The 72,089-nt window shown below is 37.0% G+C and overlaps 1 pseudogene; it reads left to right on the forward strand.

Moving 5' to 3' along the window:
- The first annotated feature begins 43,953 nt into the window (after positions 1-43,953).
- LOC121034946 (40S ribosomal protein S29-like) lies at positions 43,954-44,199 on the forward strand (annotated as a pseudogene).
- The last annotated feature ends 27,890 nt before the right edge of the window (positions 44,200-72,089 follow it).

Genomic DNA, 72,089 nt, shown 5'->3' on the forward strand with positions numbered 1-72,089 from the left:
TTCACCCATCCCAGATGTCATTTAGAATATTTGTGATTCATGAAAGAGATCAAAATATCAACATTATCAGGACTTTGGAAGAAGTTGATTCCAATCCTCATGGATGGCTTTGAGATTTCAGTGGAGGAAGTAACTGCAGATGTGGTGGAAATAGTAAGAGAACTAGACTAGAAAGAAGTGGAGCCTGAAGATAGGACTGGATTGCTGGAATCTCGTGATCAAACTTGAATGGATGAGGAGTTGCCTCTCATGGATGAGCAAAGAAAGCAGTTTCTTGAGATGAAATCTACTCCTTATAAAATGCTGTGATGATTTTTGAAATGACATCAAGGCATACAGAATATTATATGGTTGATAAAGCAGCAGCAGGGTTTGAAAGGATTGATACCGATTTGGAAAGAAGTTCTACTGTGGCTAAAATGCTATCAAACAGCATCACATGCTACAGAGAAAGGGAGACTCAATCAATGCAAAATATACATTATTGTCTTATTTGAAGAAATTGCCACAGTCACCCCAACCTTCAGCAACCACCACGCTGATATGTCAGCAGCCATCAGCATCGACCTCTTTACCAGCAAAAAGATTACAACTCTATGAAAGCTCAGATGATGCTAGCATTTTTTTTAGCAATAAAGTATTTTTAATTAAGGCATGTACATTTTCGTTAGACATAATTCTGTTGCACACTTAATAGATTACAGTATAGTATGAAAATAAATTTTATATGCACTGGAAACCAAAAAACTTATTTGACTCACTTTACTGTGATATTGACTTTACTGTGGTGGTATGGGACCAAGTATCTCCAGAGCATGCCTGTTGTCAAAACTGATTCATAATCTGAATATTAATTATGGTATCCAATTTAAAGCAAATGCCTGCTCTTATGGACATACTATATTAATTTCTCTTTCAAAGTATGCCACTGACATTTTGTGATAAAATAGTACCGGGAAATGTTTATTATGATTTATCTCCAACTCTGAGAATGATTTCAGAAACTTTTCAGCTAAAAAATACCTTGTAGGGGCGCCTGGGTGGCGCAGTCGGTTAAGCGTCCGACTTCAGCCAGGTCATGATCTCGCGGTCCGTGAGTTCGAGCCCCGCGTCAGGCTCTGGGCTGATGGCTCGGAGCCTGGAGCCTGTTTCCGATCTTGTGTCTCCCTCTCTCTCTGCCCCTCCCCCGTTCATGCTCTGTCTCTCTCTGTCCCAAAAATAAATAAAAAAACGTTGAAAAAAAAATTAAATAAAAAAAAATAATAAATAAATAAATAAAAATACCTTGTAAATGTTTTTAACACATGAACTAAAATTTTGAATCTACTTTTAGCTTATTCTTCATTTTGCTGATGACACATTTTTTTTTCCTTTTTATGGAAATAATTGACTTGTCAGAGATTTCACTGAATAACTTTGAGAATTATATAAAATTCTGGGTTCCTTCTACTATTTGAAAAAGCTCTATAACAAGGGCACCTGGGTGGCTCAGATGGTTAAGTGTCTGATTCTAAATCTCCACTCAGGTCGTGATTCCTTGGTTCGTGCGTTCGAGCCCCACATCGGGCTCTGCGTCGACAGTGAGGAACCTGTCTCTCTCTCTTTCTCTCTCTCTGTCGCTCCCTTATTCATGAGCGTGCTATCTCTCTCTCTCCTCTCTCTTTCTCTCTCCCCCCAAAAATAAATAAATTAAAAATTAAAAAAAAAAGTTCTGTAACAGACAACACACTAGAGACCAAGGTCAAATGGTGCACTGATCTGATAAAGTCTGATTTTCCAAAATTCATTAACATGACTCCCAGTTAGTTTTGCTCTTTGGCTATTTTTATAAACCATCATAATTGTAATTTCACTTATCCCAGTAGCAAAAGATTCACATTCCATAACGAAACTATAGCCTTCTTAATTCTTAATGATTATAAATACTTTTAATTACAGCAATTGTATGATTATTTTGTCATTAATTTAATAATTCAGAAAAGTATATTTTAATTGTTGATCTGTTTTGTGATTCAGTACATACTCAGCATTACGGTCTCAACAACAAAAAAATAGGGTAATTAATAAGCAAAGAATAATACACAAATGATGTGAATATAAGTTATTTAAACAAATTGAATAATTCAGAGCTTGTGGAACATATACCATCTTTGAAAACATAATGATTATTCAGAACATAAAGACATTTCTGTTACAAAAACCATTATTATTGTTTTATTTCAAATTTATGACATGCATGTGAGCAAATATTTCATGTTCTCATCCTATATCACCTAAATTCCTATGAATCACCCATACACTGTCAGGGGCCACCCGTGTTCCATGGGCCATGCTTTGAGAAACATTGCCCTAGAGGTTCATTGTAGATGCCCTCGGGAATGCACCAAAAGGCAGGAGAAAGGAGAGGCTGGCAGACCAGGAAGACTTCTCATTTCAGTAAGAGGATTCAGCTTTCCTCTAATTTGCATATTGGGTTGATGAGGAATTTTTTTACTTCCAGAAATGTTTCTACTGATTAAAAAAAAAAAAAAAAGGTTTAAAAAGCATAATCACTAAGTTTGCCCAGAAGAGGTACTAGGAAACAATTGAAGATACATTACTTGAACTGTGTCATATTATTAGCTAATTGTACAGTAGTGTCTCTATGCCATGTTCTCTTCTTCAGACGAGAAAAAGGAAAAAAGGAGTAGGATCCACCGAGAGCAAAAAGCTCTTAAAACTGTATAAAGAAGATCCAGGGATATGACTAAAGTAAGTAACATGCTGCATATCGAGTAATACACGAACTGACACGAACAATGTAAAGGAAAGAAAAACACATGCAATAGTTTTTATGTTATTTCACACTCTGAGAAAAGAAAGAAAATTAAGAAAGTCACTCATATACTGTTTCGGAAGTTAAAACGAAATCTATTCAAGAGATTATCTATTGGGTTAGCAGGTTTTGAGATACCAAATTGATTGTTCAGTAAACTTAATGGATCCATCACCTTTTTCATCCATTCACTCATTTTTGCTCTGATTTTTTGCGCTGGAAGGCTTCAGAATTCACTTGTCAGAGTTCCAGTCTCTGAACATGCCATTTCCCAGCCAAAACGACACTAAAAACAAGCATCAACCGCTGACCTTTTAAATGCATCACTCTTTGTAACTCCAATCACAGAAAAATACTTAGGAAAATGTGGCCCTTTCATCTCTGTGTGGCAGTGGCTACACAGCTCTTCCTACAGAAGCTGGCAACTCTCAGTTCCTTTTCTCACTTGTGAGAAATGCTTTGAAAGAGCCAAAGTTCCCAGCCTTCTATTTCCTTCTTTACTTAAAATGAGGAAATGATTTGTAGAAAGGGGGGGGAAAAACAATAAAAGGATTCGTTTAGTGTCTACTTAGCTGGTCCGAATTATCTCCTGATCCACATCTTTGCTGACTTTGGGAACTCCTTGAGCCCCTTCTCAGCCCTTGACAGAGCCAGCCAGCTATTTTGCGAATGCTCATTCTCACAGCCAACCTGGGAGTTGGTAAAACAAGATGCTAAACTTGCTTCAACATAGGCCAGATGCTTAGGCTAAAATTACGACATAGAAGGGAGCCAAGGAACAGATAAAAATCAAAATTGTGTGTGTGTGTGTGTGTGTGTGTGTGTGTGCGTGTTTAAAAACATGCATTCCAGGCTGTAGTGCTTCACATTATTCTTACATCAAACTACCTTTGTAACCACAGTTATTTGAGCTACCATTGACGTGTCTTTGAGTTCCCCACATAACCACAGATTAAGAAGATCTAAAAGCTGTTGAGCGCTTTTCATGTGCCAGGTGTTGTGCTGGGCATTTTATCTACATTGCCTTATTTATCTCTCACCTCAGCCGATAAGGTGGACACACTTTACAAATGCTAAATATGGATGTTAAAATAAGTTTCTTGAGGCCACATAGCTAGCCAGAGCTATGTACAGAGCCTGGATTCAACTCTAGGCAAATAGAGGCAGCCCACATCTATATGCTGTCCCATACCAGATAAGGGTGCTGCAAGGATATTGCTCATTAAATTGCATTTCTTCTTTAGGAAGACTCATAGGTGATATCACTGCCAGTCTTAGCATCGAGAGTAATTGAACTTCTTCTAAGCAAATGATTATTCTTATCCTTATATTACCTTATATTACAGCCCAACTTACAGCCCTCTTGCAAGCAGTGAAAAAATCTTAAGAAATTTACTCAGTAACATCCTCCTGACATCTGCATTTTGTTCCTATTCTCATTTTCTTTGAGTCCATTTTCTTCATTGGCATAATGTGTTTGTCATTTTATCTTGTTTTATCTCTAGTGTCCATAGCACCGATGTGAAATGTTTTCTAGAACAGAAAGAAGATAAATGTATAAACAAGTCAACAAAACTGGGATGATAAGAGTCTAGAAATGTGAACAACCGGGGCGCCTGGGTGGCTCAGTCAGTTAAGTGTCCAACCTTGGCTCAGGGCATGATCTCGTGGTTCATGAGTTCAAGCCCTGCATCAGGCTCTGGGCTGACAGCTCAGAGCCTGGAGCCTGCTTCAGATTCTCTGTCTCCTGCTCTGTCTGCCCCTCACCCACTTGCGCTGTCTCTCTAGCTCTCTCTCTGTCCAAAAATAAATATTAAAAAAATTGTTGTAAAGAATTGTGAATGACATTACTACAGACAAGCTATCACCCCATGATGAAAACATTGTTCCAGATAACTGACACAGTGGATAACTGACAAGCGTCAACAAGAGACTTTCAAGTGACTAGCATGTTGTTGGTAGGATTCCTTTCTCAGATGGTTAAACTTCCAATTTTTCACAAAACTTTGCCATCTCAACAGAAAATTGGAAATTTTGACCTTAGCTTTTCTTCTGAAGCTGTCTGGAAAGCATAGAAATGGAGACCATTGATGAGGATGAGGGAAAGCTGATGAGACAGCGCTCTCTCTCTCTCTCTCTCTCTCTCTCTCTCAAACTTTACTGGAGTATATTTCTTAGCATATAAGTGAACACTTGCATTCCCCTTCTCTTTAAAAAATTAACATAAAATTGCAGAAAACCCCAAAACAAAGAAGCTCTGATCTTTCTCCTTCCTTTGGCAGGAAACCAAAATAAGGCACTATTTCTCCAGTATAAAAATGACTTATTGACTGACCAATTCAACAATGCTAACATTTTGTAATTATTTTGAATTCATCAATAATATGACATTATAAGATTTACTGTAATTATCAATACTGTTTTCATTACAATAAAAAAGGACCACACAAACAAATTCCCAACAATTAAAGGCTTTCTCTTTCAATATGCTGTATAGAATTACTATTAAAATCATTAAAGGATAGTGTATCTAGGTGAACCCATGCAGAAAGAAGCTCTAAAATTCACCAGATTTTCTCCCTCCTCCCCAAATATCACTTATGATATCTTTTTAAATAGGTAAAATTACAAAAGTTTAATATTCTGCTTTTTTGACATTCACAATATCCTCTCTGTAACTTTAATTTATAAAAAGTTAACACTTTAACATATTGTTGAACAATATTTATATTGCATTGATCATAATATATCCCCCCAAAAGAATTCATTCTTATTCTAGATTAAAGAATACAAAAGAAGCTTTTTTATTTTTTATTATTAGAAATTTAATTTTTTTAATTTTTTTTTAAAGTTTATTCATTTTTGAGAGACAGAAACAGAGCATGAGCAGGAGAGGGGGAGGGGTGGAGAGGGAGGGAGACACAAAATCTGAAGCAGGCTCCAGGCTCCCAGGTGTCAGCCCAGATCCCGATGTGGGGCTCAAACTTACAAACTGGGAGATCATGACCTGAGACAATGTTGGATGTTTAGCCAGCTGAGCCACCTAGGTGCCCCATTTTTATTAGAAATTCTCTAAAGTAGAATTATACCCATAGAAAAAAATTCATAATTAAAACCATTTAAAAGAATAATAAAAGTTCTGAGATGAGCTATTAGCCTTTAGTTCAGTACTTTCCTTGGGTGGCTTACATCTGGATTCTAAACCTTATTTTCATCTAATTAAAGTTCTCAACTGAGAATATTTTCAGTAAATGTAAAATAAAGAAAATGTGTCTGAGGATTCCCTGACCATTTAATCATCCAATTTCTCCCAAATCCTTGGAATGAAGGTCAATGAATCGCCTGAGACCTTCCCATTATTCACATTTTCTACCAAAACGAATTGATCCCAAGATTCTTGTAAAAAAGAGTAAGCAGACACAGCCCAGACCAGATTGGTCCACTGGAATACGTCCTAAGCAGCCATCCAGAAATTCAGCCTGCTACAACAAACACCCCAAACCCAACATGTCTTTTTTTCATTTCTGCGTTCATCTTTCTTTCTTAAAGACTGACTTATTTTCTTTACCGAGGCTCTTAGATTAGAATCTTCCCTGGAGAGAATTCAAGCCTGGGCTGAATATGGCTAGCATGAGCCTGTAGAGAGATCACCTCGCTGACCACTGAAACAAACACTACCTGTGGACTACCACAGCAGTTGTTTAATTAAGCACAGCATCACACACAGAGCAATTTCTGATGGGAAACGAAGATTCCACGTGAAATGGCTGGGGGCTTTCGACAAGCAAAATGTCATTATCTGAACTGAAATCCAGCTGACGTCTCAAACAACAAATACCAGGGGATCTTTAAGGATCAGATGCTTCATTTTAAGTCAGTGCTTCTGCCTTCAGCATCCTCTACTCCCTGCCCCCCAACGTGGAGAGAATGAACACCTCACACTGAGCCACGACCACCACTTAGTTTCGCTGCCAATTCCTGCCAGCACAAGGAGGCCAGGTTTATACTAACAGAGTAACTGAGACAAGTATCTAGTTTAGGCCAAATGAATTTTGATTCCTTCAGAATTAAAAGGTTTATATAATATTTATAGAAGCTAGAATTCTGCCTTGCCGCCCTTCCTATTCCCAGATAAAACCAGTTCCCCTTGCTTTTTAAAGTATACAGCAAGAGATAGGATATCTCAGATTGGTCTTTCTCTGGCGCCCAATGAAGACACTTTCACTTAATTTATGTCTTTGGTAAGTTAATATGTTAAGAAAGAATTCTTGGGAATTTTAGCCATAGACTCTGCTTTTTTTAGGCAGAAACAAAGTGAACAAATGAAAAGTAAGATATGATCAGAGTTGTGCCAATGTTTGGTCTCAGGATTTTCAGTGCCTTGAGTGTGATTAGCGACCACAATCACTAAGATGCACTCTTTACCCAAACAAACAAACAAACAAACAAAAAAGGAACTTTTCAAGAATATTAAGAATTAGAGGTAGAAAAGATCTCTCAGGGGATGCCTGGGTAGCTCAATCGGTTGAGCATCCTACTTCGGCTCAGGTCATGACTTCCTGCCTCAGCTTGTGAGTTCGCACCCTGCCTCAGGCTCGCTGCTGTCAGCCCAAGAGTCTTCTCTAGATCTCCTGTCCCCCTCTCTCTCTGCACCTTCCCCACTTGTTCTCTCTCTCTCTCTCAAAAATAAATAAATCTTAAAAAAAAAAAGATCTCTCAGTTTAATTATCTTTCCACGGTGAAGGCGTATTTCTTACAGTGTATATATCACATGTATTCCCCATTTTAATTTTCAATATTTAAGCTCGTGTTGGTTAAAATACCTTTCTCTAGGGGCGCCTGGGTGGCGCAGTCGGTTAAGCGTCCGACTTCAGCCAGGTCACGATCTCGCGGTCTGTGAGTTCGAGCCCCGCGTCGGGCTCTGGGCTGATGGCTCAGAGCCTGGAGCCTGTTTCCGATTCTGTGTCTCCCTCTCTCTCTGCCCCTCCCCCATTCATGCTCTGTCTCTCTCTGTCTCAAAAATAAATAAACGTTGAAAAAAAAATTTAAAAAAAAATACCTTTCTCTAGGAGTATCTTTTATAACCATTCTTGGCTGTTAGAAATTTTTCCCTGGTACTGAGCTCAATTTTTCCTTTGTTTAGCTTCATGCTATTAGTTTTAATTACACCCCATCAGACTTCTCTAAATAACTCTTTTCTTTGCCCCTTGATTCATCACAGGAAAAGCACTGTTTACTTGCCAAACAAATATATCATTCTCCTTCTCATCACTTTTCTACTTTGAATCCTCTGTCTGCTGACTTTAAAGAACAGTGACCATGATCCTTTTGGTACTCATTATCCCAGCAGAATCATTAACACCAGGGAACTGGTTGAATGATAAAGAATACAGTTACCTTAATTTTATAGCAATGTACTTGAGATCACTGTCACACTGAGCTCAGTGAAGGTTATGAAACTGAACATAATGGTCACCCTTTTATGCTCCACTTACTTTTTGAAATGTTTATTTTTTATTTTTAAGAGAGAGAGAACATAAGCGGGGGAGGTGCAGGGGGTGGGTACAGATGATCTGAAGTGGGCTGTGTTCTGATTTATGCTCAACTTATAGCATCTATCACAATGCTAATATAGTTAGTATTAATTATATAACTTTTTAGTATCTGCTTTCTGCTTTAGACTGAAGCTTCATGACAGCAGGGACATACTTCTCTGATCTTTTCCACTATCCTCAGGACCAGCACAATGGCCATGATCTAATAGGTATTTAACAAATATTTGCTGAGTAAAGAAATAAATAAATTTGGATCTCAGAGTCTTGCGTCACTGCAACCCCCTTCATCTCCTCGGTATCACTCTAGCCTCACCAACCTTGTGTTGGGTTTCGTTTGGTTTTATAAAGTTATTTGTCCTCTGACTATTCGTGGAAATATGGCTAATTATCAACCAACTTCATTCCGACCTTCCTGTGTTCCTGAAATTAAACTCAAAGGAATTTGTGGTCTTGGATTACTATGTGTCAACTATTCAATAGGATGAACACATCTAGAAATCTTAGATACTAGAAGCAGAATTAACATTATTTAAAACGCTTATTTATAATCCACCCATTCACAGCACAGAATCCTAGATTTTATTCTTCCCCATCTGCCAAATGATGTTTTGCTGAATATATCCATCTCCAACAGCTCTTTTCTTTACACCCTGTTTGAGATCCTGTATTGACTCCATCCCAACCTGAGAAATGTATTTTCTTAATCTGACTGCCTTACCTAAGTAATGCGCTCTTTCTCTCTTCCATTCATTGCCAGACTCTAAATTAGAGACGCCTGGGTGGCTCAATTGGTTGAGTGCCCGACTCTTGATTTGGGCTCAGGTCATGATCTCACAGTTAGTGGTATCGAGCCCTGAGTAGGGCTCTGTGGTGACAGCGTGGAGCCTGCTTGGGACTCTCGGTCTCTCTCTCTCCCTCTCTCTCCCTGTTTGCCCCTACCCTGATCAAATACTCTCTCTTGAAATAAATGAATAAACATTTTAAAAAATAAAAATAGATTCATGGCTTAACCTCTAATTGAAAATTTCCACTGAGGGGCGCCTGGGTGGCGCAGTCGGTTAAGCGTCCGACTTCAGCCAGGTCATGATCTCGTGCTCCATGAGTTCAAGCCCCGCGTCGGGCTCTGGGCTGATAGCTCAGAGCCTGGAGCCTGTTTCCGATTCTGTGTCTCCCTCTCTCTCTGCCCCTCCCCGTTCATGCTCTGTCTCTCTCTGTCCCAAAAATAAATAAACGTTGAAAAAAAAAAAATTTAAAAAAAAAAAAAAAGAAAATTTCCACTGAGATCTTCTGCTACCAGCTCACCTGGAGCATATTTGACACTGGTGCCCATTGTCTTCTGGTTTCCCACTAACTTTCTTTTCTGTCAGTACTATCACAGAGTTCTTCTAATCAAGACTCTAAGATGGTCTTTGGGCCAGCCCTCTCCTTCATCCTCTAGGTCAAATTTACTTTGCCTTTCATTCTCTTTCTGAAGAGTTTCAGATCCATGACTTTATCTTCATCGCCACTGATGACATCCCAGTGCTGACCTTTATCTTCTAACACCTGGAAACTATTGCATAAAAGTTCCTTAGAGAAGCATCATAGATTTTAGTTCAACCCGCTTATTTAAATGTTACCTTCGTCATGTACAAAGCATCATTCCTGACTTCAATTCCTGTTGCTATTCTCATTTTTCCTTTCCTTTTTTTTTTTTAGTTTATTTATTTTGAGAGAGAGAGAGAGAGAGAGAGAGAGAGAGAGAGAGAGAGAACGTCAGTGGGGGCAGAGAGAGAGAAGAGAGACAAAATTCCAAGCAGGTTCCTCATTGTCAGCGCAGAGTCTGATGCAGGGCTCAGCCTCCTGAACCGTGAGATCATGACCTGAGCCAAAGTCGAGAATCTGACACTCAACCAACTGAGTCACCCAGGCTCCCCTCTGATTTTTCTTCTTCTTTCTCAGCTACCTTAGGTTGCCTCTTTCAACTCATTTTCTCCATGCCACAGCATCTTTCTCCCTCCAGCCCTACTGGCATAACCTACCCCAGGATGTGTGTACTCTTCCTTCTGCCTAAAATGCACTGTCCCTTCATCTCAGAGCTTGGTCCTACAATGTTCAGTTTTCTTCTTGCCTTACCAAAAAAGACTGCCTTATTCTCTGCCACTTTTTATCCCCAACATTGCACTTACTGCCTGACTATGATGTATTTGTGTGTTTGCTCTTTATGCATCCTACTCTCTAGGATGCAAACTTTATGAAAACAATTTTCCTTTCATTTTTTTATCTTTGTTTTCTGAATCATCTCCAGAAACTATAAGAGAACAGGAGCCCCATAAATATTTGTTGGATGAATAAATTGCCATTTTGTTCTTTATGTAAAACAATAAGTTTTAATATTTTCATGTTCTTCATTATTCTGGGATCACCATTTCCTTTCCCTCACTGTAGTATAAAGTAACTGACGAATGTTTTCACAAAATTCAGAAAGTTAATGCTTTAGAAGACGGAGGAATTACTTAGCTTCTTCTCAATGGTTTTCCCCTCTTGCATCAAACTGTTATAGCAGGTTTCCCTTCAATACCTCTGGCTATCATATAAGCCACAACCCTCACTCATTCTCATTCTTTCAAATCTACTTTCTTAGAAAAGGTGGGCCAGTCTCTTAGACTTCCTTTGCCTAAACAGAGGGAAGTTTAATAGGGTCCCCCAAATAATCAAACGAATCTTGCTATCATCCCTGTATACTATGAATGTCTGGCAATTTTCTTCCTGCTACAATGGGTGATTAAAAACTAATAACTCGTAATAGTGATTTACATGAATTATTTACTAATTTCCCAACACACACTCACACCTCACAACAACTCAAGGAAATAGGCGCCATTATTAAAGTCCACAGTAACAGATGAAGAAAATTAGTCTTAGAAATTTAACTAGCTAGGTTAGTCATGACACAAGTCATGTGACAATGTCATGACACAAGTGTGTGAGTTAGCAATCGAACTGGGAACTGTGTGACTGCAAAGCCATATGATACTTCCATCATAAAGTGTACTAAATCTTTTTTGTATCAAGTGGGCAGTGAATTGATGAGTTAATGAACTGCATCTACTCTCCATTTTATTAATGATGTTTAATAACCTACTTTCAAGGTAAACCAATGGAAAGGCTGGTAGTCAACCACGGAGAGCAGCCTGTGAATGGTGCCCATTAGGCAGACAGAGCATGAGAGGCCTTTGCCAAAGATTTAGCAGAGGATGTTTCTGAACTGTGTGGGGGACATAACTCCATACTTTCTAACATCTCTTCAAGATCAAGTGATGCATTCTGTGATTCCAAGAGGTTCTTATAAAGTGGAAAATTTAGAATCATGAATGACTGGCTATAGTCTACATAAAAAGGAGTAAAATCAATCTAACTTGGTCTTTCTTTTATGCTCTTCTAAAAATGAAAAAAAAAATCATTTTAGGATGAACCTAGGAGATAACAATCAGAATATCAACATTTTGAACTCTATCAGCTTTAATTCATTTTTTCCTTTAAGTTTGCACTTTTGTAGCATTGACTTTTCTCAAGAGTCAGAGAAAATAACAATGGTAAATAACGAGTACTTCATGTTCCTGGAACAAACTACCCAATGCTAGAAACGCCGGCTTCAGCATGTGCTGAGAAAGCATCCAGATGTTAGCCAGCTGAAACAATATATCCCAGTGCATCTAAATAAAAAAAATTCATTTTCATTTAAAAATTGGAAATCAAAATGGAGTTCAGAGTTTCCAATAGAAGTCAAGAACCTGCAAATATTAATGAATCTGTGAACCTGTGTTTGCCAGAAGTGTCCATATAGCTCCCAGAACACTAAAAATGAAAAAGTAAATACAATTCTGGATACAATAGCTTACCTTCTGATTTCTGAACATTGAGCTAATAATAGTAAACGTGCCTCATATTTCTTTAGTTACTTATTTGTGATTTTCATGTGCCAAATCCAGACCAGGGGTTGCTTGCAAGAGAGAGATCATATGCCTCCAGTACCAGGAGATGCAGGAAAGAAGAGGAGAGATGATAGACAGATTGTGTAGACCACTGGAAGAGCTGGAATGATGAGGTAGATCCCCACACTCCTCACAAAACTCTTGAAGAGGGCAAATGACTAAAACCATCAGACAAATAGAACAAAATGCTGAGGAACCCTGAAAACTTTGGAAGTAGGCATTGGTGGGGCTCCTGGGTGGCTCAGTCAGGTAAGCATACAACTCTTAATTTTGGCTCAGGTCCTGATCTCACAGTTGGTGAGATTGAGCCCTGAGTTGGGCTGTGTGCTGACAGTGCAGAACCTACTTGGGATTCTCTCTCTCCATCTCTCTCTGCCCCTGCCCCACATGTCAGCATGTGCATGTGCTCTCTCTCTCTCTCTCTCTCTCTCTCTCTCTCTCTCTCTCAAAATAAACAAATAAACTTAAAAAAAATTAGGCATTGGTTCTCAGAGTCACAGAAAAAAATCGGCTGGATCTCATACAAACTGGTTTAAGAAAAAATGGAATTTGAATTATAAATGGAAACAAAAGCATGGCTACTTTGGTTTTCCACTAGAATTTGCTGCCATCAGATGAGCTACAATGGACTAGAGCATGTTTTTCAAAGTGTGGCTCATGGACCCCCAATATTAAAATTACAGGGAAGTTGTTAAAAGGAATAAAAATCAATGCCAATTTCTCAGCCTCATATCAGACCCAATGAATAAATATTCCTAGAGGTAGGGCTTAAACAGCCTGTATTTTATAATTATACACCAGTGATTTTTATTTACACTACAGTTTAAAAATTTTGAGGACTTGAATAACATGTTTAGGTAACAAAATTTTTTAAGAGAAATCTGAAGTGCAAGGCTGTGATTAGTTTTGAGTCTAATGAAAGAAAGAGCTAGCTTAGCTTTTAGAAAACAGCAACTTCAGCCAATAAAAAAAAAAAAAGTTGGAATATAAAGAAAGGAACTAGAACCAAGTTTCTCTTTTCTAATTTCCATTTCTTTATTCTTAGAACAAAAAAAAAGGATAGATTTTACAGTAGAAGAAGTTGACTAGTTTGGTTATAGAACATTAGTATGTCTTTAAAAGACCTTTGTTTTTCAGTTTATGATGCTTCTTCTACACCCATGGTCACCTTCCTTATCTGTCCTTTCTGTCTTTGCATGTTGGGACATATGTAAAAAATGACAGTGATCCGGGGCTGGTCTTAGGCAAAATTGTGAAATGGTAAGTTTTTCTAAATAGTAATTGGGAGGTTGCATTAGTTTCCTATGGCTGCCATAAAATATCTCCACAAACTGGGTGGTTTCTTACAACAGTGATATACTACTTCACTATTCTGGAGGCCAGGAGTTCAAAATCAAGATGTTGGCAGAGCAATGCCCTCTTCAAAGGCCCTGGAGAAGAATCCATCCCATGCCTTCCTCCCAGCTTCTAGTAGTTGCCAACAATCCTTGGTATTCCTTGGCTTATAGATACATCCCTCCAATCTCTGCCTCCATCTTCACATGGTGCCCTCCCCTGTGTGCATCTCTGTCTTCATATGACAGTCTCCTCTCTGTGTCTGTGTTTAAACTTCCCTTCTTGTAAGGACATTCGTCATTCGATTATGGCCTAATGTTTATGAACTCTTCTTAACTTAATTACATCTACAAAGATCTTATTTCCAAATAAAGTCACATTCACAGGTTCTGAGGATTAGGACTTGGATATATCCTTTTGAGAGCCACCATTTAACCCACTACACAGGTGATGGAATTTTATAACAGAGATTTTCACATCTCCATAATGATTTGGGTATAGCCTCGCCTGAAGTGGAATACACTAAATTATTCTTCAAGGCCATCCCCAATTATTTTAACCCTATAATTTTATAATTATGACAGAGTTTGTGTTTCCAAGACCATGGCTAGAGATGAGAAAGAAAAATTCTAGACAAATCTAATTAGTCAAACTCAAGGGATTCTATTTTCGATAGATTTAAATTTGCAAAACTATTTTATTCTACAGGACAATAATATATTTTCATGCTCAACTTTGGAAGGATGAAATTTTTATCAGTTAGGAATTTATTAAATGATATAAATCTCAAAGATGGGTCGATTTCTAGACTGAATTGATATTCATTTAAGATCAATATTCTCAAATCATTTATGTTATATGGGTCAGAGTTGAACAGAAAATTTTAAAGACATAATATGTGTGAAAACAAAGTCTTGGAGTGGATATTTTATCCTTTCTCTGTCCATGCCAACTCCTTCCATTACCTTACCACTCAAAGTGTGAAAAATTCCCACGTGTTTTCAAGGACTTCATTCTAGTGGGGATTTAAGGCAAAGTAGCAGAGAATTGTGATGAAATATACCAATTCCCACCATCATTGCTTTTAAACCTTGAAGTGACCTCGGGGTTCTAGAGTTCATATGCTAAGTGCATGTAACCAAGAAGGTAAACTCTATTCCCTAAATATATTAACAAAAAACTGACTGAAAGACCCAATGGTAACAAGATTCAGATGAGAAACACAATTGAGGAAGAGAAGAGGGATGCCAAAATGTAAGAAATTGAAATTAACTTCTACCTCACAGCATTCCCAAGGTCCATTTTGGAACCTGCTCTCTAATATGGAGTACTCAGAAATATTACAGTTGGTCAGGTACTCAAAAGATCACCTCACAAATTTCTCAAATTTTAGGGTTAAAATCAAGAAAAAGCAAGATTTTAAAAAAGAAAAAAAGTACCAACACATACATGCACACACAGTGGCATACCCTATATTCACAAGCCTTTGAAGGTCAGTTCCATGAAGTAACCATACTTATCTGAAACCAAACCAGCCCATAGATATCTGTAATTTGACAAGTCAAAGAAAATTTACTATATGACCAGTTTAATAGAATTTTAAATGGTTAAAGTACATATCATCTATTTCTTTTCTTATTTCTCTTCTTACATAGCAAGAAACTGGGGTAAAAAAAGAACATGTATTGACAATTATTTTTAATTTTAAAACATAAGAAAGAAATCAAGCTTTCCTTATATTTAAAATGTAGATTAGTGTCTCTATAATTTATAAAGTAAAGCTGTTTATATTGAGATACATGCTCATGATATTTTTACTTATATATATGCATGATCAAAAGAATTTGATTTATTCAAACTTGTAATAATTTGATCACTTTTTTCTTTCTTGTAAAAAAAGCAGACTTTTAAGTCTACAGTTTTCAGATATCCAAATTTTATATGAATATAAATTGTATGGTATATATTTTATATCCATTTAAATATGGCTATAAATTATATAAAAGAACTTGGGGTACTTCTTTTGGGTCTTATAGACCAATTCTGGTTCACATGCTCAAGAAGCAAACAATTCAATAATATGATATTTGCAAAAAAAGCTTCTAACAAGTCACATCTCTAATAAAGTATCTTCTAACAAAATCATACTCTAACTATGTAGTAGTTTAGAAGGTATATACAAAGGAAAAAGTCAAATCAGTGATTTCTTCAGCCCTAATAAAATGTCCATATTTACTAATGTTACATACAAGACATCCTGGAATTTAAATATTGCATCAAGAACACAGGAATTATTGGGTTCTGTGTATGATCTAAATTCTCTTCCTTCCTTGACATTTCTAATTCACCAGAGAAGCATGTGAACAACCTAAAGACTTGTTCCAAGAATTGACTGATTACTTTTATGGACAAGAACCATCTTTCACTTATTTTAAATCTCACTAAAATTTCTGTCCTCAAAATAAATAAATAAGTAAATAAATAAATAAATAAATAAATAAATAAATAAATAAATAATAAAATAAAATTTCTGTCCTCGGCGATAGTGTCGAGACAAATGGATGTGTCACAGTCACATCATTGAAGAAACAATCTGTGCTTTCTGCCTGCCATCACCTCTTCTCACTCTCCTAGTGCAACATCGTTCTTCTCATTTTATAAACTACCTCCTGCTTTGCTTGGGTGGGCTGTTCTCTCCTCCCAGGGGTGGGTACATGACTCGAGCTCCTCACAGTACTCCAAATGTCTGGACATGTTAATTAGTCCAGGGCTGGACAATTGCTTATATAAGTTCAACAAGAAGCATTTTCAGGATTGAAATAAATGCTGGGGTTTGAAGGAGGATTTCTTTTCCTTCCAGGATTATTGTTGCTAAGGACTATTCAAGCTTGGTGATACCAGAGCCAATTTTTGCCACCAAGGGAAAAAAATCTACTTAAGTATAGGTCAACACAGAGGAAAACAGAGCTGAGAGATGGAGGAAAAGAGTGCAAGCTTCCCACCTGTACTTTTCCATTACATGGAAGCAATCGAGTTCTATTTGGATTTCCATCAACTAAAAAAGTACTATTAACACAAGGATGATACACTAGAATATATTCAGGTTATTACTATAATGATGCCATTCCTACCTTCTAGATATATTTCCTTGCATGGGAAAAAGGCAAACTTCCAAACAGCCATAAGTCAATCACATGACTGAGGCCACATTTATTGAGTGTGTCAAACATATGACCATCATCCATTACATGTCTCAATTCACACACACACACACACACACACACACACACACACACACTACAGAATATTGCTCACAGAGAGCACTATGTAATGTTGTTTATCTACCAAATGTGACTGACTGGCTGACAATAATATAATACTTGAATTTCCTCCGATAATACCTACCCATCAGGTACCTGTTAATTTCTCCTTTAGCATTCTTTTATTTTTCTTCCCTTCTAATTTTTTATTGTCCAGTACAGCTTCTTCTAGGCTATACAACACTTAAAAATCAATGGATCCAAAATTTTACAATATTTTTTTCTATTGGACAGCTTTTACATGCTGAAGATTACAGAATGGAAATAATCATTGATCCAAAGGAAAAAAAACAAAAACAAAAACAAAAACCTTGAACATTTGTTCAAGCTCTTAGTCAATTTGAAATATTTTGCTACGTCAACTAAATAAGCACTTTTCTTTGAAGAAAGCCAGAAAATGATTTCACTTTTCTTATATTATCTATTACTGTCATTTCTTAAAGCATAGGGTCTAAGGGGAACATTCCTTTAAAAGCGAAATAGAGTAAAATCTCTTTTAGATATTTTTTCAGTAGTAAAAGCTGATTCTTCTATTAACCTCTTTCTCTCTGCTATGATGTATTATTGAAAATGGAAAGACACTGTTGATGGCATGTATTGTATCAATAGCATTGTGGGATACCATTTATTTTACTTTAAGGAGAGTTTATTTCATCTTGAGCCAACTTGGAAAGCCTTTCAGAGGCCATCAGCACACTGGCTTTCTTCATATTAGATAAAAGCAAGGACACTGTGTATGCACATTGATCTGGAGTTATTCAAAGACTGGGTTGGGGAAGAGAGAATTTCCTTCCTTGGTACAGAGTAACTTTCATATCATATCAATACCTTCGAAAATCTGCAAAGCTTTTTTTTAAATTGAGAATGTCAGTGGGGAAATTTCACCTTTTCTGAGGTAAACTGAAAATGTGGAGAAAAAGTCTTATCAGAACAAAAATGGAATAAAATAAAGTTAATTTCAAAGAAAATAAAAATAAATGTCAACTTTAAGCATATTCTAGGGGTTCCTGGGTGACTGACTCAGTTGCTTAACCTTCCAACTTCGGCCAGATCATGATCTCACAGTTTGTGAGTTCGAGCTCCACATCTGGTTCTGTGCTGACAGCTCAGAGCCTGGAGCCTGCTTCAGATTCTATGTCTCCCTCTCTTTCTGCCCCTCTCCTGCTCATGCTCTGTCTCTCTCTGTCTCTCAACAATAAAAATGTTTAAAAAATTTTTTTAAATAAATAAATAAATGCCAACATATTCTAAAATATAAGTAGTGAAAAACTGGATTTAAACCATAGCAATTACTTGAGTAGCTTTAATTAGTTATTTGTAATTCATAAGTTGTAGGTTAAGATATACTGCTTACCTATAGCGTGCTAAGCATATGGTTCCCAAAGGATACTTATCTGGCAAACTTTTTATTTCAATCGCCAGATAATAAATATTTTAGGCTCTGTGAGGCACCCAGTCTCTTCTAATCTCTACATAGATTAGAAGCATCCATAGACAATGCACAAATGATGTGTATGTTCCAATAAAACTTTATTTATAAAATTAAGTAATGGGCCAGATTTGACCCCCCAGGTTGTAGTTTGTCAGCTCCTTCTCTATGCCAAACTCTAAATTGTTATGTAAGCTGCAAACAGTAGTAAGAGTAGTTTATATGTATAATAAATAGAAACATGCTCCTTAAAAACAGATGAGCTTTCTCTCTAAATTTACCAATAACATATTTTAACCTATTTTTTCCAAAAGGTGTTCCCATAAGGCTTAGGTTTCTTAGAAGGAGAAGTAAAGAGAATATTTTCAGTGACGAAAATGAGCATAATTGGTCATGCTCTGATCTGAAGCAGACCAATTCTGCTATTACCACTTAAGATCTTATGCTGTTGACCCTTGACCAACATAGGTTTGAACTGCACAAGTTTACTTATAGACAGATTTTTTAATTTATTTTTTTATTTTTTAAAATTTATATCCAAATTAGCATATAGTGCAACAATGATTTCAGAAGTAGATTCCTTAGTGCCTCTTACCCATTTAGCCCATCCCCCCTCCCACAACCCCTCCAGTAACCCTCAGTTTGTTCTCCATATTTATGAGTTTCTTCACTTATACACAGATTTTTTACAGTATGGTACTGTAAACGTATTTTGTCTCTCTTATGATTTTCTTAAAAACATTTTCCCTTCTCTGTATTATCTATTGTAATAATACAGTATAGAATACAAAAACATATGAACTATGTTATGTCAATCAAATGTTTATGTTATCAGTAAAGTTTCTAGTCAACAGTAGGCTATTAGTAGTTAAGTTATGGGGAGTCAAGAGTTATGTGTGGGTTTTCAACTGCTTAGGGGGTCAGTGTCCCTAATTCCCTCACTGTTCAAGGGTCAACTGTGTATATCTTAGGGTCAAGTGAATCTTGTGTCTAGGAAACTTTAAAAGATCGTTATCTGAGATGAAATGAAGACCTGTACACTTGTCTGGTGTCCTACTGAAGAAACCTAGAGAGCTGAGAAATAACAACAGAAGACAGATGCCAGCAGTGTCAAGACAAGGACACAGTCACCCTAGTGCTTGCGCTTGCTGGCTTGTGAGGAGTATGCCACTTTGAGCTTTTCAGACACAGATTTTAACAGGCATCATGGAGCAAAGGCTGCAGCCTTTCAGCAGTGCTCAGATCACATGTGACAGCCATAATTGAGTCAGAAAAGGGGGTGCTGAGAAGAGGGTAATGGGCCACGCAGACAGAGGGAGAGCTGAGCAAGTACTCGGAGATGATCCTCATTGACAGTGATGTGAAACTGGTAGGTGTATATTGAGTTTCAAACATCCTTCTGATCCAGAGACTGAAGCTACAATTACCACTTTGACAGGTCTCCAAAAGGTGACTATTGTCCAAAGGCCATAATGCATCAAGAAGTAGAATTTAGGATACAAATTCTCCCTTTTAGAAGAAGGCATTGATATATTTGGTAGAATTTGAGGCAAACAAAATTCTTTTAACTAGATTACAATATATAAAATTTTCACTCCCTGACCAGCTCTGGAACTCAGGAGTTTTGGAAAAGAATTATAACACTGATACCCTACTGTGTAAAACAATATGGAGGTTCCTCAAAAAATTAAAAATAGAAATACCATATGACCCAGTAATTCCACTACTGGGTATTTATTCAAAGAAAATGAAGACACTAATTCAAAAAAATATATTACTCTTATGTTTATTGAAGCATTATTTATAATGGCTAAATAATGAAAGTAACCCAAGTGTCCATTGACAGATAAATAGATAAAAGAAGATGTGGTATAATATATACATATATACAACTATACAAAATGTTAACTAACTTGAGTTTAAAATAAAATATTGGAAGAAAAAAATATATATACACACATATATAATGAAAATATATATATAATGGATATATGTATATAATGGATAAAGAATATGTGGTACATAAATACATATATTCCATTATATATTTCACTATATATGTCTATAATGGAATATATATGTGTACAATGTTTGTGTATATAATATATATGTGAATAATGGAACATATATACATAATGGAACATACGTATGTGTGTGTGTGCATACTTAGCCATAAAAAAGAATGAAATATTGTCATTTACAACAACATAGATGAACATTCAGGGTATGACACTAGATTAAATAAATCAGACAGAAAAAGACAAATACTATATAGTTTCATTTATATGTATAATCTAAAAAACAATATGAACGAACAAAACAGAAACTGACTCATGAGTACAGTGAACAAATTGGTGGTTTCCAGAGGGGAGATGGTTGGAGGGATGAGTGAAACAGGTGAAAAGAATTAGGAGCTTCCAGTTGTAAAATAAATAAATTATGGAGATGAGAAGTACAGCATAGAGACTATAGCCAATAATACTGTAATAACATTGTGTGGTGACAGTCACTACAGTTATTGTGATGAACATTAAGCAATGTATAGAATTGTTGAATTACTATGTTATATACCTGAAACTAATATAACATTGTGTGTCAACTATACATCAGTAATAAATTTTTTACAGCATTTTTTAAAAAACTGACAACCTGAGTAAACACAATTTTGTGATCTCCCTAACTTTCACTTTTAGGCTCTCTGTTCATCTTTTATTCATACTTCACTCACTAATTTAACATTTATCTACCTCACATAACAAAAATATGAGATCTAGAGATGGAGCAGTCCCTAAATGTGACTCCCTGAAAACAGAGAGAATTCTACTCAACTGGACAAGTTTAAGCTTCTTTGAATCTCAATAACTGAATGGGAAAAATCAAAGGAATACAGGTATAATTTTGCTTCTGAACCATGATAGTAGACAATGCTCCACAACTTTCATCCAAAGCACTAGACATGTACTTTGGTGAAGGTGCCATTAAGTTAATGGTAACGCTTAGTCTAAGATCTTAAAATCTAAATAGAATGGCTTTTTGTAAACATGATTTATGGATTCAAGGAGAATATAGTCTAATACCCTAATTAACATAATGTCTTATGCAACTATGTATTAAAATAAATATAAATATTAACTGGCATTATAGAGACAGAATAGATTTGTACAATATATCACATATTATATATTATCTAATATAATATATACATTATATGTTATTATATATATTCTGCATATACATACATAAGAGTTGAGAGCAAATGTTCCCAAACTTTCTCTATTCATGGCATCCTTAGTGTTTCAGTAACTTTTTCATGGCATCTCTAGGACAAAAGAAATGGCTAATAATTCCATGTTTCATCTTGTCAGAGATTACTAAAAGCCTATCTTCAGGAAGATATAATAACATTAGCAAGTGGAAATAGCATGGTCCAATGTTAACACTGTGAACTGCCTCAAGATTCATGTGGTGATCAACTATCTTTCCCTTGAAATTTTAGAAGAGTGACCACACATTTATCTAGGAAAAAGCTGTCTGTTGAAAGTCCCAATAGTTCTCATTTTCCCCCGGAAGCAAGGCTGATGAAACAGATGCAGAATTATTTTCTCCATTCTGAATACACTCCTTTACTGAAGGAGTAGCTTGTCATTCACATGTGGTTTCTTCATATGTTTTAATGCATGTTGTAAGATTTCAACAACCCTGACTAACATAAAGACATTATGGTTTCCTCTAGCCTTATGTTCCTCATCAAGTTAGACTCTTGAAAATTAAATATTTTTAAAGTATGATTCTTCACAAAATATAAAGAGACGCATCAAATAATATAATTTAACTGGAGAAGAATCCTGGATGCCTATGAAGAAGATGCCTAAGACTCTTCATTTGTGTGTGTGTGTGTGTGCACATCTGCATGCGTGCATCTGCAAGAGAGAATTGCAAGAGAACAGAGAAAGATATTTATATTCCTTACAGGTATGTGAACGTGAACTTATGGCAGTGTGAAGATGACAGAAAGAGTGTAGGCACGCAGGGAGGAAGTAGGAGTCTACATGCAAAGTATGGACCAAACAATCACAGTAGGCGAATGATTCTCTCCAAACACAGGCAGTTTTCAGATGGATCTAAAGTGATTCAATCAAAACATGTTAAATAACAACGATAAGCAGGGGCAAACTGCAACATTCCAAAAGCAATCTGAATTAAACTACATTCTTCACTCCACACATTCCTGGGAAGCTTATCATAACAGCAGCCACGTGCATTATAAACAGTATCACCCCTCCATTGGACAATTGCCTTCTTCCCATGCAGTAATATGATTTGAGACTACCATCTGCTCCAACAATTGGTAAATGTTTTGCATCAACTTTGCATGGATATCCTCTAAAGACAAAGACAGAATCCTACTGCATTCGCAATGAGCAAACGTGTCAAAGGCAACAGCTTTAACAAGGTATTGATAGTTTCTCTTCAGTACAGTTATGAGTACAGTGTCGGTGTCTATGAAACATAATCAGTGCACAAAGAGCAACAAACTATGCAATAAATCTTGAAAGCAATTGGTAGAACTGTCAAATAAGGTATTCACATCTAGGAAGATGTTTGAAATTGATGTAAAAAATATGACTACATTGCAATTTAAACTTAAATCTCCATAAAATATCCATATTTAAAAGCCCATAATAATTACTGGATGTGTAACCTTAAATGAGACCAATACTGTATTCATGCATTGAGTAAATGCTAATATTATACTATACATTTGGTAAACACTAGTTGTCAAAAGCAGTTTTTCTTAACCTTTTCACAGCATAGTAAGATATGTATAATGCATTTTGCATAAAGTGACTGAGGGTGAGGTCTGGAAGATGCAATAAGCGAAAATAAAGCCAGATGTCAGTGAAATGATCCCAGTGGGAGCTGTCTACCTCTTCCCTTGTTATTTCTCTATTACTATATTATGAAATTCCACATGGCAGACAGCCATTATATTTTAGTGGTAGGAGCCACCCAAAAGAACAGATTTCTAAACTTTTTTCTAATCTCTTTGGGACGTCCTAGGAACAGTAGCAGTAATATTATAAATCCCAGAAGTTTCAACCTATAAGTATTCATGGTAGTCCCCTTTTCCTCTGGTAAATCTAGAAAGTGTCATGAAGACTGACAACACTTAAAAATTTTTTTTCAAAAGATTTATAACGAGACAGTTGCAGACTTTAAAATAGCCACTCTTGGTAAATATTCTTTTATTGATCTTTTTTTTTTTTTCAATGTCTTTCTCTGTAAAATGGAGAGAATAGTGCCAGCTTCATAAGGTTATTGTGAAGACTACATGGGTTACTGGGGTGCCTGGGTGGCTCAGTCGGTTAAGCGCCCGACTTTGGCTCAGGTCATGATCTCACGGTCCGTGAGTTCAAGCCCCGCATCGGGCTCTGTGCTGACAGCTCAGAGCCTGGAGCCCGGTTCAGATTCTGTGTTTCCCTCTCTTTCTGCCCCTCCCCTGTTCATGCTCTGTCTCTCTCTGTCTCAAAAATAAATAAATGTTAAAAAAAATTTTTTTAAACGACTACATGGGTTAGTATATGACTACAAATTCTCACAGACAAACGTGCCTCAGAATTTAGAGTTATAACTTTCCTTTTAGAGAAAGAACACAGTGTATAAATAAATATATATATATATATATATATATATATATATATGCCGCTGTAATCAATCACAATATTTATGCAGAGCTTATAGCATTTACCTTGATGGAATGGAGATTGTAAATTAAGTTGTAAATTAAATTAAATTGTAATTTAGTTGTAAATTAATTAATTAATGAATTTTAATTAATTTTGTAAATTACTTAAACTATTGTCATTGTAAATTTAAAAATTGCCCATTCAGGACAGCTTTTGCCACCAAATGAGTTCAGGTCATGTCTGGTCTTGCTGCCAATTGAGCTTAAAACAAACTTTTTGAATTTTAGAATCGTAGACAAAAAATTGCAGTCCTGAATATGTAGAGCACTTAGACACTTAGCACAGAATTTCACATAGCATGAACACTAAGCGTACGTTTTTCATTTGTTATTATTTTATATTATTATTATCCAATTTGGAACTCAAGAAGTTATCTCCCTTCTTTCCTTCTTCTTTTACTTTTTTTTCTCTCCCTTTCAACAAATAAATATCCAGGGCATTTTACTTATACAGCACAAATCTACATGATGGAATAATCTGCCAAGGGTAGCACTTAGATACAATGCAATTTCTTTCCTGGGACCAAGGACCAGTAAGAGTCCCCAAAATACCACTTTTTTATTGCTGCATAAGTTGTCACCAAAACCAAAATTTACACTTTCTAAGCCATACTCAGAAGCTATCACCCACGTATTTATAAAGTCAATAATTGAGGGCGCCTGGGTGGCGCAGTCGGTTAAGCGTCCGACTTCAGCCAGGTCACGATCTCGCGGTCCGTGAGTTCGAGCCCCGCGTCGGGCTCTGGGCTGATGGCTCAGAGCCTGGAGCCTGTTTCCCATTCTGTGTCTCCCTCTCTCTCTGCCCCTCCCCCGTTCATGCTCTGTCTCTCTCTGTCCCAAAAATAAATAAACATTGAAAAAAAAATTAAAAAAAAATAAATAAATAAAGTCAATAATTGAATTAAATTAGCAACTAAATGGCAGCCATGCTAAAGCTTATTTATTTATTTATTTATTTATTTTAATGGGGTGGGGGACAGAAAGAGAGGGAGAGAGAGAGAATCCCAAGCAGGATTCGTGCTGTCAGCGCAGAGTGCCATGTGGGGCTTGATCTCAGACACCTTAAGATCATGACCTTAGCCGAAATCATAAGTCAGACACTTAACCAACTAAGTCACCCAGGCGCCCCTAAATGGCAGCTATTCTAATGTTGTTACTATATTTGTGGACATAATTTTGATTACCAAGGCTTTCTCTGATCACCACTTATAACATGAAAAATGAAAAAGCCTGGGAGATTCTTCATAATTAAACAATTCTTAAAATGGATAACTAAATAACACACATTTAAGCCTTACTTTGATATTTTCCAAAAAAATTTCCCCTCTTCCCCAAAATGAGATTCCCAACCAAATTTCTAATTCAGTAATGGGGTTAGTTTAAAAAAAGAAGGAACTTTAGGGTAATATTCCATACTTATCCAAAGAGTATTGATCAAAACCAAATCCTTATTGACCAACATTTTAAGAATTAAAAAGTACAAACTCTCAGTATAAAATAAATGTCATGGGGACATAATGTACAGCATAGGGACTATAGTTAATAAAACCACACTGTATATTTGAAAGTTGCTAAGAAAATATATCTTAAAAGTTTTCATCAGGAGAAAGAATTTGTAACTATATGTGGTGATGGATGTTAACTAAGCTTATTGTGATCATTTCACAATATGTACAAATATCAAATCATTATGTTGTACACCTGAAATTAATACAATGTTATATGTCAATTATATCTAAATTAAAAAGAACAAATCCTTATTAAATAACATTTTACACTCAGGAGATGAAAATCTTCAAAGCATTCCCCATTAATTCCATAAGAGAGTTACTTATGTTTGGTCCAAATCTGTATAGAAAAAACTCTTGGAGCAAAATGTTAAGTATGTCTTTTAACATAAGAAGAACTAATCATACCCCAGACTCTCTCTAAATCCAGTTCTAACTTCTAAACAAGACAGACCCTTCTACTGAAAGTGTTTTCACCATTTTTCCCAGTTATTCAACTGCTTCACTAACACAGCTGAGGCCTAGTTAAGTGACTAACCTGGGGTTTTTTGCATTTATAACTAATTTTGCCTCGTTTGAATACTGTATGAAATGAGGATAATAAATCTTACCTCCTAGAGTTACTATGTGGGTCCAATCCAATCTCAACACACATTTAATTTCAACTACTACTGGCCAAAAGATATGTAAAGCCTTGTGTAATGTGTTAAACATCATAAAATGGTAACGTTTTATTCTTTATTGCAAATAGTGAAAAAAAAAACTGATGTAGAGAATCGCATTTATACATTTCCATTAGGTAGGAACCTGTGGCAGATTCATCTTAAAATTCTTTAATTTGTGAGCCATTTGTGATTTTCTAAACAGCTAGATATAGGCTGTTTTGCACGCATTATCTTACTTTACTCCCCTTATCAACATTTAAGAAGAAAGTTCTGAAAGAAGTCTAAATACCATTCTTGGACTCCAGAGTTATTGATATACCAAATAATCTCTCATTAATGAGGTCTTAGGTCCAGATATGAGGATATTAGGTGACTTTCCTAGGTTGTTCATAGTTGAAGCAATGTGCCTCCCTAGAGAAGAGACCCAAATTCCCTTAAGGTCCCAAGGTGTCTCTAGAGCAAGCAACTGAGTCTGTCACTGAAGCTGAATCTGCTTTTATCCTCAGATAAGGTTAGAATCACCCACTCCACCTAGTTTTGTGATTGGACTATTACTGTATTACACATTTATACAATGGCATAGCATGAATAGAAGTACAATAGAAATAAACAGAACAAAGCCACATGATATGGCACATGTGATAAATTCAACATAAAAACATTGAACAAAATGGCAAGTTGTAGAATATATGCAGTATATTATGTATATATCATTTAAAATATACAGAACAATATTTTATATTATGTATATACATATATAGTAAAAGTACACAAATATAGATAAGAATGATCAAAAGCAAATTCAGCATGGTTTATTTCCAGAAAGGGAAAAGGGATGAAAGATACAACAGAAGGGACACAGACGGCTTTAACCAAATCTAAGATACTTAATTTCTTTACAAAAAAACAAAAAACAGATCTGATGTAATTATGGCAAAATGCTAAGATTTCTTCAAACTAAGTATGGAGGATCATATGCATATATTTGTTTCATAATTGTTATACTTTTATATTGAAATATTTTATGATTTTAATTTTAAAAAATGAATGAATATGTGCATGATAGGGGGAAAAAAGAAAGAAAGCATGTTCCCCTCATGCATTTTCTCTTGGAAACTGGCAACTTACACACATCACCCTGATTTTCTAGCAATCTCTTTATCAGCAAAACCATGCCAGATTTTTCTGAAGACTGAAAAAAAACACTATAATATTGACCAGTTAGTATGAGCCCAATGCTATACTGCATGATCTCTTTTAATCATTCCAAAAATGTTATGATATAGTCATTATCATCCCCATTTTGCAGGGAAGGAAATTCAGAAGCAAAGCAATCTGATCAAGGTCATACAGCTGTGGCAGAACTTAGCATCAAACCCCCACAGATGTAGACCCAAGGCCCATTCTCGTTTGTCAGCACTACATTCGGAAGCCATATGTAATCAGAGGAGGAAGGAAGCCACTCAAGCAGGTAGATTAGAATGGGAAGAACTGGAGACATCACTGGACTTGAGTCAGTCAGAAGTCAGCTTAGGTGGAGAAATGCTTTTAAAAGAGGAGATCTGAGCCATGCTTTAAATAAGAGGATGTCTTTACTGACTTAGAAGAATAAAACACAACACAGGCAGTGAGGTTAAAAAGGAGTGTGAACTCATGGGAGGGAAGGTTCCTTTTTTCAGAACAAGAATGGAGAATGCAATTTACACAAAAAAAGGAAACAGACAAAAGAGAGAATAGGCTTAAAGGAAATTTTAAAGAGAAGAGACCAAATCAGAAAAGAAATTAAGTGATAGAAAACATATGAAGACTATTACGACGGAAAAATATGGGAGACTGAAGAATCAAATGTTAGCTTCTGAAATTTGAATCAAACCAAACTTTTAAGGCAGAAAGGAGAGCTGAATCATCTGATTTCAAAGGTAGGAAAATTGGAACAAATGATTAAATTGAGAAAAAAAAATGGGGAGCAGAATTGTGGTTTGTTTATTTTTAGAGGTTAAATGGAATACTCTTTTGAAACATGTATTAAAAGCATCTGATTTCACATAAGGAACTTTGAAAAGTGGAACAGGGAAAAGAATTCTGCTTCTGTTTCCTGAGCCTTCTGAAAGTACTTAGGTGGGTGTGTTTGGGTGGAAACATGAGCTTTTTTTTGAACACCCTCTGATCCTCCCCCACCTCAACCTGAAACCCTAAAGCTGTGTTCATGACAACACAATCATTCCTACAGTAACTAAAGACCTGTCAGCAAAAGAGGATTATTACTTAAGTTGAAAAATAAGCAACTAAAAAAAAACCCTGTAAACCACAAAGAACAGGTTCCCATGCCAATATCGAAAGTGACAAAGCCAAAGCAATGCAAATACGGAAAATGTTGTGTGCTGGGCAGCCCCAACTGACCTTCTAGTGATTGGTTTCCAAACTTTATGGAAAGATTTCTATAATTTAACCCAACATAGTCAGACTTTGCTATCTTTTGCTGACTCCTCAGATGCAAATTTATTAAAGGGTATCCAAATTCAATAGAAGACATGTGGTTTGTATCCTACTTCCCATCTACCTATGATATATTGAATTCAAACTGAGTCATTTGGGTGGTCTATGATAAGAATTATGAATTCTTTGTGAAGGCATGAGATGGTCCAAATTCCATCAACATAAATAAATAAATTATACTGTTTGTTTAATGAATGTTGCTTAGGAGTTCTAGGGAAAATAGTGATGTATTACTACTCCAGGACAGTGATCAGACCAACATGGTAATAGAAAAGCCACCACATGGTTTTCTGCAGTGAGATCACTTTCCTTCTCTTTGTTAATTCAACTTAGAACGTCTCACTCTTCTCTTTTTTCCATTTTTTGCTACCAGTAGAGAATAGTTTCAATATTGTTTGCAACAAACTGGATTTTGGATTAAGGCAAACATCCAGGTATACTATCTCATGTCAAAGAAAATGATAATTGGAAAAGAAATGATTATCTACCTTACCAAAGTACTTATTCTAAATAAAAGAAGCTACCAGTTGCCCACTTTACAGTTTTTAGTCTTGAAAACATGTCTAAAACCCTGTGTTTCAGTCTGCCACAGAGCAAGGGATAAATTGATACAGGACATATTGATATCCTGTAAAGTAATCTATTTTTGTAACAGTAACTATACTACTGGAGAATTATAGTCTTCAAGGAATTTTTTCAAGAATTTCTATATCCTCATTTATATAATTATAAAACAAGTATAACTTAGGATTTTTCTGATGCTGAATAGATGCAAATATAATGTGGACCACAAAATGTTGGAATTTTTCATTCCTCAAGTTTTGGCAATTTAGGGAGCTGTATTAATTGTGTTAACCAGTAGGGTCCATTTTACAATAGAGAAGCTTGCTAGTCATCTTAAAAAGTTAAGGGACTTCCTGGGCTGTTTCCTTGGAAAGCAGTGGAAGAAAAAGGTAGAATCATCATTTCAAAAATTGCCAGTTGCAACAATGTGAATGGAACTGGAGGGTATTATGTGAAATAAGTGAAATAAGTCAAATAAGTCAGTCAGAGAAATACATCATATGATATCATATGATTTCACTCAAAAGTGGAATTTGAGAAACTTAACAGAAGACCATAGGGGAAGGGAAGGAAAAATAAGTTACAGAGCAGGAGGAAAACCATAAGAGACTCTTAAATACAGAGAACAAACTGAGGGTTGATGGAGATGGGGAGTTTGGGGGTTGGGGGAGGTAGGTGAGGGGCATTGAGGAAGGAACTTGTTGGGATGAGCACTGGGTGTTGTATGTAAGTGATGAATCACGGGAATCTACTCCTGAAGCCAAGAGTACACTGTATGTTAGCTAACTTGACAATAACTTGAAGAAAAAAAAAGTGATGAAAAAAAAATGTGGAATTGAAGTCAGAAGATCTAGAACCTATTCTAACTCTGGCTACTTTTACCAGCCATGTGACCTTGGTTAAATCAGCCAGTACTCAGTTTCCTTATCAACAAGTCAAGGACAATACCGACCACACTTCTCTCACAGAATTGTGAGTATCAAGTAAAAAACACTATGTTTAGATATATCAATGTGCATATGCATGTACTCCCTGCTTTGAAAAGATTTCTGTGTATATGTGTGGGCAACAAAAATGTAGAAATTCAGACAAAATGTGAATACCACAGTCAGAAAAAGCCAGCAGATTGACATGTGAAAATGCATGCCAAAAAATATGCAAAATGGTAGCAAGAAAGGGGCTGCACATTTGGTGGAAAGATGGTTAGATTCCAAGACATCAAACCCAAGGCAGAAAAATGAGAGAAATTGCAGGATTCATGATGTCCATTTATGAAAGGAAATTGGTGACCGAGGTGACACCAATTTTTTTTATGATACTAAAATAGAGAAATGTCTCTAGTGGGACCTCAAAAAAGTGTGTGCTATATAAATAAAAATTACCAATGTCCTCCCAACTATTTCCTTGTATCCATAAGATGATGAATGTCCCAGGGCCATTTGTTGTCAAGAATCTTAGCATAGGCCTATGTAAGGATGATAATGTCAAACCATAGTTTAATAGAAATTGTGAGGGATTCCATTTACTTATGTGATCAACTGAGGAACATTTTCTTACTAAAATTAAGGAACAGAATCAAAATTAAAACAGATCTTGCTTCCATTTGAAGACAGACTAAGACAATGTCTCACAAAATTTAGTTGTGATATTATGACCCAGTGTCCTCCAATGGAAAAAAACCATACACGTACAATGCTAGTAGTTATTACTAGTCACCATTGTAGCCATAAACAACATATTTAACTAAAGTACTCAGAGAATATTTAACATTAAGCAATGCATCTCCCTAGTAAGTCCTAGATATACACATTGCCAAATGTAGCCTCATATAATTAAATGAATGAAACTGATAGACAGAAATACTCAATATATGCCAAGGAAATGTTTGAAGATGTTTCCTGAAAATCATAATTTTGATTTTAGAATAGTTGAACTTAATTCATTTTTTATAAATACTAAATTGTCTTGGAGCCACTCTTAAGTGTATAGTGATACAATGATATCATTGTGACCTGAAGGAAACCTCTTAATTCTGTGGAGTGGACTGGTCATAAAGTTGGAGGTGTGTCTCTCATTTATTCAGAAATGATATTGTCTTTATAATAGAAGCCTAACATTTCTATTCAGAATATCTTCAAATAACACTTTAACTTGTTTTTAAATCAGCTTTGCTAGATAAAGGACCATTTCCAGAATTTGGGGTGGTGGGGAGGGTGGGAAGGGGAGGCAGCAAAGGGATTTCACAACTGGGCAGTGAAACTCTTGCTTTATATTCAAGTCTTTAATACATTTTGAGTTAACTTTTGTGAGGGATGTAAGATAGAGATCCAGCTTCATTCTTTTGCATGTGCCTATCCAGTTTCCCAAATACCATTTACTACAGAAACTATCCTATCTCCATTGAGTATTGAGAATACTTGTCAAATATTAGTTGACCATATAAGCATGAGTTTATTTCTGAGCTCTCTATGCTGTTCCATTTTACGATTTTTTTTAAATTTCTGTAAAAAATTTTAAAAATCCCATTGGAATTTTGATAGGGATTACATTGAATCTATACATTACCTTGGGAGTTATGAGCATTTTAATAATATTAATGCTTCCAATTCATGAACACAGGATATCTTTCCATATATTTGTGTCTTCTTTGATTTCTTTCTGAAATCATCTCTGGATGAAGGGGTCTCGCAGGCTGTTCCCCTGGCAAGGAGTGCCACTGGTTGAACTTCACAATTTGGCAAGACTACAGCCAGGCTCTGCAGTTACTCCTGGTTACGTGGGACCTCAGGCTGTGTTCCCCAACCAGGTGATGTCTGCAGCTGTACTCCATGTTGAGGCAAGGTGCAGGCAGGGTGTAGGCAGGGCTTTGTGGTTGCATGGGGCCTCAGGTTGTGCTCTGAGATCAGGCAGGCCACAGGCTATACACCGAAGCTGGGTAGGACTGCAGTCTGATAGGGCTTTGCAATCAGGTAGACTATAGGATGTGTTCCATGATACTGGTCATCTGTGGCCACACTTCTCAGAGGGCAAGAATAGATATTATGCTCAGAAGTTGGATGTGGCTTCGAATTTGCTTCTTAGACAGTGTGGGCCATAAAATGGACTCCATGGCCAGTGTGGCCCTTTTGCTGGGGACCAAATCAGGCAGTACTGCTGGCTGAACTCTCCGGCTACATGGGGCCACTAGTTTAGCTCTGCAGATGGCCTGAGACACTGGCTGGGATCTCTGCTCAGACATGATTGTAACCAGGAACTGAGTCTGCTAAGATCGGAGTGCTGGATGCTGAAAAAGCCCTGCTCCCCTTCTCCATCTCTATCTGACCCCCAGTGGTAGAGCCCTGTAGATTCCCCCTGTGATCCCTGTGAAGTGAGACTCAAGCGGGCATCCCAGGAAGCATGCACCAGTGTTGAGGAAGCTGGATGTCCACGTTGGGCTCTCTTTTCCTACTGGAGAAACTATAAACCCAGAACAGCCCTCTCAGTGCAACACTATGCTGGCCCAGGGGAGGGACAATTTGGTCAAAGTGAAATTGTTCCTCTCATCCTTCTACTGAGGTCCTTGTCCATCTCTGTGCTCCAGGAGGCTACTTCAGCCTTACCGCTGGGTTCGGGGATTTTCACAATGGAGTTTTGTCTATGGAGAGTTGCTAACTGGTCTTCTGGTGAGGGGGACTGAAATTAGAAATGATCTGTGTCACCATCTTAATGATATCACCCAGTATCTTTATTTCCACAGTGGGCCTTTATGCTGTCCACTCTTCTGGTGCTCCATGCGTGAGGGGTATGGATATCATCCTATATCTTATTGCTTAGCTCAAGTGCATCCTACTTAGGTACCCACTCTCCTGACTTGGTGGAAGATGCCTCAAGACTCCCTTACTCTTTTCAACTATTAAATTAGATAAATACAAGAGTTAAATAGCTAACACCTTATAAAATAAATACTTGTTGATTATAGGAAATGAAAAATTTAGAAAACTATAAAAAATATAAATATAAAAACTGTACCAAAACCTAATCTTTAATATTTTGATATATGCTCTTTTAGACTATATGTTTATTTATAGAAAGAAATAAATGTATATACATAGAAACTAGGATAAGGTGGTAGTAGATATATTTATATATATATAATTAGTGTTAAGCATTAAGCTAATTATATATTATGTTAGCATCATGCCAATTATATATTAGCTGTACTAATTTTTCATTAAAATTCCATAAGAAGCATTTTTTTCTATCAATAAGCATCTTTAGAAATAATTTTTAACTGAATAATCATAATTTAAAATTTTTCCCTTTATTATCAACCGTTTGGGTTATTTGAGGGTGCATTGAAATTGTAGATTGCTCACAAGTGTATAAATAAAAATTAACATGATTGTAATAGCCCCAGGAAGATTATAGTACAACTTGAGTGTTATCCTCTGCTCTGAAAGGATGGCCATGTTATACATTAATATATGAATAAATTAACTTACTGGAAAGAATAATTTGCTTGAAAACAAGTGCTTTGACACCTAAATAAGTCAGCTAAGTTTTCTATAGAATAACAGGTTGACTATAGAATAACTACCCATTTTTTTCTTAGTGTTGTTTCCTAATGAATTTTTCTAAGTGGTTTGTCCTGTCTAATTTTATCAGTCTAATAAGAATCCATGCTTCAACATTCTCACTGCTTCAGGCAGAAATTCCTACAAACATGTCAAATGCATGAGTGAATGGACAAATTGGCATAGTGGGAGAGCACACACACAAAAGTGAGATGATGGCTGACCGATTTCCCTAATTACTGGAGTTTTAATGAGACGATAAAGCCCTTACTAAGGATTTCCTAAGTTTTATTAGAAGTCAATACTCATTTTCTATTTGCAAAACAAGGGCAGCTCAAACCAACTCACAAAAGGGCAGTGTCATATTCAGTTTACAGTTGATGGTCATAGTTAGTGCCAAATGAAGCACTAATGCACAGCGTTGCTGAACATGCAAACAAAGCAAAACACAACAAAACAAAATTTAAAGAGGGGAAGTGATCTCACATGGTAAGCATGACAAAATTGTGAGGCCAAAATGACTGCATCTCACCTCTCTTTTAAAATTGTAGCCCTGAGTCTTTGCTCATCTGAGCATCTGATCCCACAAAAAACAAATGAATGATGTTAATTCTCTTCTAATTCTACCAAAGTACATCTCTCCAACCCGTAAGGATCTAAAGAACGTTTTCTTTTCTCAGTTAAAGGACTTGTGTTTTACTTATATTAATCCAGTTGACATCCTTTGTTCATTATCTCCACCTTCCTATTATTACTTAAATATCTACATATCATCTCTAAACTCTAATTCTTATGATTTCTTCTCACAGGCTGCTCTTACATAGCTTCACAGACATGAAGAGTTTTCTATTTTTTTTTTCCAAATCAATGAAATAAGTAGAGAAAAATCATGAAGTCATCAACATAGCTCCTTTATTTTTCCATCTTTCAGAATAACTCTTTCTTTGAAACTCGGGGTACTTAACGGCTTTTGCTATCAGTTCAAAATTTATACAGCAGAGGATTGCAGTTCAGTTCCCTGGGGGACAAAATGTAGACAAATATGCCTGCTCAAGAAAATTGCATAGCTTCAGACTAGCTGATTTCGTTTTATGATTCTTAGTGTTCTAGTTGATCTAAAAAGAAGGGTCATTTGACATGAAGGTGTATTAAGTGATTTACATAGTCATTATCCCCAAGAGAAAATGGCATTCTCTAACTTCTTAATCAATCCAAAGACTGGTTATTGATTTTGCCAGTTGCATAAATCATTTTTAAACTTTTAAAAGGACTTGGGGAAAAAGGACTTTACCTTATACTTGATAAAAGGTTTATTTCAAAAATTGCTAATAGCATAGTATTTACTGAATGTCATTTTTAAAAGTTGTGAAATGCATATTTAACTTCTCATAACTAATTACCAAAATATATTTGATATGCATGAAATACTGGCTTTGGGAGGAGGCTCATTTGTTGAGTGTTCCTCCTCTTAGAAAAATCCTTTGGGGGTGGCCTTGGTGATCATGTTTGTTCAGGCAACACTAATTGGCTCCCACAGCCCTGGAAGATTATGCCAGGGATAGACATCTGACTTAGATTCTCTTTCATAGGAATTTGGAATTGAAACCAAGGGAAAATAGTTTCCTTAGTTTGTAGATGGAACTGAATGTTTAACCTTTGGTGCTATAGGACAGCCATATTTGTGGAGATAACCATAAAGCACAGAGTGAATTTTGAAAACATATACAAAAGGAAAAAGAGACACAAGGCCATCAGATCACAGTTAGGCTGAGAGATAGCTGCCTTACTTTCTGATGATTTTCTAATTCTTGATTCCAAAGCCTTCGTGGTATGATTAACTCCTGGATATTTATATTTCCTTTTCATTTTTAAGCTCACATAAAAGAAATTGTGTAATTTTTTATTTAGAACTGAAAGGACACTGAAGTTTGCAGTTATAGAAATGATGGTATTTTTCATTTTATATATCATATTTTTCAGTTCAAAAATTCCATTTGGTCTTTTCTATGATTTCTAATTTTCTGTTGAGATTTCTTTTTGTTCTCTGATTATATCCATACTTGCTTTTAATTTCTTGAATATGTCTGTAATAGCTATTTTAAAGTCCTTGTCTGCTAAGTACATTATTTCCGTAATGCTGCATCTATTTTGTTTTGTTTGTTTGTTTGTTAATTTTTTTTCAGCTATGGGTCAGTCACATTCTTTTTGCTTCTTCACATATATAGTAATTTTTATTGTATGCTGGACATTATGGCTTTACATTGTTGCAGGTCTGAGTTTTGTTGTCTTCCTTGAGTTTTAAGGTTTGTTCTGTCAAGCAGTTAATTATTTGTAACTCTGCTCAATTCTTTAAAACGTTTGTAAATTTTGTTAGGCTGGTCTAGAATCATCTTTACACTAGGGATAGTTTGGCTCTATTCTTAAAGGGTGGTCTGCCTGAGAACTCTACTGAAATCCTAAATGTTCTCTAAGATCTCTCCACTCTTCCTGATTAGTCAGATTTCAGCCATCTCCCAGCCCTGTGAAGCTACAGAAATTGATGCCTTCTCAGTTTCACAGCAGTTTTCATCCTCAATAATTATTTGTTTGTTTGCCTATTCTTGTGGAATTTTGTTCTGAGCATGTGCAACTTAAGTTGTATGAACTCCTTTTCTTTGCAGTGTCCTCCATTCTGGTAACTTTCCTCGGAAAAGCCAGCTCCTTTCCTATCTCAAAGTCTATCTCTGCTGCACCAGCTCAGCAAGACCAGTGTGCTTTATTTGGGTTCCCTCTACTTGCACAGTAGATCAGAGGGTATCTCCCATAAGAAAGTCAGGGCCATAAAACAGCTCACATTGTGAGTTACACACAACTGAGGAATCACACCCTTGTACCCTCTATCCAGATTCTGAAAAGAATAATTTCATGTAATTTTTTACACAATTTATAATCATTCATGGTGGGTGCCTAATCTGGGGGCCAATTAGCCTATTATGGAGAGCATTTAAACTGACTTATTGTAAAAATGTTCCTTAAGACTAATCTTATCTAGTATGATTCTGTGTACTGACTATATTTTTTGCTTACTTGCTTAAACAAAAAGATTTCTCTATTTTTGTTATCTTGTTTAATATTAGGTTTCTTCATGCATTTTTAGAATTATGTTAATAGGTTTATTGTGAATCAAAGAATTTCTGTTACTTTGATCTTACTTTTGTTCCCTCTATGCTTCTCCTATCCAGCCTCAGGGCTGTCTTTTCAGTACCAAGTCTTATAATGGTACTTTGAATTAATGGTCCTGCAGTGATATGTCAAATCTAGACGTAGAGCACGAGGGTATGTATGCTCATTCATGATAACAATGATCTTTGTTGGTACCTTACCATTCCCCTATTTGCCAAATCCCAACAGTATAAAAAGCCCTCATCACTGTCCCCATGAGCCCTTTGGTCCCCTTTATAATACAGGAACAGAACTCAAAGCTACTATTACATACCTGTGGATCCAAAGCCTAATAGATAATCCTCCTTCATCATTAATCAATGGTAAGATTTATCTAATTTTTGGTTAACTCTTTCATCGTTTGTCTATTATTGCTATGTATTTGGAGAAAAACATGAAATCACTAAGCCATCTTGACCAGCATATATATCTAATTATCAAGCAAACTTCTTTCTCTGAAGTTCCCATAATTTAAACATGAGACACAGTAAGCAGTTCTGATTTTATAGAGTAAAATTCTTATATAAAAGAATCAGAAAAATAAATTATCAGAGAGCACGCCCTCATCAGAAAGTAATAAAAAGAATAATATTCCTTTATAAAAGGAACAGAATCATTATGTGAATTGTAACTAAAAAGTTTTTAAACCGAAAACACTACTACCTTTGTTTTTTAAAGTTATTTCCTTCCTTTTTGTATTCACAATGAACTAATATCAGTGAAAAAATGAAGTGTTAGTTGGAATTACTATCATATGATTTAGGTTTCAACATGGGTGGGCATAAATTTTAAAATCTGTCCACTGCTGCATATTTCCCAGGTATGAAATACTGGAGCTGAAGTAAGTAATCTTTGTCCTTTTCACCTCTCCTGTTCTGCATATAAACTTATTGTCTCAAAAGGCAATTACTGTGATGTTATGGTAGCCTTTGAGTTTATTACTACTAGGCAAACTGTTCCAGAAAGAGTCACTCACCAAATTAAAATGCTTGAATCACAGCTTATTGAATCATTTTAAAACATTTAGTGAGAATCATGGAGAAAAAGATAGAGTAAGTTAGAACACTTAGGACCAGACATTTGCTAGACTTATTGTGGTGATCATTTCATAATATACACAAATATTGAATTGTTATATTGTACACCTGAAACTAATATAATATTAGTTAAACCTCAATAACACACACACGCACACACGCACGCACACACACACAGACACACACACACACACACACACACACACACACACACACACTTAGGACAGTGTACAAGTGGAGTAGAATGACCACTACCTGAGTTTTTTATTAGGCAATGTGTATGTATACTCTTCTCTTCCTCTCTTTCTCCCTTCCTTCACCCATCCTCCCTAAACAATAGGGTTATAAATACCAGAATTGAGATTGAATAATAGAGTTTAGCAGATGAAAGATGTCTGGAATAAACACACTCTTTTTCTATCAAAAACAAATACTTGCCACAATTCTAACTCACCAATAACTAGCTGAGTAGCCATAACTTTGATTTGTTTATTTCAGGAAAGGAAACATAGGATCAGAGTGGATGTCCAAGGTGATATAACCTGTAAGTCATAAATATTCAGTAACTTTATTAGGTTCTTCCCTTTTCTTTTCATATCTATGTCCCATGCATGTATACTCTCTTTGCTAACTCCTTTGGTTTACTCTATGTCTAGCATTCCTCAGAAATTACTTCCTTACTTATGATCAATGTTGAGTTTCACTTATCTTCCTGAATTATTTGTTTCTCTTATTCTCTCCAACAGATTTCAATATTCTTAATACAGCAAACATTTGCTAAAAATATTTTTTCTATGGGAGCCTGGGTGGCTCAGGTGGTTGAGTGTCTGACCCTTGATTTCAGCTCATGTCATGATCCCAGGGTTGTGGGGTGGCTCCACATTGTGCCTGGGACCTGCCTAAGATTTTCTCTCTTTCTCTCCCTCTGCCCTCTCCCCTGTTTTATGCGCTCTCTCTCTCTCTCTCTCTCTCAACAACAACAAATATATACATATATAATCTTGTATATCATATAAATATAAATACAAATGTAAATAAATACATATATGTTTTCTAAAGTTGTAGTAATATCTAGTAATTATTTCACATTGATTATGCCAGGCACTTTAGTTGAGTGTCACATAGTAGAGTATCATATAATAAAATGTTATATACTGTGTTGACTCTTCTCCAAGCACAGGGGCAATATCATGACCGGTAATATCTCACTGAGGCATTCTCGTCCACCTAGCCAGGAACTGGCATTTGACATAGTCCTGGCCACTAAGATCAAATGGGATCTGCTATGGGGATTCTGGAAAAGATATTCCTCACTAATAATAAGAGCTTAGTAAGAACCATTCCCTTATCTGGACATTATTTTATCTTTATTCAACTCTTATATCTGCAATAGCCTCTTGGGGTTGTGGTGACAGTTTACAAAAATAAGCCAAAAAGATGAGAATGGCAGAACAGAAAGATGGATAGAACTGAGAATTTGATGATTCTGTTAAGACACTGAGTTAATTAACCCTAGAATGACCCACTCTCCAATATTCTTGTTATGTAAACTGTTTCCACAGTTTAAATGTTTTCATCTTCCTTGGTCCCTATATGTGGATCTCTTGACTGCCTAGATAGTCTATGTTCTCATCTGCATTTGTGTCTTAGTGTTTTCTCACCATCCCCAACATCTTAATAGGGCTAGTGGTTTTGTCTCTCTTTTTGTCCCTTACCTACCTTCCATTCCTTCAATTTTTTTTATATTAATGACACTAGATCCAATACGGTATACAATATCCATAACTAGTTGTCACTTTTCCTTTATTAATATATTAATATTTGTCTTTTCATTTTGTCTTAGACAAACCACATCACTGATCCTTAATGACCTCACTAACTAGTAGTTACTAGAACAACTGGCATCTTCTTATTCAACTGGACCTTTTTTCATATGCTAAACATAGCCCAGGGGAAGAAATGCCTCCATAGGAAGGCACTCCCTTTGGAGAAACCGTCTGTGATATTCTTTGTGTTGGCACTGGAATCTTTTCTAAGTGACCTTGGGTCTCTTCACTCTTTTTTTTTTCCATGTAAAATCATTTGGTGATTCATTATCAGTCTCTTTTGGGCCCTACACAAAATTTCTTCAACTTTAAGTGTGGGACTTATGATTTTCATCCAGAAGATGGCAAACAGTCCTTGAAAACACTTAGCTGAGTCACTTTGATCCATCATGTGAACTTCCAGAAGTCCCAGCATATTTCATGGGGCAGAGAGCCCTGCTCTCTGGGAAATGCTCATCTCCAAGATTTGGGTAAGACTGTCAGGATGAATTAGCATTAAATGCAACATTCATTATCCTTGCAACTTGCAAGAGGTGAGAAGGAAGATGCAGGTTCTCTGTCAAAGGAGATTTGTCTTTTTGTGTAGTGAAATCAACAAAGGCATCACCTACAAGCCTCAGAGGACACAGTTGGAAAATATTATATAACATGATATTTATATGGAAATCCCAAACATCTAAGGAGTAGCAAATACTAGATAAGTAAGAAAATAATTCCCTGAACCACAGCACTAAGTGTCACAATGTTCATTTGCTGTAAGTTACATGGATCACGTTTAGAATAGGCTTTCAAGTTCTTACTCAGAAGCCATTGTTCATATTTTAGGCGTTATTATATTAAATTTGGTTAACTTGTTCTTGGTTCATGACAAATGAAACTCACAACATCAGAAGGAATACATTGTTTAGGGAAGAAGATAGTTTTGATAACATGCACATTGAAAGCAAGGAGAAAAAACAAATGACAAACAGAAGCACCACTTCAAAAAGCATTCTATTTATTTATTTTTTTAACATGTATTTATTTTTGAGAGACAGAGAGAGAGAGACAGAGCATGAGCATGGGAAGGCCAGAGAGAGAAGGAGAGACAGAATTCTAAGCAGGATCCAAGCTCTGAGTTGTCAGCACAGAATCTGACGCAGGGCTCAAGCCCACAAACTGTGAGATCATAACCTTAGCCCAAGTTGGACACTTAACTGACTGAACCACCCAGGCACCCCTAAATTTTATTTTTATTTATTTATTTATTTATTTATTTATTTATTTATTTATTTTTAACGTCACAAGCATTCTAGCCTATGGCCACTTATTAAGTGCCAACAAGTCAACACGCCTTGAAATTTTCACTGTTATATGGCTCCAAGTTATAATTGATATTCAAAATTATGACTTTACACTAATAAGAAAAATTAATAATGTGTAATATACATGATTTTGCAGCTTTAGCAATGATGGTTGAATGAGTATCAGTGACAAAAGTTTTCTTCCACTAAATCCCGTGTAATGCAATTTAAAAATATTCATCATTCAAAAAGATTTACAAATTACATTCAAATATATACAATCAAGCAAAACTAATCATGGATATGTAAATATTCTTCAGCGATAAGAAACTTAAGAATAAAAGCAACAAAAATAATAAGAATTTCTGGATGAAAAAATATTCGATTTATAAAGTATGTGATGGAGGTGGGGAAATAGCTGAACATTGACAAAACGGCAACAATGTAGGAGATCCAACCTGCCTCCCCCAAAAGAGATCAACAATTAGAGAGCTATCCATGAACAGAGACAGCACTGGGGGAGCTCTGGAATCCACCTAAGAAACTTTAGCCACACATTAAAACAAAAAGTCTAAGAATAACAGAACAAGAAGAAAAGAAAAGCAGCTTCATTTTGCCTGCATCATTGCTCAGAGGGCCAGCATTGCTCAGAGCCACAATGGAACTTCCAGCTCAAAAGAGTTACCCCCAGTGGGAAAAGAAGAGTTGGGTGTACAACCAGCTTCCCCAGCCATTCAGGGCACTTTGCAAAGGTTCCACTTAAACCTCACTCAAGTCAGACTGGCAAAGCTGAGACCTATAGAGACGGCTAGAAACAAAGAAGAAAAGCAGGGGGCTCCAGCAGCAGCCACTCAGCAAGAGTGAACATGGTTCACAGTGACGTGCTCGGCAGACAAATCCAGCAGCCTTCACCAGTGAAAGGAAAGTGATGGGCAGTGCGGCCACCGCAGACCCCCTGCAGATTTCACTAGCTTTTGCCCCACAGGAATTAGCAATTGCTGATGTTAGCCATCTGAGTACCTCCCACCCCCTGCCCCCAGCCCTGCTGGAGCCCGGGAACTGCATTGGCAGCCAGCCCAGGCCTCTGAAGCTTCATGGGTACAGGACACCACTCTAGTATATGTGCTGCCGAAGCGAGCACCAGGACACCACTCTAGATCACGACAGCTGATCCCCACCCCGGGCATGTACTCAGGACCACCCCTCCAGCTGTGCGCTTTCATGCCACTGACCTGCCACCTGCCACCAGTGTCCACTTCAGCGCACACACCTTCAGGGAGACTGTGCAACCCCAGGAAAGCACACCGACCACACCCAGGCCCTTCACGGGTGCTTGTGGGCCCGAAGCAAGCCCTCTATCCTGTCACCAGCCTCCACTGCCACACACTGCGGCAAGATCCAGAGAACGGAGTAATGTACACTGACTCCCAGGGCTCCTGCAGCTGCCAGCGTAACCCACAGCTGGCCCCAGCTCTTGCTTCCCGGCCTGAGTCCCAGCAGTACATGTGTGTCTGCAACCAGCCCCTGCCACTATGCAGGTACCTGCAGCTGGCCCCCACAGCAGAGCATGTGCACACCGCTGGCTCTGGCCACCACTGCTGCCTGGCCGGTCCCTGCCACTGGATGTTAAGGCACAAGGGAGGACCTCAGCAGCCCCTGGAACCAACTACAGCCTATGCACATTGCCAATAAATAATAAAATAAATCAAAATGAAGTGGAACAGAACCAACACCAGGAGGAATCATAAGATCCCTGAGTAGTAAAAGCACTGAAATCAAGCATGTTCTAAGAGATATGGAAGTAGAGTGAAAGAAAAAACAATATTAGGTAAGTGTCAAGCACAAATCCTTATAACATTTGTTGATTAAAATCAGGGAGACACGGTTTCAGAAACCTCTGGGGATAACATATCACCCATAGTGACTGAATATAGAAAAACTGTCACTCATCTGTTTGCACAACAGAAAGAGATTTTCAGGGACGCCTGGGTGGCTCAGTCGGTTGAGCGTCCAACTTCGGCTCAGGTCACTATCTCGCGGTTCATGAGTTCGAGCCCCGCGTCGGGCTCTGGGCTGATGGCTCAGAGCCTGGAGCCTGCTTCCGATTCTGTGTCTCCCTCTCTCTCTGCCCCTCCCCCGTTCATGCTCTGTCTCTCTCTGTCCCAAAAATAAATAAACGTTAAAAAAAAATTTAAAAAAAAAGATATTTTCAGGTTTAACAAAGCCTTGGGAAATTTGTTAATTAATTTTTCTGTAAAAATCGAGAATGTGCACTCAAGAGAACCACTGATTGAACGTAAGAAAGAACACAAGTGTGAAAACAGTATTATAGTACCGATGTATAATGATTATCGAATTGATATTGAAACTCCACAGGATGAGAAGATTGATATAAGAGGAGAAAGATTGCCAACAAATATAATTATTAAACTTTGTGTTCTAAAATGGAGTCATAAAAGAACATAGCTGCATAATGTTAGATTCACAAATGGGAAGGAGAGTCAGAGACAAATAAAAAGGAAAGGCAAAATTAAGTTTGTACATGATTTCTTATTTTCCTTGTTTCCATTTACAGAGCCCCTGTTAGCAGCAAATTGTCTTCAATTTAGAAATTAAGTTGGGCCTTTGACTCATTGCATCCGAAAGAGTGAGATGGGTCACCAGCAGCTCTACTGGAGCTATCCCAGGAAATCTGGCCCCGGTTCTTGAGACATCTGCTCAAAATGGTGCCTTCTGATCCATAAATATGGCCTCGATATGTGCCACCAGTGTTTTCGTCAGTGCGCGAAAGATAGAGGTTCTATTAAGTTGGATGAAGTGAACCTCCCTGAGTGGATCATCCAAGAGCCCTACCTTAATTGCAGATATTCAAGATACATACCTTCATGCTAACTCACTGTACATAAAATAAGTATACTTCAATTATGAGTGTTTTAATGTGTAAAAAATTAAAGTTACAAATTAAAATTAAACTGGGATATTCAGAGAATTCAAAATGTTTGACTTTTTTTTTTTTTTTTTTTTTTTGAGAGAGAGAGAGAGCAGTGGAAGGACAGGGAGAGAGAGAGGATGGCAAGCAGGCTCCATGCTTAGCACAGAGTCCAACTCTGGGATCAATCCCACCACCATGAGATCACAACCTGAGCAGAAACACTCAACCAACTGATCCACCAGGAGCCCTGACATATTGTTTTGTTTTGTTTTGTTTTGTTTTTTTAAGTATCACAAGTTAGGGGCACCTGGGTGGCTCAGTCAGTCAAGCGTCAGGCTTCCACTCAGGTCATGATTGGCTCAGGTCATGATCTAGCAGTTCGAGGGTTTGAACCCCATGGCAGGCTCTGTGCCAACAGCTCAGAGCCTGGAGCCTGCTTTGGATTCTGTGTCTTCCTCTCTCTCTCTACCCCTCCCCTTCTCACACTCAGTCTTATCTCTCTCTCTCTCTCTCAAAAATAAACATTAATTTTTTTTAATGTATCACAAGTTAATATTAAGTATTACATTACAAATCATTATCTTTATTTTTTTTTTATTTTTTTAACGTTTATTTATTTTTGGGACAGAGAGAGACAGAGCATGAACGGGGGAGGGGCAGAGAGAGAGGGAGACACAGAATCGGAAGCAGGCTCCAGGCTCTGAGCCATCAGCCCAGAGCCCGACGCGGGGCTCGAACTCACCGACCGTGAGATCATGATCTGAGCTGAAGTCGGACGCTTAACCGACTGAGCCACCCAGGCGCCCCCATTATCTTTATTTTTTAATGTTTATTTATTTTGAGAGAGAGCTAGAACAAGCACAAGTGGGGAGGGGCAGAGAGAGAAAGAGAGAGGGAGACTCCCAAGCAAGCTTAGTGCTGTCAGCACAGAGTCTGACTTGGGGCTTGGAACCAACAACTGTGAGATCATGACCTGAATCAAAACCGAGTGGGATGATTAACCAACTGAGCCACCCAAGTGCCCCTACCTTTATTTTTTTTTAGACAAAAATATATTGAATGCCAACAGGCTGATCCAAGTTTTCTTTTGTGGAAGAAAGGAAACCGTAACATAACAAATTTTAAAAATTAACACTAAAAACATTTTAAAAATACCAAAAAAACATAAAAAATAAAATTCTATTAATTACTTAATACACCTCTACAATACTTTCTCCTACTTTATATCTGATATTTTTTTTTTAATGTTTATTTACTTATTTTAGGGAGAAAGCGAGCATAAGCAGGGGAAGGGCAGAGAGAGAGACAGAAAATCCGAAGCAAGCTCCAGGCTCTGAGCTGTCATCACAGAGCCCCCTGTGGGGCTGGAACCCACGAACTATGAGATCATGACCAGAGCCAAAGTCAGATGCTCAATTGACTGAGCCACTCAGGTGACCCTATGTCTGATATTCCTGATTATGTCTTCATGATTTTTTTGTTTTGCTTTATTCACTTTTTAATTTACGTACAGTAAAATGCACTCTTTTTGATGTACAGTTCTACAATTTTGACACTACTATAAGCAAGGTACAGAGGAGTTCGGTTACTCCCAAATAATGTCCTCTGTGACCAGCTCCTCAAAACCACTGTCCATTTTTCTCTTCCCATTAGTTTTACCTTGTCCAGAAATCAGAATCACAGAGTATGTTGTCTTCTTCGTCTTGCTGCTGTCATTCAGCCTAATGCATTTGAAGTTCACCTATGTTGTTATATCCGGCAGTAATTTTTTCCTTTGTCTTGCTCAATAGCATTCCAGTTCTTGGAAGTATCATAAATGTTTATGAATTCTCCCATTGAAAAACATTTGGGTTATTTCCGGTTGGGAAAATTATGAATAAAATACCTGCAAAGTTTTTTGTGGGAACAGAAGTTATTTCTTTTGAGTGTCACTATGGAATCATTTCTAGGTAGTATAGGTGTATACTGACCTTTATGAGGAACTTCTAGGCTATTTTTCTGAAGTGTCTGTCTCTAATTTTGCATTCCCACTAGCAATATATGGGAGCTCCACTTGTATATTTTCACCAGCACTTGTCTGAGTTTTTTGTTGTTGTTCATCTGTTTGTTTTTCCCATCCTAATATGTATATAGTGATACCTTATCATTTTAATCTGCTTCTTTCTAATAACATTTTTATGCATTTGTTGCCTGCTATGTGTGTTCTTTGGTGAAGTGTCTAATCTGATCTTTTGCCCATTTTTAACTGAGTGTTTGCTTTCTTAATGTTACTTTTGAGAGTTTCATATATATTTAGTACGTCTTTATCAGATGTGTGATTTAAAATATTTTCAGCCTGTTTTTGGTTTGTCTTTTCATGAAAAGTGAAAGTGACTTTGGTAAAGAAATTTTTAATTTTGATGAAGTTTAACCTATCCATTTTTTTTAATTGTGCTTTTGTCATCACACAGATACCAAATAATCAATTCTAAGAACTCTTTGCATAATCCAAGATCACAAAGACTTTCTCCTAGAAATTTAGCAGTATTATTTTTCACATTCAAGTCTATGATCTATGATCTATGACTTGGGGTTAATTTTTGAGTGCAAGGCTAGGGTCTATCGGAGGGTTTTTTTGTGGGGGGAGGGAATGTGTGTTTGTTTGTTTGGCCGTGGATGTTTAATTATTTTATCACCATTTGTTGAAAAAACTCTCCTCTCCATTGAATTGCTTTTGCACTTTTGTTAAAAGCCATTTGACCATTATCCGTGTCAGTCTATTTTTGGTCTCTCTATTCTGATCTGTTGATCTATGTGTCTGTGTGTCTACCCTAGTACCACACAGTCTTCTTGATTTCTATAGCTTTATAGTAAGTCTTAAAATTGGCTGAGTTCTCCTAGCATTTTTGTTCACATTCAAAGCTGTTTTGGCTTTTCTAGTTCTTTTTCCTTTCCATATAAATTTCGTACTTTGTTACTATCTGCAAAAAAACATTCAGATTTTGATCAGGAGTGCATTAAGTCTATAGATCACTTGAGTATTTTGACGTTAACAATATTGAATCTTCAATCCAGGTTTCTGTATAGATTTTGTGTATAGATAGATAGATAGATGTGTATATATATATGTGTGTGTGAATATATATGTGTATATACACATATATATATACAGGTTCTGTATATATTTTGATAGATCCTTCCTATTTTTTTTTTTGTATTGTATTTTTGGAGATTTTTTGGTACCATTTTTATTCAATTTTCAATTGTTATTGTTAATGTATAGAAAGATAATTTATTTTTAGTGGTGCCTGGGTGGCTCAGTCAGTTAAGCATCTGACTTCAGCTCAGGTCATGATCTCATGATTTGTGAGTTCGAGCTCCACGTTGGGCTCTGTGCTGACAGCTCAGAGCCTGGAGCCTGCTTCAGATTCTATGTCTCCCTCTCTCTCTGCCCCTCACCCACTCGTTCTCTGTCTCTCTCTTTCTCTCTCTCTCTGTCTCTCTCTCTCAAAAATAAATACACATTAAAAAATTTTTAATAAAAAATAATAATAAAAGGAAATTTATTTTTGTATATTGACCAGGTATCCTGTGACCTCTGTAAACTCACTTGTTAGTTATAAGAGCCTTTTTATAGATCCCTAAGGATTATGTACATAATTCTGTAGTGCATTAAAAGGGATAGTATCATTTCTCCCTTTCTAATCTGTATACTACTTATTTATTTTTCTTATATTAATGCACTGCCTAGGGCTTTCACTATGATTTTGCATAGTAATGTTAAAAGGGGGCATCCTTGCTTTGTTCCCAGTCTTAGTAGAAAATAATTCAATGTTTCACCATTAAGTATGATGTTAGCTGTTGTTTCTTTGTGGATACCTGTATTCATTTGCTAAGGCTGCCGTAACAAAGTACCACAGACTAGATACAGAAGCCACAAAAATATATTTCTCACAGCTTTGAAGGGTTGAAGTCCAAGGTCAGCGTGTTGGAACGTTTGATTTCATCTGAGCCCTCTTTCCTTGGCTTGCACATAGCTGCCTTGTCACTGGGTCCTCTCACAACTTTTTCTCTGTCCAAATTTCCTCTTCCTATAACAAGGTCCCTCATCAGATTAAGGAAGTTCCTTGCTATTCCTAGTTTGCTGAGAGTTTTTTCGTGAATGGATGTCAAATTTCGCCAAGTGCTCTTTTGCATTTTTTAAATGATCTATGGTTTCTCTTCTTTAGTTTGTTGATATAAATTGTATTGATTGATTTCTTTTATGTTTTAGTGGTCCTGCATTCTCAAGATTCCCATGCTGTATTATCATATTTTATACTATTGAATTTTATTTGCTAGTATTTTGCTAAAGATGTTTGCATCTATGATCACAATAGACAATGGTCTTTAGTTGTTGTTGTTGTTGTTGTTTTTTCCAGAAATGTCTTTGGTTTTAGAATCAGGGTTAGGCTAAGTACATAAAACCAGTTGATTCTCTTGTATTTTCTAGAAGGGATTGTGTATGAGTGATATTATTTCTTCTTCAAGTGTTTGGTAAAATTTGCCATTGAAGCCATCTAAGCCCAAAGCTTTCTTTGCTGGAGGTGTTTATGAATTCAATTTCTTTGATAACTATAGAAGAACTCTTCTGGTATAGCAATGTTTATTATTATTATTATTATTATTATTATTACTGTTTCCATAGAAGAGAAAGATATTTCAGTCTTTCTTTCAGTGTGGTCAGTGGATATTAGTTATTTTATTAGTGATAGAATACAGAAAACACAAGCCTTCACACATTGACATATTCACTATTTGTAGTAGAGCTATAAGTTTTGGCCCCACAACACAGGAAGTCTGATATATTTAACACAATTTTTAAACAATTCACATCAAAGAAAATGAAAACGTGTGGTGTTTTTATGAATACCACTTTATTTTATACTTATATTAAATATATATACTCTATATACTTATGAAAGAATACTTCATCAGTTTGTTTATATTATAATATATATACAATATACATCTTATTTTCAAGTGTACATCAATATTTATGATATAACAATTTACTAAGCCACAAAAAAGTCTAACTAAATAGATGACTACATTAATTCTTATTTTTAATGCATTGACTACAATGTATCAATTTATAAATTAAAAGTAAAATACTTGTAAAAGTTTAGAAATATTTCCTAATAAAGTAATTGAATTGAAGTCTAGAATATTTAGAAAAAGATGAAAATAATGAATATAAATACAATAAATGCAGTTAAAATGTTTTTATTAAAAAATAATTTTAATTTATGTTCTCTTATTTAATAAACAATGCGGCTAAAGTTATAAAAATGTGGATAAAATTTAAAGAATATTAAAAATGTAATAAATCTAAGAATCAAAATGAGAATGATAAGTTTCTAGTAAATTTCAATATGAAATCTCTAGATTTAAGCTGGCAGCCGTACAGAGAACTATTTCAGTAGCAAATTGGAAAAGTCATCCAAGAACTATTCTCAACCACAGTTGCGAAAGGAGGTCAGTTAAACCTGACAAGCCTTTAGAGAAATCTTTCAAGCTTTCAAATTGATTTCCTTGTAATTCACATTTAAAAGGCTAAAAAATTTCTGAAACTACTGATTTATTTTATAAAACAAATGTGGTCTTTCCCACTCAAATCTGTTTAATGACAAAACACTCTATCTCACTTATGAGCGTAGGTGTGAAAAATCTATTTTTTAAATGATGGACTAACATATAGAATTTAGTTATACTATATGAAACAATTTGTGATAACTAAGAAAGGCAAGAATTTCCCAATATGAAGACGTCATTTTAAGCAGCATTTTAGTTCAACAAGAAAGATATATAATAAATTTAGTAGAAGCTAAAAAGATTTAGGAACAGACTGAGACTCGCCTGTGCCTCATCAAAAACCCTGGAGAGCAAGACAGTGATAGGAGGGTTCCCAGGGCCCTGAAGAAGAGGTTGCTGACATGTGTTTGTTTCTTTTTTTTTTTTTAATTTTTTTAATGTTTATTTATTTTTGAGAGAGAGAGCGCACAAGTGTGAATGGGGGGAGGGCAGAGAGAGAGAGAGAGAGAGAGGATCTAAAGCAGGCCCCAGGCTCCAAACTGTCAGCCCAGAGCTGGACACTGGGACACTGAGCTCTAACCCATAAACCATGAGATCATAACCTGAGCCCAAGTTGGACATTTAACCGACTCAGCCACCCAGGTGCCCCAACACGTGTTTGTTTCGGAGTGCAGGAAACCAACAAGAAACCATTGCAGAGTCTATGAATAAAGGCAGCTAATTAGAGCTGGGATAATGGCCAATAGCAGATTGTGCTAAAGGAACTTGGTATCAAGAGGAACTAGAATATAAGAATTACTATTTATGAGATGGATGGAATGGAAACAAAGTAAAGATGAGCAGACTGACAGGAACCAGATTTACAAACACAGGCCTAGGTCACTCAGGTTTTTCCTCTCATTCAGTCTTGTGGGCTTTACCTGGCTAGAAGTGGCTTCCTAAAATTATTGAACCACACAAGAAAAGTTATCTGATAAATTCTGATGCATCATTCCCAGTATTCAGTAACATAGTAAAGAATACCTATGTTAAATACTGAAGTAGCATTTTAAAGGCATTTCCTTTAAATAAAAATATATGCTGGGGCGCCTGGGTGGCGTAGTCGGTTAAGCGTCCGACTTCAGCCAGGTCACGATCTCGCGGTCCGTGGGTTCGAGCCCCGCGTCGGGCTCTGGGCTGATGGCTCAGAGCCTGGAGCCTGTTTCCGATTCTGAGTCTCCCTCTCTCTCTGACCCTCTCCCGTTCATGCTCTGTCTCTCTCTGTCCCAAAAATAAATAAAAAACGTTGAAAAAAAAACCATAAATAAAAATATGTGCTCCAATTTATTAATATTGTGCTTAAAATTCTGGTTTTGCAATAAATGGAAAAATGAAAGCTCTGGTTATAAAACAAAGAAAATGAGTCAATATACGGTAAATATGGAGAGAAAAGCAATCATTTTTATTATAATTTTATCTATAAAATCCCCAAAATGTACTAAAACAAATTATTAGAATTATTTTAAGAATTTAATAAGGTTTCCAGAATAAAAAATATATACACATCAAACATGATTAACATGACCTGAAATATTAAGGAATTTTTCTTTTTTATTTAGAGAAATAAAGAATACATACTATACTTCTGGATATGAATGTTATATGCAATGAAATATCAACTAACTTAAGCTGATGTATAGGTTAACATAAGACCAATCAATCAAAAATGGATATGTAGATGGAAATATAGACATAGACATTATATAGACATAGACATATTCAGATAAAGATATAACTGTACATATAATTTAGTTGATCAAAGAGAAGTCAGAAGTATCAAGTTATTATATATTTTAAATATATTTTAAAGAAAAATTAAAATATATTTTAATAATATTGCAAATATTTCAAATAAATCTGACTAAATATAATTAATTTATTATATGATAAAATATCTGCAGAAATCAATGGAAGAAGTCTTTTTTTTTTCCACTAATTGAGGTAACTAGATAGAAGTTCGGGGGATTTTTTTTTCCCATTATGTATGTCAAAACAAAATGCAAATCACTCTGACCACAAAATCCTAATTTCCCACACTTCCTGCTATTGCTACAGACTATGCCCTTTAACCTCATTATGATCTCTAGCTTCCTCATCCCACACACTGGCATGGTTTCATTACACTCTCTGTGCATTTGGGGGCAACAATTTCAAGGCAGTCCACCCTAATGGTACAGGAAAATTTCCACCTTACCCATTGCCAGTCCTGATCAATTCCAACTACCAGTTTACTCTATGTGAGGGAACATGTATAAATGTGTTTTATAAACTGCGGATTACTACATTAATGCTACCTATTAATATTATTTCTTGATCATGCTGACATGCTCCTGAACACTGCCAGAGACGCTGACAAACCTGAACTGGAAAATCATGCTCTACAAAATCACATGGGCACATTGCTACCTGGACATCGTTTCATCTATCCTGGGGTGATGATCTATGTTGTCTTCCTACGCTGATTTTCACAAATCTTTTTCGCAATCCTTAAGTAACCACTCCCACCCATTATCTTTTATTCTAGGCAGATGACCTCATTTCCTATTTGACCAAGAAAATGAGACCTTATGAAATAAGCTCCCTCATTTTTCCTGTTTCTCACTATACCTATAAAACCTCACTAGGTATTTGCAAGCCTTTTCTTGCTCTCCTTGCTATCGGAAGGGAACAAGATACTCTTATCTTTGCCAAAGTTCACTCACCCTACTCGCTTTTAGTCTCACTCTCTACGACATCCTTTGGGATTTTTTCTAGCCCTTTCCCCCATTCTCTGTCATACAACTACTTTGCTACTGATTTATTTCCCTGTACTTCACACCCTTATCCATTCACCATAGAAATAGCCCTTACCAATCATCACACCTCTTGAATTGTAGTCTCCTCTTAACCTTGATTCACATCCATACAGTTTACAACCTAGCTTCTGCTATCACCAATTTACTGAAATTGTGGATAACTCCTAAGCACCAAATCCAATTACTTTTTCTCACTCTTCATCCTACTTCAGCTCTCAACGACATATTAAATTTTCCTTATTTTCTGGAACACAGTATCTTTCTCACTGCTGTGAAAGATAGTTTTGGGTTTGCCTCTCTGGCTCATTTTCCTTTTCATTTCCCCTAAATGCTAATGTTTCCACCAAGATCACTTTCTCTCACACTCAGAGAGATTGCACTCAATCACTATACATCAACAAGAACTTCGGTTGTTCCTCTTCATCAAAAGCTACTGTCCCCATATTTCCACTTTCCTTGTAAATACTACATATGACACCCTGAAACCTCAAACCCAAACAGGCAAAATTAAAGTCATTTCTCTTTAATCTATGTCCAATTAACTTCAGAAAAAAATGACTCTTCTCTTTGAAAATATTTGCTAACTGAATCGTGTGTGCATAAATTTGATCAAGAAACTCAAGGCCATTTGCCTCTACTCACACCCTGACTGAGTAACACAAGACTTCTCCGATTAACCAGACATACGTGGGATTCCCTACTTTCTTGTATTTCCATGTTCACTCCTGTCAATCTCTCCATACTACCTCCTTTAAAAAGGCCTTTCTATTACTTTGGCCTATTAATATTTTTTCTTTTATCAAAACTAATATATACCTATTGCATAAAATTTGGAAAATATAAAACATTTAAAATATAATTAAACTTGGGGCACCAGGGTGGCTCAGTCAGCTAAACATCCATCTTGATTTCAGCTCAGGTCATGATCTCATGGTTCCTGAGATCGAGTCCTACATTGGGCTTTGCACTGACAACAAAGAGCCTGCGTGGGATTCTTCCTCTCCTTCTCTCTCTGCCCCTCCCTAGCTCATGCTTTCTCTCTCTCTCTCTCTCTCTCAAAATAAATAATAAACATTTTCAAAAATAATTAAAATAATTAAATTTTAGCATCCAGGACTTGCTTTTATATATATATATATATATATATATATATATATATATATATACACACACACACATATATATATATATATACACACATATACATATATATATATAGCTTATATATATTTATATTGCTTGCTCATATATATATGTATATATACACATACATACATATACATAGATACATACACATCTATACATATACCTATATAGACATATGTATCTATACATATATAGATAAATGTAGATATGAAATACCAATCTGTTTTCTCTAGAAGTGTCATACAACAACAAATTCTGCCAATTATCAAATATGTACTCTCAGGTTACTCAACCTCGATAGGTCCTGTTTCTTTAATTATAAATAGAGAAAACTGTACCTATATTGTAGATTTCTTGTATAGATTTTTTTTTAAATATTAAAACCAACACAGGTCTTCATATAGTAAGCATGGAATATATGTAGTCTTATTTTTCCCCAATTGGACATTTTTATGTCATTAAATATTTTTCAAAATATGACTTTCAATTGCTCTATAGTTTTCTGTAGCATGAATGATAAAAGGTTATTTACCCTGTTCCCTACTACTTGAAATTTACTTTGTTTCTAATTTTCCACAACTATAAATAATACTGAAATAAACATCTTTCCACAGATCTAACAGCCATAATTGCCAACACTTATTTACTACTTAGTGTTTGTCAGTCACTGTGCTAAATACATGCATTATCTTATTTAAACCCTTATTATCATGAGTCCCAATCTATACATGAGGCAAGAACAGGCTAGTGAGATTAAGTAATTTGCCTAATATCAACTGGTAAGTGGAGAAGACAGAATTTGGACTCAGTTCCTCTGACCTACAAAGTCTGTGCTCATAACCATTTCACCATACTGCCTTCTCAGGTTACTGACAAACACACATTCCTGAAACAGGAATTTCTACAATGAAAAGTATTGACACTTGATAAATGTTACAAAATGATACTTTTAAAACTCTATACCAAGTTGTACTCTTACTAGCCCTCTACTTGCTCATGTTTGGGCATTGTTAAAATAACTGTAGCCAGTTTGACAGTGACAAAATATATCCTATTGTTGTTAGGGTTGCATGTTAGAGGCTTTAATCATTCAGATGGTATCTTAGATAACCCGAATCCTTTTCTGCTGGCTGCACCTCCCCTTCTCCCTATACGGTTTCTGAGGCAAATGTGTTCAAGGAATAATACTGGGTGGGAAGCAAAGTTTCACTTTATTACTTCATAGGCCAATGCCCAAGAATCCTCAGTGCTCTGTTCTGATAATTAGGACTTAGAAAATGCAGTTCAAGCCAAAGATCTAAGCAAGAATACTTTCCCCCTAATTGGATTTCTAATCTTGAGATCTTATGATCTTTTGGCTCTCTGTGTGGAGGAAAAAAATTGAAGACTTGCTTTCAGTCATTCATTTTTTCATTCATTCTAGAAATTTATTAAACATCTACCTTCTGCTAAGTTTGCTTTAGGAGCTAAGGATACAGCAGTGAACACAATACATGATGCCCCTCCCTTGTTGAACTCACATTTCACAGATGAGATAAATGTTGTTCATTATTTCCTTCTTTATAGTTTATTTTATCTGTGGATTAAACAAGCAAAATTATATTTTATATATTTTGTATTTAATATAAATTATGTACAATACTATATGTATAGAATGTATATAGTATACATGTAATGTAGTATATATATAGTATGTATATATACAATTCCCTTTGGTGTTAGGAGGATGAAGGAAGGAATTCAGGGTAAGAGAGCGATGTGGGCTCCTATCTTATACGGGTGGTCAAGGTAGGCCTTCCTGAGACACAAGCCTGACATAGGGAGAAATAAATTTAAGAGTTTAAGATAAATCCTTCCCACTACACTTCTTTTAATTCATATTCCTCCAATTATTTTAGTGAGGCTAAATATGTTTCCATACATTTAGTGGCGATGATTATATGTGTGTGAATGTGGCAGGGGGGGGATGGGTGGGGTTTTGTCTATCACAAAGTCCTATCTGACTCCCAACCAAAATTGATTTAATCTTACTTAAAAGTTAAATAAAATTATATTGGTGTCTCTGTTGTGCTTATCAGAATCTACTTAGTCTAAAACAAAATAATTTTTGTTCATAGTCTCTTCAAAGTGTAAATCTTTTGAGGTCTGGAATTATTTACTCTGCAGTCTCCTTTTATTTATCTATCTATCTATCTATCTATCTATCTATCTATTTATGAGAGAGAAGGAGAGCATAAGAGGGGAAAGAGTGGCAGAGAGAGACAGAAAGACAACACAAAGAGAGAAGCTTAAGCAGGCTCCATACCAAGTGTGGAGCTCAATCCCATAACCCTGGGATCATGATCTGGGCCAAAATCAAAAGCCAGATGCTCAGCCAACTCCGCCACCCAAGCACCTCTCTGCAGCAACCTTTTTGTGTAGCTTACTGTGTTGTATGTGTTAGGGGCTCAATCAGTATTGCTTGAATTATGCTGCATCCTGACCGGACAAGGAGTTTACCTCAGACAGCCTTAGATTAGATAGTCTTCTCCAAGTCTTTGGGTATTTTTGCTTTACTCTGTCATATGAGTTTAGTAAGTAATGGTTTGGGTCCTGTGACTGTCTACAGATTGCAGGGAAAATTGCCACAATATTTTTCATTTTCTTGATGTTATACACAACTTTGTTTCAATATAATATAGTCCTCTGATTTCTAATTATTTCTGCATAAACATTTCATCCCTCCTCTGATTGATTTTCTCTCTCTCTCTCTGGATTTGCATTTGCCCTTTGTCCACACACTGGTGTTATCTATCTTGGCTGTGACAGCTCTATCCACCCACCCGCTTCCGGGTCACTGCCAGGCCTTGTCTTCAGCAATTCCACCTCACCCTAAACTAGTACAAAGCCCCAAGGAGCAATTTACACACACAACTATGTTAAATACAATTATTATATTATTTTTAATAACATGATAGTATTAACATCCAATGCACAAAATGAAATCAAGTTGCTTACCCTGCATTATTCTAAGTACAGTCCCCCATCCAAAAGTAGAGCATTCTTATGAAAACTTGCATAAACTTAAATGACATAAAGCAAAGAAGCAATTATCATTAATTTTATAGAGAAAATTTTTTTGAGTGTCACCAGATTTAAAAAACACAACTTCTCTCAAGCTTTTCTAATATGTTAGGAGACACCTTGCTAACGGATGCACAAAATAAATTGAGATGAAGCACGGGTGCTCACACAGCTCAAAACTCTGGCAGCTTGTCGCTGAGTGCAGTTCCCAGGGAAGGAGCTAGGCACTCTCGCTGCGCGGGGTTCCCACCGCCTCTGTAATGATTCACTGGGAAACAAATGCTGGCCACCATCTTCACTCTTAGCCTTTTTCATAAAAGTGAAAATCCTCTTCAGATTTCTTTCAGTTAGTGAAAACGGGCACTAACATAGGTCTATCATAAAAGCAAAGTGGCCTAACGTGATCTTTTGAAAAATGAGGGATATCTGTACATAATAATAAATGTTGGAATTAATGGGACATATTACTAAATAAAGCCAAGCTACTATACTAGTAGAAGTGGTGAGGGGTGCCTGGGTAGCCCAGTTGGCTGAGCGTGGGACTCCTGATTTTGGCTCAGGTCATGATCTTACAGTTCATGAGTTCCAGCCCACCCAGGGCTCTTTGCTGACAGTGTGGAATTCGCTTGAGATTCTCTCTCTCTCTCTCTCTCTGCCCATCCCCCATTCTCTCTCTCTCTCTCTCTCTCTCTCTCTCTTTCTCTTTCTCTCAAAATAAATACACTTTTCAGAAATGGTGACGTTAGAACCTGCTTGTCTCTTCATGGCTTAACATCATGATGTCTAGGGAATTTAGCTTTGTTAGGTGATCATTACTAGTTATGATCCTATGATATACTGAAACAGGAAAGAATAGTGTGCTTGAAAGGACAAAAACAAGTCTCATACATCTATGGATCTGAAACAGCCAAAACAGCAGGCAGCAAGAGAACGACATTAACTGAGCTCCGAGAGACCAACAAGTCTGTGCAGAGCTGGTTGCCACAGTGGTAGTTGGAACAACAGTAGCAGCCACAGGATCCAGAGACAGAGGAGGTCAAAGAATGCCAAGTGGTGCAAAAGGGGTGGCTGATACAGATCTCCTTCTGGTGTTGAACTATCACTGATGATGTAGTCTACATTCCAGTGTCAGATTAGGCAAGCAAATCTACTTCATGGAGAATGCAATTTGAATGAGGCTTGCACCTATTTCTGCTACACAAGACAGTCTATCATTAAGAAATAGTGGGGCGCCTGGGTGGCGCAGTCGGTTAGGCATCCGACTTCAGCCAGGTCACGATCTCACGGTCCGTGAGCTCGAGCCCCGCGTCATGCTCTGGGCTGATGGCTCAGAGCCTGGAGCCTGTTTCCGATTCTGTGTCTCCCTCTCTCTCTGCCCCTCCCCCGTTCATGCTCTGTCTCTCTCTGTCCCAAAAATAAATAAACGTTGAAGAAATAGTTAGCTATAGCGCGCCTGGGTGGCTAAGTCAGTTGAGTGTCTGACTCTTGATTTTGGCCCGGATCGTGATCCCAGGGTTGTGGGATCAAGCCTCCCATTGTAAGCATGGAGCCTGCTTGGGATTCTCTCTGTCTCTCTCTCTCTCTCTCTCTCTCTCTCTCTCTCTATCTCTCTCTCTCTCCCGTTGCCCCCTCCCCTGTTCACTCATGCTCTCTCTCTAAAATAATAATAAAAAAAACCTAGCTATTCCTTGCCAGGTGGTTAATCCACTGCTTGTGAGGCAACATAGGGCTTTTAATATTCTAAACGCAACATCTCAGAAATGCAGAGTCTATCTCTTTAGCACTGGAAGAAACTTAATGCTCCAAGATTTGACTTACAGAACAGAAACTTGAAGCTCAGAACGTTCACATATGGTTTGTTAAAAATCACAGCTACTAAATAGCAGGATGAGGGCAGTCATATCATAGGTGTTCTAACTCCCTGCCCAGGGCTTTTAATACCACACTTCACCATAAAACATCGTGTCTTCCCTAAACCTCACTGGTAGTGGCTGTGAGATAAGTTGCCTGGATTCTGGCCCCCTCTGTGCCACACCCACAAGGACTCCCCTAACCTTTGGACACACCCTGAAAATCAAGAACCCAACCCCTAAAACACAATGATTGTATCAGTTTGTAAAGAATAATAGCCAAGCTAGGATGCTTGGGTGGCTCAGTCAATTGAGCATTCAACTCTTGATTTTAGCTCAGTTCATGATCTCACAGTTCATGAGATTGAGCCCCATGATGGGCTCCATGCTGACAGCTTGGAGCCTGCTTGGGATTCTCCCTCTCTCTCTCTGCTCCTCCCCTGCTTACGTTCAAAAGAGAAAGTAAGAGAGAAAGAAAGAAAGAAAGAAAGAAAGAAAGAAAGAAAGAAAGAAAGAGAGAAAGGGAGAGAAAGGGAGGGAGGGGGGAGGGAGGGAGGGAGGGAGGGAGGAAGGAAGGAAGGAAGGAAGGAAGGAAGGAAGAAAGGAAGGAATAATACAGCTAGCATCTAAGACTCATCAGAGCTTTCTGCACCAAGTGCAAACAGGTCTAGCTGCACCAAGAAGGACACAGCCTACCACAGGGATTGTGTGTGTGATGTTCAAGTTCTTAGTGCAAGAGGGCTGCCCTCCAAGGCTCAGTAACAGGAGAGGGCTTCTAGGCTCTGAAGTGGTCTTTCTTCCCAAAGAAAATATCAAGAGAAAATTCATCCATGACCAGAACTTGCCCGCTTCAGAGTATTGGTGCTTTTTCTGGGAGTCTAGCTAGATGTACGTCCTGATCATCATATTCCTAAGCAGGGCTCTGAGCAGACTGTTGGCTTTTTCCTTCAGTGCTTAAATTTAGGAGACTGAATGAGAGGCTTCCTTTCTCAGAGATTTCAAAGTCATCACTATCCGTTGATGTCTGCGTGCTTCACCGTCTAAAATGTTTCTAATTTTCAGTCATCAAGTATTAAATGAATGCACATTTGCCATTAAACTCTTATACTCAGCACTGTATAGGATACCAGAATATATGAGGTACACGGAGCTCACCATTTCCTTCTATTCATGGATAGGTAGCAAAGCAGTTTGAAAATTTAATAGAAATACAAAGATTTATTTTAGGTATAGACCTAAGGAATTCAATATTTAGGAATAACTAATGTATTCAATTCTGATGTCTGAGAAATATTCTGACAATCTGAGAAAAACAGTGTGAGAATGACCTATCCTTATACACATTCTACCACAAACAGTATATTAGAATTCACAAGTAGAACTTGTAAATAATTTCCTGTTTTGTTAACTGCACAATTATCAATTCCCTAAGACCATCCACGTGAGTTAGTACTAGTTCAATGAAACCGAGTGAGAGCAACAGGTAAGTGAAAAGATGAAAATGAGTAAGAAAGAAAAGTCTCAGATCAGACATTCTTGACCCCATAAAGGTCTAGATGACATAAACAGACTTCACTGATCAACTACAGGACTGAAATTACCAACATTCCTCTTTGAAAAATATACTCATGGCCTGGGGCACCTGGGTGGCTCAGTTGGTTAAGCATCAACTTCAGCTCAAGTCATGTTCTCACAGTTCATGGGTTCAAGCCCCACATCTGGCTCTGTGCTGATGACCTGCTTCGGATTCTGTGTCTCCCTCTCTCTCTGCCCCTCGCCCCACTCATGCTCTGTCTCTCTCTGTCTCTTAAAAAGGAATAAAAGTTAAAAACAATTAAAAAAAAAGAAAAATATACTCATGGCTTTGTACACTGTGTATTACACTTATAATAAAGAAGTAGAAAATATTTTTCAAATATCAACATTAGAAAACACAAGTGTGCTATTCAAACTGTATTGATGAATAAAATATAGTGTTTAACAACTGTGTAAGTAGTCATATCTTCTTTGATAACTGTGTTGAAAAACAGATAGTTAGATATAGGTATAAGAAGCTAAAATCTGGGGGTGCCTGGCTAGGTGGCTCAGTCGGTTAAGCATCCGACTTTGGCTCAGGTCATGATCTCATGGTCCGTGAGTTCAAGCCCCACATCGGACTCTGCGCTGACAGCTCAGAACCTGGAGCCTGCTTCGGATTCTGTGTCTCCCTCTCTCTCTGACCCTCCCCTGTTCATGCTCTGTCTCTCTGTCTCAAAAATAAATAAACACTAAAAAAAAATTTAAAGAAAAGAAGCTAAAATCTGCACTGGGTCATTTTTCTATTTCTTCTACTTAAGTACAGAAAAAGAGTACTAACATCTGCTCCAAATTCTCCCTAAAATCAAAATTAAAAATTCATGGGGCATCTGGGTGGCTCAGTTGGTTAAGCATCCGACTCTGGATTACGGCTCAGGTCATGATGTCATGGTTTGTGAGATCGAGCCCAGTGATTCTCTCTCTTCTCTCTCTCTGCCCCTCTCCCACATATCTGCATGTGCTCTATCTCTCAAAATAAATAATTATTTTTTTAAATTAAAAATACACATGAAGATCCAGCAAAGAGTCAATAAAAAGGAAATATGTATATGTTGATCTCTTTATAATAAGTTCTAGTCTAATTTTAGAAATTTGAGGCTTCTATTACTTTAAAGAATGTTTGTTTCTAATGTTTTTAATACTTGCACTTCAAAATTGATTTTTTTTCTGATCCTTAGAGCCCCTAAATTATGATAGGATAAACATTTATGAAGCAGTGACCTGGCGTCCTGAAAATCTAGAGCACTCCAAAAGGTTCTAATTTACCTTTTAACATTTAATTTATAATTATTATGGTGGGTTGCATAGTGTCCTCCAAATCCTCCCACCCCCAAAATTCTTGTCCATCCAGAACCTCGCACTGGGACCTTATTAGGAAATGGGATCTCTACAGACATAATTAGTTAAGGACCAAGATGAAATCATACTAGATTAGAGTTAACTCTAAATCCAATGAAAGTGTTCTTGCAAGAGTCAGTAAAGGACACAGATAGACAGAACGAAAAGGTCCTGTGAAGACAGAAGGAGAGAGTAGCTATGCCACTGTAAGCTAACGAATGCCTGGAGCCAACAAGAGCTTGAGAGAGAAGGAAGGATTCTTCCATAGAGCCTTCAAAGGGAGTGTGGCTCTGTCAATATCTTGATTTCAGATTTCTGGGCTCCAGAACCATGAGAATAAATTCCTGTTACATCTGTGACAATTTGTTACAGCAGTCACAAGAAACTGATACAAGGGACAAGATCCAGTCCAGTTCCTAAATCCACTGATGGAGGTTTAACCTGTAAGCAGACAAAAGCATTCCCTTTACTACTGGATCTCAATTGAACACATTACTTAAATCAGTTGGAAATAACATGTGACATTGGTGCTAAAAAATTAATTCTCCTATGGTTCTTAATTTGGGAAAAAGTTAGTTCAATAACAAGATGCATAACAGACATCTTTATCCACCTCTATTTTATCATATGTTCTCCCATTTAAATATTTTTGAAGTTAATATTAATTTAAAAGTTATCTTAAAGTTCAAAGTTAAATTGCAAATTTTATAAAATTACTTTTTTTCAAAATACTATGGGTGCTAGTCTCAATTTAGCCTTCACATCTTACAAGATGTGATAATCAAATTTCTTTTTTTTATTTACATATATATGGTATTTTACCTTCTTTTAAAAATCATGAAAAAATAAAGTGTAAATTCAACCCTACACTTGCCATAGATGAGGTGATCTCAACTGTCATTTCACAAGTTGGACCCAAGAGTGACTTTATTTATTTTTTCCTAAAACTGCTTGTCACGTATGAAATGGCTCTTTCAGACTTTGCCATTTCTGCATTCTTTTCCTGCCCACAGACCAGTAGAGGTTGTCACCACCTGGGCTTCCTCAGGGTGTCCTGTTCTGTCAGAATGTCAAGGCCAGCAGGGTTCCAGTATTACTTACCCTTTATGGGCTATTGTTCCTACCAACTGTATTGTTGTTTTAGGTTGTCATCTAAAGGGCATGTAAGATTTATGGCCAATTCAATGGTCCTAAACCACAGTAGCAAGAACCCTTTTAGAGACAATCATACCCTTTTAAGGAAATTATAGAGCTGGCCATGATTTGCTGCCTACAAAACCTACCAGACCAAATTAGAAGTCAAAACCAAAATAACACAGCTTAGCATTTGAGATTGATATGAACCAAAGAGACACACATGGCCTAGAACACTGGACATCAGAGAAATGTCTTTGTTCTTTAAAACAGAAACATGACAAAGTTTTCAGAAGGTGATTATATGGTTAGTCTCATATAGGAGCTTAAAGCAGAGAAGGACAACTTTTTGGTTGCAATTTTTTAGATCATATGAGAACCGGGAGAGTTGTCATCACTCAGGGAAGTGGGTGTTTTACCAGTGAGCCTCTGAGTGCAGGTGGCTGGGTTCATACGAACGTGTTGACAGGGACAAGGCCAAGGGACCCTTAAGGTAAACAGTACCCCCTGCCTTGGAGACCCTGTTCCAAGAACCCTGCAGAGCAGGACAAAATGACATGACAGAACAAGTACATACCTCAGCACTACAATCTCCATCTCTCAAGCATCTAAGGATCCATCTTAAGAGTAGGAACAACAGCTTGTCCCTATCCCATAAAATGTCAAAGTATATGTGCAGAAAGATAACGTGCCTGTGGAACTAAATGGTGCCCCTTGGGTTCCTGATATCTGCTATAAAATATATTTTTAATCTATTGATTTTTTTCTGCTTTGGCTTATTAGCAATGTAAATTACTACTATGCTTTAGGATGTTTATGAACTCTTTTTACACTGAGTTTGGACTAGACCCAAACTCCTTCAGTGAGTTTTTAAGATCCTTCTTAATTCGATCCTTTCAAAAGCTTTCATTCCTTCTTCTACTCCTCCCCTTGACCCTGAGCTCCAGCAAATCTGAAGACTTCCATGTTTGGAGGCACTATGCTGGATGTAAGGTTACAGTCATTTCTGTCATGAAACCAACAAGAACTATAGTAAGTACAGTAAGAGCTACGTGTATACAAGCACCTGACCCAGTCTTAGGGTCAGAGAAGGCTTTCTAGGAAAAACATCCAGAGCAGCATCTGGGTTGGGCAATTAAGGTTGCATGTATAAATACTCTTTACAGAGGAAACAGCTGGTGCAAATGCTTGGAGGTAAGGAATTCCTTGCAAACATGACAAACATTCTTTAGCTTATCCATAGTTTCAATTGGCAGTGGTGTCCAAGTGCCTGTTAATGTAGGTGAATTTGAGATGAGTTCTCAACATGAGTTCCCTCCCCCACCCCGGTTCTCCTAAATTGTACAAGTTTTCTGGGCCCAAACCAATTATAGGAAACAAAAAATAAGCCTACACAAATTAAGAGTGGGATGATATACATATCATTTTGTGAACTGCCCTCCCTAAGTATAAGTATAGTAAGTACAGTATTCTTCCCTAACCTATAATGCCTGGCCCCATGTGGCTCTGTTATTTGTTTTATTTCACTCACTGTTCAAGTTCTCACTCTTCATTAGATTGAAGGTCTGTGGTCTCCATGAAAGACATGTCCTGAAAGCCAACTTGGCTTTGAGCAGCTGTTTCTCTTCTGTAATCTTTTATATTTCATACAACTCAGGTTCATTGGTCTCCGTGACAATATCCTCATTTGAAAACACAAAAGCAAAGCAAGAACAATGCTATCAACCATGCATGCTAAAAACATGAATCTGCCCACCTCCATTTTGGCCTGACCCTCTCATTTATCATGCCTTTGCCTCATTCCCAAGTTCTTCTAGTCATCCCCCAAGCTACTAGAAAAATATGTTGGATGAGAACTTGGCAAAATATGGCCCTTCTTTAGCTAAATGTACATGTGTAATACACATATGTGTTCAGAAAAGAAGTAGGCAGAACTAATTTCACATACACCACAGTGGCACCACATCTGTTCTCCATAAATGTCAGTTAAGGGGGAGAATTAGCTTGGAGTTGTCCCAGAGACTAGAAACTCTTGTGTGTCCAATTCCTGGCACTTTCTTTTAACTGACAATGTGATGCTTCACAAATATTTGACTCTTTTGGGACTCAATTTTCTTCCTCTGTAATGTCTACTGGTCTCTATTCTTCTTCCCTCTGTGTGTGCCTCCTAATTTCTGTGTATACTTTTCACTGATTTTGATAGGTGATCAATTAAGAGGGAGAAAGGAGATATACATGCATGAAAAAAAAAAGAGGTCTTTCTGGTTTTCAAAACTACTTGATTAAAGTCAAGATGTGAGGTACAAATATTGTTCCTGTAAGTCTACTTTTAATGCCAAGTTGTGATGCTAACTATGCTCACATTTTTGCCTATCACTTGTGGCATTTACTTCCTACTCCAAAAGATAAAATATTATGTTATAATTATAGAAGTTTACTAAGAAATCCTTCAATTTAATTTTTAAAATGTATCTCCTTTTCTAAGGCTGAAACACAAAAACATAGATCAGCCCATTTTTTAATGTTCTAACAGTAAATAAATTCTAATTATCTTTATGTGCTGGCAGACTTTTAAAAAATTAAAGTTAGAATCTTAATAGCAACAAAAATGAAAATGTGTGGCAATGCTTTTCTTCAGAAAAGCACAAAGAAATTTATAAATACTACTTCAACCATTCTAATTTAAAACGATTGCATCATGTAAGAGTTATAAACAATTGTTTCTTATAAAATTACTTCCCATACAAAGTTTAGTATCAGCTCTTATAAGTCATTTCCTATGATTTGTGAAACATTTGGCGAGTAGTTACGCATCTGTGCATAACAGAACGACTTAAATTACTTTAACTTCTGATTCATCATGCCCCCATCCTATTTAATATTTAGCTGTATTTGCTCCCAAACGTGAATGTCAACAAGGACCAAGGTCTTGCATCAATAGTCTCCAACCTATAGCTTTACTGTTAGCTCCTCCAAAGACATTTTTGCCTCTTTTCTTCTTCTATTTTTTTTCTTATTTTAAGTTCTAAGCTATATGGTTTTGTCAGGTAAATATACAGAATTTTAAAGCTGGAAAGAAATCTCAAGGTTGACTAGTTTCAATCATTGAATAATGCAGGAATATCATCTTAAATTCTCTGGAAGGTAATCCAGACTCTAAACAGTCCTAGGAGGGTGAACCAACGAAATCACAAAGAAGCCAATTTCTTGCGTTTCCAAATTAAGACTACTTGCCCTTCCCAATGCCTGATGAGAACAACATCCCTGCAGGCTTTTGCAGGACTTGCTCCCTAACCACATTCCGGTGTCCGCTTGAATGTCACCTCAGAGAAGCTTGCCAGTCACTCTTTACTCTCTTATCCATCTTTATTTTTCTTCATAATACTTATTGTCACCCACCATTAAACTACAGATCTACTTGGTTTTCAGTTGATTATCTGATGCAGCACAGAAAATTAGTCCCAAGAAAGAAGGGACTGTATTTTTTTTTCTTTACCACTGTGTCCCCTGTTTCTAGAATAATGCCTGGCCTATAGTAGATGCCAGAAATAGTTGCTGATTGATTGACTATTGAGCTTAAATGGGCATCCCTGTATCTTTCACCCACTGATCCAAGCTCTGCTTTTGGGAATAAAATGAGAGCAAACATTCTTCTACTGAACAGCCAACATTTGGGTATTTACTAACACTTTTGAAACTCTTTCCTTACAGAACCATAGTACATGGCAGTAGAAAGCATTTTCAAGAGTATGATTTTAAAAGGCAATTTTATCATCTCAAGGCAAACAAAGTGCAAAGTCAATTTGGGGATGAAGACTTGGGACTTAAGATATTAGAGGTAAGACTGTGATTCTGGATTAGGTGGAATTGGGGAACAAGGAAGAAATATAGACTATTGTTATTTTCTCTATTTAAGGGCTGGTACAGAAAATGAATTACTCAGTCAATACAACAGCTTTTTTGATGGTATACTATAAATTCTAATGAGTTGTAGGAATGGCCACAGTATTAATTCTTTTTTAACCAAAGTTTTCCATGTTTCCTGGGGAATTAACCCATAGTATCTTTATCTGTAAATTGAGGACATAGACAAGATGATCTTCAAACTTTCTGATAGCATTGACATTGTCCTCACAACCAACTTCCATCTAATTAATAAGTAACACCTGCAAGGAACACAGGTCTTCTGCTGAGGTTGGAGATGCAGAGGTGGGGATTAGGACCTGAGCAACATGGAGAATTTTTGAATAATCCTTTCTCAGACTGAGCTAGGAAACTTTAAAGACCATAAAAAAGAGGACATTGTGTACCCATGAAGAATCCATTTAGGGATACGGAATTAGAGTCAGCCAGCATCTCACAGATTGGGGTCTTTCTCTACTAAGGTTCTATGGAGAAGGGAAAGCATATTGTGTGAGTGGCCCAGGTCTGAGGCTGGTCAGAGTGGGGGCCATAAAATTTTAATGTAATCACAAGGTTGGTATTCTCATCATGGGTGTATGTGCTGGGAGAGAAGTAAGCATAGCCAGATAAGGACTAACCCTTGGTCAAGCTGAAAGAAATAAAACAGAGTAAATGAATAAGTTTGTTCAATAGCACAATACATTATGGAAAGTTGAAATATGCCCCATAACTATTTACATTCATGGATATACATAATGTGTATTCTTTATTCCTTTCCTCACCTCGTCTTTATCAGTCCTGGCTTTCAAAGTACAGTAAAATCTTGGATTGTGAGCAACTTGTTCTGCGAGTGTTCCACAAGATGAGAAAACATTTCTAATAATTTTTAACTTGATAAACAAATGATATCTTGCGATATGAGTAGTACATGATGCCAAATGTCACATGATCACAACTGAGCCAATGGTTCTTGAAATTCACTTTGATATACAAGTGCTTTGGATTACAAGCATGTTTCTGGAATGAATTATGCTCGCAAACCAAGGTTTTACTGGCACCTTATATACTTGCACTAGACTAAAATTATTTCTAAAATCTCACTATTCTTCGGGGTTTCATAACTTTTTATTCTACTTTTTAATGATTCTGTACTTGGAAAATTCTCTTTATTCCCTATACAAGTGTCAAGAAAATATTATCAGAATGACTAAAACTAGGTATTGTGTATTATCCTATATAACTGATATGTATACCTCAGTGTGATTTGAGGTTTTCTACATATCTTTCTTACCAAAGGGAGTGCAACTAATTCCCAATGATGATGATGATGGGGGATGCTACTAACATGGATAAATTCTATCCACAGACCTCATTTTTAGACAATCATTTTAATTTCCTCTTCAACAAGCCTTTTATATAAGTTCTATCACTCAAAAAATTATTTGGCTTTCAGTATAATCTGCTCACTAGAAAGGCAAGCAGTCATGAGTAGAGGAAGGCAAAGTGTGCAGAGGTGGCCACATCGCCCATCTTCAGCACAAGGGTCCCCCGGGGTTAACCTGTGCCCTGCCTTCTTACTCTCTATAAAAGCTGCACCCTCTTTGTCCTTCAGAAAGTCAGCTATTGATATTAAGCAACCTTCCACATGCTAACCAAATCTTTTCATTCACCTTGCTACTTTTCTCCTTAGATTGCCTTCATCTTCTCTTTGGAAAATAGGTCCAGCACTGGGGTCTCCAACCTGTATTACCACAACATATTTTTTCCATGTTTCTAGTCCTCTTTGCAGGTCTGCATTTATCATCATCACTTTCCTTTTTCCAAAACAATGAGCACTTCTCTAAGGACTAGGCTGTGGCCCAGGTTTCTTCACCTTTCCTTCCTTACAAATATCCACATAAGGACCTTGTCACCAAAATATTTACTGATTGCAGCAATTCCTTCCTCATGTTCCCGGTGAGCTTTCTTCCCCTTTGCCAACACTCTTCCACCAGATAAAGACATTGTTACCTGGAGGAAACCAGTTTCCTGTCTGCAATTTGCTGAGTCACATCTTGCCATTACTCTGATATAATCATCCAACTTTTTTTTTTTTTTTTTTTTTTTGCACCATATCCTACAAAGAGTGTGTCTCCTCATTCAGCTCTTTATGGTTCCTCGGCCAAAATAAAAGTTCAACTTCTGCATCATGGGTGCTTCCTTCAATTTCTCACTGGCCATCAATCAGATCAACTCTTTTCCCACCTACTCTCCACCCATTCCTTCACTATCTTCTCTAGTATCTCTGTGAGTAACCCAAGTAAGCATGATCATCCCACACTTCACAGTTAGGAAAACTGAGGCCTTGAATAGATAGTCAATTACCTAAAATGGTAGACTCAATAAACATACATATACCCTCAGTGGTGGTGACTCAGCACACTCATGAAAGTAACATTGATGTGTTCAAAACAGAAACTGTTGGATAACATCTTCCAAATGTAATCTACCAAGAATTTAGGTGAACACCTGCCTGATTTGCCACTGGTATCCTCCCCATCCGAACACAGATATTAATATAGCTCTAACCCCATCCCAAAGAGCCCAAGCCAAAGAATGTCAATAACCTAAGGACACATTTGCCAAGCCTCCCTCTCCAGAACTCAAGCATCCAACCTGTCCCCAGGTCTTAGTGAATGAGAATAATCGTATTCCTTAGAGTTGCTTGACAGGTACATCTTTCCCATTATTTTGACCTCAACATGAGGAAGTGTTCCCCTTCTTAATCTCCACTTCTCTCTTTTCCATTAAAAATAACTTGTAACAAGTCAAAAATAAAGTAGTTTTCACTTAGAGATCTCTCAAATAATGGAAATTTTTGGTGCCCTGCTTTACAAAATTAGGAGCCATGCATTTTGTATTCAACTTGACATTTCCTTGGATAAAATGATGAATGGCATCCAATAACATTTTGCTTAAACAAGATTTAATCTTAGGTAGTCTAATCTGACAGTGTTCCACAAGGTGTAACCTGAGACCTTTCAGGATACATGATAGAACTTGGATTTCTAGATAAGAATCCTTTGTATTAGTTTTCCCTTACTGCATAACAAATTATCACAAACTGAGTAGCTTCAAAGAAGACAATTTTATTACCTCACAGTTTTCCAGGGCCAGGACTCCAGTACATTTCTGTAGGGTCCTCTACTTATGGTCTCACAAAGCTGCAAACTGTCAACCAGAGTGGGACTTCATCTGAGGCCTAGGGTGTTCTAGGTTTCTTGGTTGTTGGCAGAAGTCAGCTCCCTGTGGTATTGGTATCTCTGAACTGAAATTTTCTGGCTTCTACCTGAGGCCCATTCTCAGCTTCTAAAGACTACCCATGGTTTACTGCCGTGTGGCCTTCTCTTGTGGTAGGTTTCATCTTCAAGGCCATTAGGACAGAGATTTCTTGCTTTGAATCTCTCCCTCCAGATTGCTAAGACATAACATAATATAATCATGGAAGTGACTAGCCCATCATATTTACAGTCCTGCCCAAAATCAAGCAGAGGAGATTGATAGGGTATGTATACCTGTGGGGGGGGGGGGGGGGAGAAGGGAGGATGTGTCTCAGAGCCCACTTTAGAATTCTGCCTACCAAAATGGTTCAGACAGGAATTGCTTCCTAAAGAGACATGAGTCATCCATTTTTTTTTCCTGAGGTTATCACAGAGGAGAAATAATTGAGTTAGGCAAGTCACAAATGTAGCACTTTCTGTTGTCTGTGGGCATTTTCCCAACACTGTGGCCCAAGTAGGAGGCTCAGTTGGCTGTGAGAGGCCTAAGGAACTGTTGTTCACAAACCTAACACCATTCTGGAAGTCTACAAGATACAGAAAATTTAATAACTTATGAATGGGTGCTAAGTACTTTCATTTTAAAGCATTTAAGCATGGGGGATTTTTTTGCTGGTAATTCTATTAAGCTTCAGGGAGAAATTCAGAAGGTTAACTTTCAAATAGTCTCGTGCTTTTAAGGCTATTTGGGGCATGAATTATCAATAGCCTACCATAAACCCTCCCCCATAAAAATTTTAAGCTTAGCCTGAGAAATTATGATATTTGAAAGAAAGCAAAATATTAATAGTCTTTCTCATTAGTATTCTAAAAATGCAGGCTAGTGAAGCTCATAATTACTCAATCTATTATTGCATACATGAACAAAGATCAATATAAATGTGCCAGGAACACATATCCTGCTTGCAATGCTTACCTTCACATTACGTAAAACGTAGCATTGCTCCTGTTTAACTTTTTTAATTAGATAAAACTTTCCACAAACTCTACCAGATTAAAAGACATTTTTCCCACAGAGTTTGTGTTTTGAGCTTTAAATATGTATGGTTTTGATAGTGTCAGCTAAGTCAGTTAAAACAGCAAGCTAATGTTGTCTCCCTAGGATGTGAGGTTGTACACTGTCAATTGTAATCAGCCTTCCCCAGGATACAGACCCTAATTCTCTATCTGCCAATTGCCAACCCATGCCTACCACTACATGCACAAGAACTTGGTAAGAAGAGGCCGAGGGGAGATGGGGTGGCTAAGTCAGGTGAGCTCCAGACTCTTTATTTTGGCTTGGGTCATGATCCCAGGGATGTAGGATCGAGCCCTGTGTTGGGCTCCACACTGAGCATGGAGCCTGCTTGAAATTCTCTCTTTCTCCCTCTGCCCCTCTTCCCTGGTCAGGCTCTCTCTCTTTCTCTAAAATTAAAAAAAAAAAGAGCAAGAAAAAATTTTTTAAAAAAAGCACAAATCCACCATGGACTACCAAGAAATAGCTCAATGCATCTATTCAATAGATACTGGAGCAGTTTCTTCATCTTTGAAAATAAAAACACCACATTCATGTTTAAACTTTAAATCAGATGCTGCAGATTTCTTTCCATTAGCATTTTCTAGTGTGTGCAATTTGTGCCAATTCAGTTAGAACTAAGAATTCTGGCAGTTTTTCTCCTACTCTGCTTGGATTTTGGACGCTCTTTTTGCACCATGGGATCTATCACTGTAAAGCACCTCATTCCAGAGAGTTCTATAGTGATGCATGAGCTGATGCTGGCTCTAAGAAGATACTGACTTGCTGGCATTGCTCTTGGCTCTTCAGGAACTGCTCAACAGTGTCCAGCATTCTCTAGCAGCATCTAATTACATCCGGGCCTCCTGAGGTTCTATGTAGCCAGTCTCACTGCCCCCACTGTGTTCTCAGCATTCTGTAACGTCTGTGGCTCTGGCTTATGGCAGATCCAAAAAATGCCTTTAGATTGCTTTAAGCAAGTGTTTGGTTCTATGCTAATCCTCAGTATATGGCTTTTATTTCATACCTATACAAATCACAGGTCTGAATCTTTGTCTTTGACAATGTGCTATCTGTATCCAGTTTCTTGATATTCTTCTAGTGTGTGTGGGAGGTGGAGGGAATTAGAGGGGGAAGTTTGCA

This window comes from Herpailurus yagouaroundi, unplaced genomic scaffold (assembly GCF_014898765.1).
Source record: "Herpailurus yagouaroundi ecotype Mexico unplaced genomic scaffold, PumYag 28, whole genome shotgun sequence".
Classification (NCBI taxonomy): domain Eukaryota; kingdom Metazoa; phylum Chordata; class Mammalia; order Carnivora; family Felidae; genus Herpailurus; species Herpailurus yagouaroundi.